Source organism: Taudactylus pleione, unplaced genomic scaffold, assembly GCF_031769625.1.
Source record: "Taudactylus pleione unplaced genomic scaffold, aTauple2 ptg000154l, whole genome shotgun sequence".
Classification (NCBI taxonomy): domain Eukaryota; kingdom Metazoa; phylum Chordata; class Amphibia; order Anura; family Myobatrachidae; genus Taudactylus; species Taudactylus pleione.
The window spans coordinates 2,857,062-2,915,237 of record NW_028284556.1 but is presented as its reverse complement, the minus strand read 5'-3'; the positions used below and the strand labels follow the sequence as shown (position 1 = coordinate 2,915,237).

At 43.6% G+C, this 58,176-nt stretch overlaps 1 protein-coding gene across 1 annotated transcript; it reads left to right on the top strand.

The window, feature by feature from the left end:
* Positions 1-636: 636 nt before the first annotated feature.
* Positions 637-36,797, top strand: EGLN1 (egl-9 family hypoxia inducible factor 1). The gene is made up of 5 exons (XM_088474336.1): positions 637-1,904; positions 14,439-14,558; positions 16,318-16,454; positions 24,031-24,098; positions 36,388-36,797. Exons 1-5 carry the CDS (start codon positions 1,065-1,067, stop codon positions 36,450-36,452), a joined length of 1,230 nt encoding a protein of 409 aa, XP_088330462.1. The 5' UTR covers positions 637-1,064; the 3' UTR covers positions 36,453-36,797.
* The last annotated feature ends 21,379 nt before the right edge of the window (positions 36,798-58,176 follow it).

The following is a 58,176-nucleotide window of genomic DNA, read 5'->3' as shown; positions in this document are numbered from 1 at the left end:
AAGGGGGCGTGCTGTCGATGTTGAGTGACAGCACGCCCCCTATGGTGGGCGGGCCGGGGTGGCTGCCCAGACGGAGGCGTTCCCATGAGAACGCCTACCGTCTGGGGGCGGCCCCACTGACATCACAAGTGATGTCAGTGGGAGAGCTTTCAGCTCTGTTTGAGCCGAAAGGTCTCTGGGGCTTGCAGTCACGAGACCCTACCACAAGACTCTCGTCGCAAGCCCGATGGTCAACACCATCGCGACCATCATCCTGGCCGCTCGCATTAGCTGTGGGTGGTAACCCACAGCAATGCGAGCGGCCAGGAGGCCGCTCCATAAAAAAAAAGACGCCCTGATTCAGAGCGAGCGCTCTGTCAGAGCGTCCAGCTCTGAATCAGGGCCACTATTAGGTACAAAATGCTCTGCTCCTAGACTTCCTTATTAATATATGATTGCAGCCACCTGTACTGAAACACCCTTCTCATGAAATAACTAAGTGAACACAGGTGACTGCAATCATTAATTAGGTGGGAAGTCCAGGAGCAGAGCATTTTGTACCTAATGGAACGGGTCGATGTCAATCCCATTCAGAAGGCACATAACCAGCCGCAGTGCCCTCCCCCCTATCTCTCTCTTTTCAATTCTTCCGCTTCTTTTACAGCGTTTCATAATGTGGCGGTCACATGGTGCAAAGATCGGGAGCTGCTGGTCACATGACTTTGATGTCATCAAAAGGTCCTTATAGTACTACAGCAGAACTAGCAGGGGGCTGCTTCCATTTGCGGGTTATGGCCCCGGGTACATAAAGCCGCCCACCTGGCCAGCTAGCAGCTCAGTGACAGGCTGACAGCCCGGCATAATATTCCTGCGTGCAGCGCCGGGAACAGAGCCCGTCCCCAACTCCCCTGACATAAGTTACACTCCGAGCCTGGCGGTGTGACAGGCAGCAGCACACGTGTGTCGCCGGGACCGCTGCTGGGTTGACGCAGCCGGATCGCTACTAGCAGTATCCGCACAACGGGCAGAGCGATATTCCTTCCTTGCCTGCGGCTCTGGGCAGCGGGGAAGAAGGAGCGGTCATCATGGCCGGAGGAGGTGGCCCAGCCGGGGAGGGCAGCAGCCAGAGTGACCGTGACCAGCAGTACTGCGAGCTGTGCGGCAAGATGGAGAACCTGCTGCGCTGCGGCCGCTGCCGGAGCTCCTTCTACTGCAGCAAAGAGCACCAGCGGCAGGACTGGAAGAAGCACAAACTGGTGTGTAAAGGACCCGCGGCCGGGGACAGCGCCACAGCCCGCAGCAGCAGCAGTGACAGCCCGCGGCCGCCTCCGCTCCCCGCACGCACAGACTCTCACGGAGACTCTCTCTCCAAGCCGCCGGACACTGAAGCTGCTGTGACCGCCGGTGCCGCCTCTAACAGCCCAGTCACGGCAGCGGCTCTTGCAGGCCCAGACTCCAGGCAGCGGGAGGTGGTGGTCGAGGGGGCGACTCTGAGGGCGATAAAGGAGGAAGACTATACCCAGACGTCGGGCGAGGCAGGGGGCAGCAGCGCCGCCAGGAGAGGAGGGTCGGGGAGGCCCAATGGGCACACCAAGCCGCTGCTGCAGAAGCTGTCCCAGGAGTACATCATCCCTTGCATGAACAAGCACGGCATCTGTGTGCTGGACGACTTCCTGGGACAGGAGGTGGGGGAGAGGATAGCCGGCGAGGTGAGGGCCCTGCACAGCACCGGGCGCTTCACGGACGGCCAGCTGGTCAGCCAGAAGAGCGACTCCTCCCGGGACATCCGCGGGGACCAGATCACCTGGGTGGAGGGCAAGGAGGCAGGATGCAAGACCATCGGCCACCTGATGAACAGCATGGACGACCTGATCCGACACTGCGGGGGCAAACTGGGCAACTTCAGGATAAACGGCAGAACCAAGGTGGGAGAATATGCCCTCTTTCCCCTTGACACGCTGTCTGATTTATGTCTGCACCCTCACAGTGCTCAATATATAGCAGTGTCTACTAGGGAACCCGTATATAATATTGCTCTATTTAAGGCTGCATATTTCTGACAAACCAGGTCAGTGACTTGGATCAATAAATTATCTTGCTGCTAAAATGTAATCACATTTTTGTCTCCCTTATCAACCATAATAATCACTGGTGGCATATTTCATGACCTCTGTCTTCGCATGCGCATTTAGGTTCCATCGGACAGGGACTCGGCAAAGCCTGGAAGACTTAGCTGGGCCCCGATTGCCAGCAGTCAATGGGCTCTATTTATCAACAAAGGTAAACACAGCAGCATTTTTTGTTCAGTATCCTTGTGATACAATTGAAAAAGCCACTGGTATTCACCAATACTTAACCCTCTGAGGTCCAGCGAAGTCTTCCTCAACTGCGAGGGCGTTCGCTGGGCTGCTGGCAGCCTAACTTTGCCGGCGACTGTGCCCTTGTGTAATTCACATACGCGACAGTCCGTCTGCGCATGTGCATGACACGGACCTGCCAGTGCCTGGAAGACACTGCTGAAGTCGGAAAAGAAGCTCCGGATCCCCATTGCCGGCAATGGGGACCGCATCGCTCTCGCCATCCAGAGATATGGTGACATATTAACACGCCCTAAAGGGGTTATGTCATTGTTAAATAGTGCCCCTTAAGTTTCGCTTGTAACTGGCAATGAGATTACTGTTTAGGGTTCCATTTAACAATGATTCTTATCAGTGGCATGTTTTATTTAGTGTTGCAGTGATACTAACGAATGTGCCATTGGCATGTAACATTACTTACCCCTCTGATGGGACCCAGCGTTACCCCTCATTGGCGGCATCCTCCATACTGTTGCTGGTATCCTATCTTAATAGGCGGTTGTGTCATTCGCAATGACCAGTCTGCGCATGCACATTACACTTTCACCCAGTGGGGACTCAGCAATGCCCTGAAGGCTTCGCTGAAGCTAAAGGCTGTTGCTGTATCGCCATCTATAGATGGTGTAAGCAGTATAGTGACAAACAGAGGTAAACTAAGTTTACTGTCAAGTTAAATACTGAAATGAGGACATAACCCCTCTTAGAGTTCTAAAGGGGTTTTGTTCCATTGTTGTATGGGGCACCCTTTTTACCAATGACCTATACTGTTTAGTATCACAATGATCCTAACAAATATGCTGCCATCATTTAACCTTACTTGCCCCTCTCTGGAGGTCCTGCGGTGTCTTTGTCAGAGTCCTTAGCTGTGTTGCTGGTAGCGTCGTGCTAATGAGCAATGAGTTTGTGCTTCCACCCAGTGGGGACTAGGCAAATCCAGGAACTTGCCATCATATTACGCAGTGCTTTACAGAAAATATGTAGTCATTTACATCAGTCCCTGCCCCCGCGTAGGTTATATTCTAAATTGACACATACGCACATTGTCGGAAGCCAACTTTCCTACCAGTGTCCTTTTGCACTGAGGAAACGGGAGGATCCCCCTACAAACTCCTCATAGATAACACATATTGTACAATGCAAACTGTCATAGCCTGATGCTAGGTACACATTGGCCGACATATCGGCCATTCAATTGAACGACCAATATATCGTGAGCACGTTGGCCAGTGTGTACAGACTATGTCTGAATGAAGTCGTTCACAGACCTATGGTGTCGGCTGTGGTGCATAGCTGATGGCAGATACATATATCTGCACATCGTGCAGTGTACGGTTGGTAAGAAGACCGCCCGTACACTTGCTGGTGGGGAGAGGGTCGTGGTGCTACCCCCGGCCAGCGTGGCCAGGGGCAGTGATGGTAGTTCAGTGTGTATGGAAAGATATATCATCTGCAGATCAACTAATCTGCAGATGTTCAGTGTGTACCCACCTTCACACTAATTTTAAATCCTTGGATACTTTTTTGTTACTGTACTTTCACAATCTCTTTTTGATTAATGAACGAGTTGACCACTTCAAGCCCATTTATTGTGAACCTCAATCGTTCCCAGTCAGAAGAGTAGATTTAGTATGTATTTACCAAATATAGGGCAGATCAGGGGCCTATTAAGAATTGGGTGCCCATGTGCAGTACAGACCCCCGAGTAGCATTTAACATTTATTTCTACTCTTATCCCCTGGTGAACAGACTGTGCGAATGAATCTGTACAGGGCTAATTGAATCTGCCCCATAATATAACATTTACTTTTCAATTCACTCCTACTTAAGTTGGGTACACGCTAGGTCGATGTGTTGACTGATCCGCCGACTTATGTGACGCCACAACAGAGGAAAGGGCTATGGGGGAGAAATGGGTGGAACCCCTTACCCCCAGGATATGTGTCTTGTCACCACACTGTTAACTCAAGCAATGATATCCTTAAATCCTGGACTGTAATAGCAGAGTTTGGGAAATTCTGCTGTAATGCAGGTTATATAAATAACATTCTCTTTAAGGCTGATGTCGGAGGTGTGCAATAAAATACTGGTACTGCAGAGATGATTAATAGTAAATGGGACACCAGTTCTCTAGTGCACAGGCTCTCAAATTCTGTCCTCAGGACCCCAAACAGTGCATGCTTTCCAGATTGTCTCACAGAATCACAAGTGAAATAATTAGCTCCACCTGTGGATCTTTTTAAAATGTGTCCGTGAGTAATGAATACACCTGTGCACCTGCTCGGTGACCTGCAAAACTTGAACTGTGAGAACCACTGCTCTAGCTAAAATGTTGCTCAGCCCTTAATAATTTATTGTAAAGTGGGCTGAATTCTAGGCTGGGCAAAAAAATTCTATTTTGCTATTGAACCATTTAGCACAGATATGGGAGTATAACTATTTAAGCTTGGTTTGAGACCTCTCATCAATACGTACTTGCATGGGTGCATACCACCCATTTTGTGTCATCTTTCAACACTGGGAAATTCAATTAAAGGCAAAATCAGCCGTTTTTGCCATCGTTGGCAAAATCGGCCATCCAGATCGGCCGATTTTGCAGCCTTTTTCGCCAATGACGCTGCAAACTGCTTTTTTTTTTTTTTTTTTTTTTGACAAACTGGAGAAGTTTCTCTAACCTGGGGCAGGAGAAAAAAATTAAAAATGTAGAATTACAGTTTAGGGAAATCTTTTTTTTTTTTTTTTTTTTTTTTTTTTCTTCTTTTAGGAAGTTGTGTACTTTGGCGAAAAACGACTGCTGAATTTTTAGTCATTTTATTTTTTCCCCGTGAAAAATGCGTTTAACGTATTGGGTCTGGTATTTCTGAGGCCTGTAGGGATCCAACAAGTGTGTTAAACATTGCATGTGGCTGGCGCAGGTGGTTTTTAAAACCGCTAAAAAAAAAAATCTGTGCCAGCCACGTGCGATATAAAAATCACTTGACTGATCCTTACAGCCCTCCGAAATACCAGACCCAAGACGTTAAATGCATTTTTCACGGGGAAAATTTTTTTACAAATTTCAGCAGGTCGCTTGTTGACACAGTACGCAACTAATGAGTTTTTTTTATTTTTTTTTCCTGCTAAAGTATCATTAGGGGGCTGTCCAAAGGGTTCTGTAAGAAATTCCCACTTTTTTTTTTTCTCAAAATGGAGAAGTTGTTCTCCATTTTTACATGAAAAATCATTGATAAATTATTGCCAATGCGATTAAAATCAGCAATTAATATCGCCGGTAATTGAACCTGGCCCATAGTCAGCCTAAGACTGCTGCCTCATCTGGTACTTTTTTGTGGGTGGATTATATAACCTGTGGAAGTTATTACTTAAAATGTTTGCACCAACTGTGCAATATGCTTATTGTGCTCTCTAAGTTTTAGCCGTTTTTAATTATCTCTGTGTGGTTTCTATTTTCTGCAATACCAAATCCTTGTACAATGTACCATGTTTCCTGATGTCTGTAAAGCGACTGAGTCCTACGAGAGGAAAGGGCTATATAAATAAAACTATTTGCCCCAGCCCTATCCTTGGTGTAAAAACTACAGGGGAGATATATTAAGCTTTGGAGAGTGATAAACTACCAACCACTCAGCTCCTAACTGTCATGTTGCAGGCTTTGAAAAAAGACAGGAGCTGATTGGTTGGTAGTTTATCACTCTCCAATGTATCACTTTCCAGAGCTTAGTACATCTGCCCCTATGTGTGGTAAGACTTATGTCATTGCACAACCCTACATAGCTCCCAATTCCAGCAAATTGCCATCACTGAACATTGCTTATGTGAGAGCGCCCAGTTGCTCCCCTTCAGTTGGGAGCAGAGATACGACCGAATCGCGTAAGACTCTGTGAAGCCTATTTTGCATACTGCACATGCTCCGCAACACAAACTGCAAACGTTCAGCTCTGTGCTGGCCTTAGTGTGGATAAGTGCTGTACAAATGGTATCCATTGGTAAGCACTCGTGTCTGAATGTGTTCAAAATCTCCAGCTCTTTCCTTCAGCAGGATAAAGTTCCTTGTGTGCTGTTATAATTTGTCAAAAGAAAAGTTGGCATATTGTGACTATGGAACACATTTTATAATACAAGTTTTCTTCAGAGATGTAGTATACTGCGGTCATCAAATGAACATATATTTGTTATGAATTTAAAAGCTAGGAGTTCATTACATAAAAGTAACTAAGGGAAGAATAATTTAGTTTGCTTTGTGCCCACTCTATATGAAGCCAATAAATGGGGGAAAATAAAACATTTATGTTGGCCACAAAGAGAGCTCTATTATATATTCCCCTCTGAGGGAGGAAATGTGTTATATATTTTAGGGGCAGAAGGATTGATGCACAATAAGGTTGTAGCTAAACATTACTATTTTTAAGTAGCTAAAGCTGGCCATACACTAGACCAACTTACAACCAGCCAACTAGTTGATTGGTTGGAATGAAAATCTGGTAAGGTATGAAAGCAAATGACAATCAGCAATTTGCTCCCAAACACCGGAAAGTGGACAAAAACTGATGTTTGAACAAACTGTTTAGATCAAACATTTAACAAACTTGTCTGACGACCATTTTCTGGCATTTAGGAGCAAATTGCTGATCATCATTTACTCCCATTCTTTACCAGATTTTCATTCCAACCAATCAACAAGTTGGCTGGTTGGATGTAAGTTGGTCTAGTGTGTGGCCAGCTTTAGTCTTACTGGAGTAATTCTTTTTATATATTTCTACTTCAGGGTCCATAGGGTATCCACAGGATACCTTGGGGTATAGGTGTGACGTCAGTCGCAGGGCACCAAAGAGTTAAGCTTTCAGCCTCCCAGGATGCACTAGGTCCCCCTCCTATACCCCGCCCCCGAGCCAAGGCACCTCAGTTTAGTTTGGTGCCCGGCCGGAGTCGGGTGCACCTGTTGGAGTGGGGGCTAGAAGAGCCCCTGAAGCTTATTCTTCATGCAGCTGTGGCTGCACAACTGGATGAACAGCATGGACAGTCAGTCCTGACGTCCATGCTGTCTTCCCTACACCCCGCCGGTACCAGAACGCCGGTACTGATCCGGGGATGCTGGTGGGCGTCTGGGGTCACAGCTAGCGGTGACCCCAGATGCTCCGGACCATGGCCGGATTCAAGGGGGACAGAGGTAAGCAGCGGGGTCCCGCGGTGGGTCCCCGCTGATCACATGGTCCTAAGTCCCCAGGCAGGGGGCTCCCTGGGGACTGGCTGCAGCGTGGAGCCAGGCGACCAACCTGCGCTTCCACTACCCCCTGGGACAGCGGACCGCAGCAGAGCGGTAGCGCTGCGGCGTCCCAGGGGTTAAATGCATGCCAGGGGAGCGCGCCTTCCCTGTCTCACAGCCGGCGCCTCCCCCGCTGCACACAGCCCTCTCTGCATGCTGCCGACTGGTCCTGTGGCAGCGCTCCTCCCCCAGGCCAGCCTCCTCTCTGCTCCTCGGCGGCCATCTTCTCCAGAACGCATGGTGAACGCTGCTGGAAGGAAGCATCGTGGTCTGGGTCCCCCCGCATAGCTCTCCTCCGCTGTGGTCAGGTCTGTGTATGCAGCGCTGTGTCCTACCAGGCCCTGTGTCTGTGTAGTTGAGTGATCAGCGCTGTTAGTGCAGGAATTGTTATTTTTCTGCATTGTATGTGACTGTGCTAGCGCTGCTGCCTGTAATCTTTTCTCTCTAAACTGTCAGCTTTATTACTGTCCCTGTTCTTTCTGCTAAAGCCCTTGCGGTGCTGCAGGGTGGTCTCTCGCCTATTTAATACTTAATTGGTGAGAGAGGTCACATACGTGGTGCCATCATGTCTGAAAGTGATTTTCCCCTCCGGCTACAGTGTACCACGTGCAAAGTACCGTTAGCGGAGGGGGAGGGTAGCGCGGAGGGCCTTTGCCGGCAGTGTTTGTCCATGGCGCGGCCTATTACGGTTACAGCACCGGTACAGGAGCCGCCCTGGGCTTGTTTCGCTCAGGCGTTAACAGCTTTAGTGGGCCAGTTAGCTCCGCAGCCCGCGTTTACTCCGATGGGTTTGTCCCAGCAGTCTGTGGTGTCGTCACCCATGCAGGGGTTCCCACGACAATTGGTGGTACCCCACAGTCTCCCTATTTCCCCGCTCCCGGGTTCTCAGGAGCCAGCGTGGGTTAACTCCCTGACGAGTTCTGTACAGCACTTGTCGGATGTGTTGCAAGGGGAGTCTGTGATGCGGTCTCATAAAAGGCCGGTGGCGTCTCTGTCCGCTCCTTATGAGGATGACGAAGGGACGTCTGATGATGGGGAGATTCTAGATCCTTACGATCAGGAACCTCTCCATACTAAGGACGCTGATGCTAAGTCCAAAGTATATATTCCTGGACTTATTCGGGCGGTCCGCACAGCCTTGGTGATTGAGGACGAAGTTCCCCCAGCGGCTAAATCTAAGTATGCCTTTTTCAAAGATGTGAAGGGCGATGCCACAGTCTTTCCTCTTTCGGGTCAGTTGGTGGACCATTTAGAGGAGGCGTGGAAACAACCTGGCAAAAGATACCAGCCGCAGAGACGCCTGGCGGTGGCTTATCCGTTCGCGGATAATTATTTTGCGAAGTGGGAATCCCCTCCACAGGTGGATTCTCACGTGACCCGTCTTGTCCGTAGTGCCACATTGCCGATGCCATCCATGTCCTCCCTTAAGGATGCTACGGACCGCAAGGTAGAAATCTGCCTGAAGTCCGCTTATTCCCTTGCAGGGGGGGCAGCACGGCCGGCTATGGCCATTTGCTGGGTTGCCAGAGCGATGGAGCGCTGGGCGGATTCATTAGAGGCTTCTTTTGAATCCGACTGTCCGGCCGATCAGGCGGAGTTGATTGGCAATCTCCGTGATTCGGCCACCTACATCAACGAGGCGGCTCTAGACATTAGTACTCTGGTGTCTAGAATTTCTTCAGCAGCGGTAGCTGCTCGTCGCACCTTGTGGCTGCGATCCTGGAAGGCGGACGCAGATTCCAAGAAAGGTCTGGAAGCGTTGCCATTTACCGGAGAAGTTCTCTTCGGTCCGGATCTGGATAAGATTGTGGCCACGCTGGCGGCAGCCAAATCTGCCTGTCTCCCGTCGGCCGCTGCTCCTTCTGGTTCGGGACCATCGTCCTTTCGGTCATCTAGGGCCCAGGGCAGGCCCAAACCACAGTCGTTTCCTCGACAGGCTGGCCCTAAGAAATCGGTCAAGCCCCGGAAGCAGGCATGGAGTACCAGACGTCCGGCCCCCAAGCCAGATGGCAAGCCTGCGGCCTGACGGTCCGGGCCTCCCTTTGGGGGATCCCAGGGTGGGAGGCCGCCTGCTACAGTTCGCCCAGTGTTGGTCGACTACTACGACAGACACTTGGGTTCTGGAGGTGGTTTCCCACGGATACGCCCTCTCCTTCCGGCACAGACCCCCAGCTCGCTTCTTCACCACGGGTCTCCCATCAGACCGGAACAAGGCTACGGAGCTGCGGAAGGTATTGCACACTATGCTCCAGGCTGGAGTTATAGTGGCGGTTCCATTCTCCCAGAGGGGCCAGGGTTTCTATTCAAATCTATTTTTGGTACAGAAACCCAATGGGTCATATTGTCCGATTCTCAACCTCAAAGCACTCAACAAGTCTTTGCGGGTCCCGAAGTTTCGGATGGAGACCCTACGGTCCATCATTCTGGCGCTGGAACCTGGGGACTACTTGGTGTCATTGGACATACAGGACGCTTACCTGCATGTCCCTATTCTTTGGCGCCATCAACAGTTCCTCAGGTTTGCAATCAGCAGCGACCACTTCCAGTTTCGGGCGTTACCTTTTGGCCTGGCAACAGCACCACGTGTTTTCACCAAGGTGATGGCGGTCATGGCGGCTTCTCTGCGGCTGCAGGGAGTCCGCATGTTGCCGTATTTGGACGACCTGTTATTGGTGGCAGGATCTCCAGAGCTCCTGTTACGCCACTTGGACCTGACCATTGCACTGCTGCAACGGCACGGCTGGCTAATCAACTGGCAGAAGTCCACTCTAATCCCGTCTCGGAGGATTCTGCATCTTGGAGCCTTATTGGACTCGGGACAGCAAAGGATCTTCGTGACGGAGGACAAGATCTCTGCTTTACAGTCAAGGGTGCGCAGTTGTCTGCACAGCCGCCGGGTGTCCTTACACTCGGCGATGAGGTTACTGGGCTCCATGGTGTCGGTGTTCGACATGGTGGAATACGCCCAGTTTCACTCCAGACCTCTGCAGCACCTGATCCTGTCCAAGTGGAACGGGCTGACTCAGTCTCTGAAGTCCCAGACGATTGTGCTCACCCAGGAGGTTCGCCTGTCCCTTACGTGGTGGTTACAGACGACCCACCTCAACAAGGGACGTCCGTTCTGGGTTCCAAATTGGGTCCTGTTGACAACGGACGCCAGTCTTCGGGGCTGGGGAGCAGTTTCGGGTCCACACTTGTTCCAGGGCAGGTGGACGCCGACAGAAGCGGAGCTTCCAATAATTATCTTGGAACTCCGTGCGGTCTTCAATGCTCTCCAGCAGGCACAGCGGTTTCTCCAGGGTCGCCCGGTGCAGGTCCAGTCGGACAACGCTACCACCGTGGCCTACATAAACAGGCAAGGAGGAACTCGCAGTCGGGCGGCTCTCGTAGAGGTCTCTCGGATCCTGGTTTAGGCGGAGCGCAATCTTCCGGCCATATCAGCGGTTTTCATCCCGGGAGTGCTCAATTGGGAGGCGGACTTTCTAAGTCGCCAGGACGTTCATCCGGGGGAATGGTCCCTGCACCCGGACGTTTTTCAACTACTGGTGGACAGGTGGGGTCTTCCAGAAATCGACCTCATGGCGTCCCGGCACAACAACAAGTTGCCGGTGTACGGGTCTCGCACAAGAGACGAAGGGGCGTCTCTGGTGGATGCTCTGTCCGTCCGGTGGACGTTCCGGTTCGCATACCTGTTCCCTCCGGTCTCCCTTCTTCCACGGGTAATCCGGAAATTCAAACAGGAAGGAGGGACGCTCCTGTTGATGGCTCCCGCGTGGCCCAGACGGCACTGGTTCTCAGACCTTCAGGGTCTGTCCGTGGACATTCCTCTGCGGTTGCCGCTACGACCGGACCTTCTGTCTCAGGGTCCTTGCCTTCACCCGGACCTAACTCGGCTGTCTTTGACGGCGTGGCTGTTGAGACGGCCATGCTGAGGTCCCGGGGGTTTTCCAGCTCTGTGGTGCGTACCATGTTACGAGCTCTGAAACCGTCTTCCGCGAGGATATACCATCGCGTGTGGCATACGTTCTTCCAGTGGTGTCGACCGAGAGGTTATGCACCGCGGGAGTTTCGTCTGTCTCGGATTCTCGCCTTCCTGCAAGCGGGACTAGATCATGGGCTTCGCCTTGCTTCTTTGAAGGTACAGGTTTCGGCCCTATCTGTCTGGTTTCACCGTAGGATTGCTACAATCCCGGATGTGCGCACCTTTATGCAGGGTGTTCTCCGCATTCAGCCGCCCTTTGTTCCACCTGTGGCGCCTTGGGATTTGGCTGTGGTCCTGAGGGCTCTCCAAGGACCGCCGTTTGAACCACTGGGCTCAGTGGATCTTAAATGGCTAACAGCTAAGACTGTTTTCCTTCTGGCCATTGCTTCGGCCAGACGTGTTTCTGAGTTAGGGGCTCTTTCTTGTAGACCCCCTTTCTTGGTTTTTTATGGGAACAGGGCAGTGCTCCGCACTCGGCCCGAGTTTCTTCCCAAAGTTGTTTCCCAGTTTCATATTAACGAGGAAATAGTTGTTCCGGCCTTTAACTCACCGGGTCTTTCCGTGGGTGAGGCCTCTTTGGATGTTGTGCGGGCCTTAAGGACTTATGTTGACCGCACTTCTTCGTTTAGGAAGTCGGACGCTTTGTTTGTCCTCTTTGGCTTCCGTAAAAAGGGTTGGCCTGCTTCAAAGCAAACTTTGGCAGCCTGGATCCGTATGGCTATTTCTGAAGCTTATCTTCATGAAGGCCTACCGGTCCCTCCTTCTCTGAAGGCTCATTCCACTAGGTCTGTGGGTCCTTCGTGGGCAGCTCGACGTGGTGCCTCGGCAGTTCAGATCTGCAAGGCTGCTACGTGGTCTTCTGTCCATACCTTCGTGAGGTATTACAGGTTTGACACCTTCGCCTCTCAGGATGCTTCCTTCGGGCGGCGGATTCTCCTTTCTGCACAGGAGCGTCCCCACCCTTAAAGGATACTGCTTTGGGACATCCCCAAGGTATCCTGTGGATACCCTATGGACCCTGAAGTAGAAAATATGAGATATGGTAAGAACTTACCCTTGTTATCTCTATTTCTACGAAGTCCATAGGGTTCCACAGGACTCCCGCCCTGTCGCACCTGTGCTGCAGATGGGCTTTGCTCTGGTCACCGGTTTTCCGTCTCCCTCTGGTGAGAATGTGATTCTTGTATGTGTCCAGATCTTTGTTCTCTCTCTTCCTTCTCCTCCTATGGCTTGGTAACTAACTGAGGTGCCTTGGCTCGGGGGCGGGGTATAGGAGGGGGACCTAGTGCATCCTGGGAGGCTGAAAGCTTAACTCTTTGGTGCCCTGCGACTGACGTCACACCTATACCCCAAGGTATCCTGTGGAACCCTATGGACTTCGTAGAAATAGAGATAACAAGGGTAAGTTCTTACCATATCTCATATTTTTTAATGTATTAATATTTTGTATTAGAGTGGACTTATTAACATCAAGAAAGTGCTTATGGTTTAGTTTTTACACAAATGGGCAGAAAGAAGTTGAAAACTGCATAGTAAATTAAATATAGGTTGTCTGCAAGGGCTGTAAGCTATGAGATTTTGCTGAGTTTTTCTTGAGTACAGACAAGTGTGTAGAAATAGTTCATCCAGCGCATGACAACCTAGATGAAAAACAGACTAAGCAGGCAATCCTTAGGCAGAATTCCTTTTTTTTTTTTTTTTTTTTTTTTTAATTGTCTATTAATTCTGAAGCAGAAACAATACAGAAGGCAGAGGTTCAACAGTATCAGTGGAAGGAAATCCTAACTGACATAATGACAACATAATAGCATACATGTATCAAGCTGATAGGGCAATGATGTAGTAATAAAGAACACATATACAAAAGTCAATGTCACCATTCCGACTGTGCACGAATGGCGCCTACATGCATACCACCACAGTGCAGGTGGAGGCATAAGAGCTTTGCAGTGACCTCCATATAATACAGAACATCAGTGGTCACCAGATAAAGCAGAGAACATAACTGCAACATAATGCAAAGAACATTGCAGTCACTGCCATATAATACAGAGAACTGCAGTGACCACCACATAATGCAAAGAACATCACAGCCGCCACTACATAATGCAGAGAGCATTGAAGTGACGACAGTCTAATACAGAGAGCGTCGCAGTGAGCATCCTATAATGCAGAGTGCATGTCTGTGACCGCCTTATATGGTAGGGAGTGTAGCAATGGCTGCCATATAATGCAGAGAGCATTGCAGTGACTGCCATGTAATAGAGGGCATTGCAGTGATTAACATATAATGCAAACATCATCGCAGTGGCTGACACATAATACAGATGCCATCAATTACCCACATATAACACTGATAATATGAATAAACTGCTCACATGAACACACACATTAATATGCCCCATCCCCAGAAAAAAACAAAATGCACCACTCTTTCCCCCACCCCCCTGCCCTTATAACTCCATATGAAGGATTTGTCTTGTACAGCCTCTGCGGATAGTAGGAATACAGAGACTGGCTAGGCTCAGAGGAAAGGATGGGAATAAGAGGAAGTAGAATTACACAGATCGGGGAGGGTGGGATCTTGTGCAGTGACAGGAAGGAGTAGATTAGAAGAATTGAGTCTAGAGACAAACTGGTTGTGGATAGGGGGGTTGGGACTCGGGGTCTTAGATGGAGCAGAGAGACTTGGGCATCTGGAGCGAATTGCATGCACTGGCTACTGGTTCTTCAGAGTAGGAACTAGCTGCTAATCCATTTTCAGAAATTCATATTTTAAATATTGAGTTCCATTTTAGATATAGATATGCTGCTGACCATTACAAGACCAAAAATTCTTAAGCTGTTTGTTTCTTTACAGGCGATGGTGGCTTGCTACCCAGGCAAAGGAACGGGTTATGTGCGGCATGTTGACAACCCTAATGGAGATGGAAGATGTGTTACTTGTATATACTATTTGAATGCTAACTGGGATGCAAAGGTATATTGGATGTATGCTACTTTTCATGACTAAGACCTTTAAAATCCTTTTCAGATGTTCTGTTCTCTTTAAAAAGGCCAGTGTGTGATCATGTAACATTGCAGTATACGGACTCCTCTTCACTGCAGAGGCTACAGATTATTCAAACGCCAAACTCTACTCATTGTAGCAGTTTAATGTCTTTCATCAGAGTAATTACATGGTGGAAGAGAGGGCTCAGTCTGTCATTACAAGTAGATTTGCATAAGGTGCTTGAATTCTGATTATGGGGGGTATTCAATTAGGTGCGAAAAGCCATATTCGGCGAAAAGTTTTCACCAGTGACGTAATTTCGCCAGGCAAACTGCGGAAAGTCAATGCATAGGGGAAAAAAATTCGCCTATGAAAGCTGTCAGAAAAAAGTGCAGAATTGGGGTTTTGGGGTGCAAACTTGCAGGAACAACCCTGCACCCCAAAGGTAAAATGGTTTAACAAAAAATGTAACACCCCAAAAATACTTTAATTTTGGGGGGGTGAAAAAAAAACAAAGTTGGGGGATAAACTTAACTAGCGATATAGACTCAAGGGGGGTCCCCAAGTATTCCCCAGGTGTTAAGATTGCAGGTGCCTGTGGAAGGTGGAGTTTTCACATCTTTTAAAACTTCACATTAGCAACTTCCAAATATGCTAGCACCCATTTTCATGTACCCCAAATTTGCTGGGACTAGTTATTTTGCTGAAAAAATATTGCTTAATGCCATTATGCAAAGACGACAATAGCAAGTTTTTTTGGGAAAAAAAACAAAACAGAATAGCTTTAATAGTGGTACTAGAACACCCCTATAGTGATCCCCTATCATCAGCTTTTTAAGGGGTACAGAGTGTTTTCGCTGGTTTACGTTTTCGCCACTTTCTAATTGAATACGGGGATAAGCTGTGACGCTCCCCATACTTTTTTGCATGGAAAACCAGCGATGACTGTGAAAAGCCCGGCATTTGTGAAAAGTCCAGGACTTTTCGCACCTAATTGAACACGGCTCTATGTGGGAGGATGCACTGATACTGTTACAGTAATGTTTGTTGTGGACAGCTGGGTAAAAAATGTTTCAATAGATTAGACTGATAGAGGTACACTTCATTTGAAAAGTATAGTGAGCAATACTATTTGTAAAAATCTTAGGATTAACACTTGCTATATTACTGAATAACTATTGACTTTCCAGGTCTTACGGTAATGCATACTCAGTGGATGTAGTATATTTCTATACTAACCAAACTTCTTTAATACAGAAGAGCTTTTTATTGTGGAAAGTCTAAACTAGTAGACACTTGTATCGTTTACCTTTATCGTGTCGACTGTCAATGTCAACATATTATATGTACTCCATTCAACTTTGTTTAGTGACCATGGAATGACAAAGTATTCTGAGACTGCATACACTTAGGTTATTGGTCACTGGTGGTTGTAAAAAAAACAAACAAAAAAACATTGGCTATGTGAGCGCTCTGTTGCTCCCCTTCAGTTGCAAGTGGAGATATGACTGCATAGCAATTTTCCCAGCGGGTGATTAAAGTGCAAAAACTTGCTGGGATTTGTCTTTAATAAAATTGACATTTTAAAACCCACAGCTAAAATCGCTGATTAAAGGAGGATCATACTGGCTTAGGTGTGAATGATTCGAATGTAGCATTAAAAAAAAACACATAGAAAGTGCCACAAATATTACTACATTAACTAGTTTGTTTGTTTTTTTGTTTGTTTTTTTAATCTTTTATACAGGTAAATGGAGGAGTGTTAAGAATTTTCCCTGAAGGCAAGTCTCAGTTTGCTGACATTGAACCAAAATTTGATAGACTGTTGTTTTTTTGGTCTGATCGTCGCAACCCACATGAAGTTCAGCCGGCCTTTTCTACAAGGTAAATTTATTTTATACTCCAGTTTGCTGCACCTGGCATATTCAGTACAGGGCCTTCTTTGGATGCTTTACTTTGCTTCAGAATAAAGATAAAGACAACGTGGGTATATATATATATATATATATATAATCTCTTTATACTACTGTTGGGTAGAGGCTCTGGGACAGGTGCAAGAGGACTCTTGGAGGTCTCTGATTCTCTCCAGGATTTATTAGGGTGCTCTTCCATTTTCAACTGTATAGCTCTTGTGCAGCCTGTTTGTGCTATATATACACACACAGCTGCTTACATTTCAGTCTCATAGTTTTATGAGAGCATGCCAGTTTGTTATATTTCTTAGCCTGTGACCATGTCTATGAAAGCTAGGTCTCTTGTAATGTCCTTAATATACAGTTGAAGATCCATTTTGAATGTAGAATTCCGCCTAGAGAACATTTTTTTTTTCATTTTAATGAACACATTGGGTAGAACTGTTTTGGACTGGAATCAGGTCTCCCTCTCTCCCTCTCTCCCTCCATTTGTAGCTAGTTAACATTTGAAGGGGGAGGCCCTATGCTATTGGCTCTTTCCTTTGTAAGGTTATCAATGTTAATTCCTCTGCTAGGTATACAGTTTAAGTGGACTGCACAGTGCTATGCTTCTCTTTATTTCAGTAACCAGAGCATAGCTGCTTTGTTGCTAATCTCCTATGTAAATGCTCTTAAAAGGCTTGACATTGGCTACTTTTTGCATGGTGGCATAGTTCATAAGGCCAAGCAAGCATAACTGTAATCCTTATTTCAGCTTGTATTGCATATGATAGGACCACTTTTGTGTCTGCTGCTGATCACACAACAAATTAGGCAGCCAATTTTGGTTTGACCATTCAGAGTATTGCAGTATCATTTGACCAAAAAGTAAAAAATTTATCCCTGATGGTGCCTATAGTGAGTTTGCATATAGATTCCCATAGCAATCACCAAAATAGGTATTTTTTTCAGCCTTATGGAGCATACACATGGTCAGATTTGTCAGATGAATGATTTTTGACTGCATTAAAATGAATGGAATCGTCCAAGTCTGACTGCAAACACATCAGATGTCAGATATCGTTATCTGACAAACTGGAACGAGCATCGTTCATTGTCCATCGTTCAGGCATGTCAGATATGTCAGATTTTCCTTCAGATATGAACGACTGAACGATTTTTAAATCGTTATCGTTCAGATCTGAAGGAAAAATCTGACCGTGTGTATGCACCAGTACTCTTCAGAGTTATTTTCACACCAAAGTCCTCTCCTTGTAAGGTTTAAAGTAGCAGATTGAGAGAATTCTCCGTAGTTCAGACACCTTTTATTCATTTTGGTGGTATTCTTAAAAATAAGCGCAAGAAATTGCAAACAATAGTGCAGTATTGCCTTATATTACTGTGTTGTACTCGCATAAATAAACATAAAGCCTATATCCACCACATTGTAGGATCCTACAGGTCTCAATTTGCTTCTGGGACATATCAGCTGGACTCGATACACTCTCTCAAGGTATGGAACAAGTGCCAGCTTCCTGTCTCACTCTTTCCAGATACTCCCAGACAGTATTCCCTTTTAGCACTCATCCAGGATGCCACATTACCAGAGTCACCGGGGAATACTGGCTGGGAGTATCCGGAAAGGGTGCTGGTAACATGGAATCCTGAAGGACCGCTAAGGGGAACACTGGCTGGCCTATATCTGCCACAATGTGGTGGATATAAGCTTTGTTTTATTTTAGGGCAATATAAGGCAATACTGCACTATTGTTTGCAGTTTCTTGCTCTTATTTTTGAGAATACTACCAAAATGAATAAAAGGTGTCAACTACGGAGAATTCTCAATCTGCTACTTTAAACCTTTACGAGGAGAGGACTTTGGTGTGAAAATTACTGAAGAGTAAGACTTTGAAAAAAAATCAATTATTTTGGTGAATGCTATGGGAACCATCTCTGTGCATCTCTATATGCAAACTCACTATAGGTGCCATCAGGAATACATTTTAACTTTTTGGACACTTGTTTGAGGGGTTTACTGGAGAAGGCTCCTTGTATTTACAGGCTGCTAATTGTGGTGTGTTTGTGCAACATCTATAGATCCTTGTTGATTGAATTGTAATTGTTGCGTCATTTACCAATCATTTCAATCTGATTGGATGAAGAAAGTTGTTACTTGTGCACCCCTTTTTCTGTTGGCATAAGTGCGAGGTTATCTGCTAAACTGGTAGTTGGATGAAAATGGAGCTAATTTTTGCATGCTGAAGGGAAGTCTGGTTTTCAAATGGCCACGGCAGGTGCATAAATGCGGCCTTGAAGAAGGTGATGCAGGAGAGCATTTAGCAATTTTTTTTTTTTTTTTTTTTTTTTTTTTAGGAGAACTATGCCCATCAAATTTTGGGTACTTGAAAATGGGTGCAAGCATATTATTAAGTCCCTAAAATGATTTTTAAAAATTCTTCAAATATGCACCTGCTGCTACTCCCCGCAATGAAAACAAATGCCGCATACTTTGGAACCACTCTGGATTTATTATCGCTAATTTTGAATTTATTTATTTTTTTATTTTTTTTTGAGCCTGCAGCCCTAAATTCCATTCTACTTCTTTTTTTTTTTTTTTTTTCCAAAGACTTTTCACACCGGCGCAAAGTCTTGGACATTGAATACGGGGATAATGCAAACAGGCGAAAATCACGGGTTTTTCGCCTCAAATTGCTTATGGCCCTATGATACAAATGACAATTTTATATTTTTTTTTCAGAAAAGTTGCACTGGATATTTAGAGTAGGGCACAATTAACTTGGTTTACCTTTTTTTTTAAGCTTTATACATACAAGTTGGTGGGTTTTTTTTTTTTTTTTTTGCGTGTGGGGCTGGTTCTTGCAGATTGAGTCTTCTTTCATGGTCTTGAAAGTATTCTTATCTTATGACATAGATGGAGCAGTATGTGGAAGGTTCCTTTCATCTCCTGGTGGAGTGGGGTAACTGTACTCTTTAGGATTTTTTGGGGGGCAGGCTACTGTTCTGTGAGGAGGGCACACTTTAATTTTGTAGGGCAAAACTTTGGACGACTTGCTGTAGCTATTTGGCATAACAAAAAATTTTTTGTGCTAAAGTGTAGCATAATATTAAATGTAATTTCTTCTTCACAGTCCATAGGGTATCCACAGGATACCTTGGGTATAGGCGATGGCTGCAGTCATCAGGCACCTCCAGAGTTAAAGTTTTCAGCCTCCCAGGATGCACCGGGTCACCATTTTCAGAGGGGGCTGTTAACAGCCCCTGAAGCTCTTTAAATCAGCGTTGCTGCAACAAGAGCTGTACAGCATACAGTCAGTACTGACGTCTATGATGTCGCTCCTCCACCCCGCTGGACCAGAACGCCGGTACTGATCTGGAGATGCTGGTGGGTGTCTGGAGTCACAGCTAGCGGTGACCCTGGATTACCTGGACTGTGGCCGGATTCAAGGGGGTCAGGTAAGCGGCTGGATCCTGCAGAGGGTACCCGCCAATACAGTCCTAGGTCCTCAGGCAGGGGGCTCTGTGTGGAGCCAGGTATTAACCAGTGGTTCCACTAGACCACCAGGGACAGCGGGCCGCAGCTGAGCGGTAAAGCTCCAGCGTCCCAGGGGTTAATTGCATGCCAGGGGAGCGCACCTTCCCTGTCTCACAGCCGGCACCTCCCCCGCTGCAGTGCCTCTCCATAGTGATCTGGCGTGCTGTGTCAGCGCTCCTCCCCTCAGCTCTTTTTCTGAGTGAAGTGTGCAAACACTGCTGGACGCTGGATACAGGTGGCATCGTGGTCCGGGTCCCCCGCATACCTCTCCTCCGGTAAGGTCAGAGTATGCAGCACGGTTTCCTACCAGGCTCTGTCTGTGTAGTTGATCTGCTGATAGTGCAGGGATTTATTTCTGCATTGTATGTGACTTATTGCTAGCACTGACTGTCAGCCATTTTACTATCCCTGTTCTTCCTCTGCTACAGCCCGTGCGGTGTTGCAGGGTGTTTATTACTTAACAGTGAAAGTATTTTCTGTGAGGGGAGTCTCATACACTCCATTTACACTCATCATGTCTGAACGTGACTTTCCTCTTCTGCTAAAGTGTATCACATGTAATGTACCATTAGTGGAGAGTGATGGTAACACTGAGGGATTATGTAGGGCATGTTGTCTTATAGCACGCCTGATTTCTGTCACTGCACCTGTGCAGGAACCACCCTGGGCTTGTTTTGCTAAGGCACTTACAACTCTTGTGGGCCAGCTGGCGACGCACCCTGCGTTTCCCCAGATGGGGTTATCGCAGCAGTCGGTAGTGTCATCACCCATGCAAAGGTTCCCCAGGGAGTTGGTGGTACCCAAGTGTCTCCCGTTTCCTCCCCAGGTCTCACAGGAGGTTGCGTGGGTGAATTCATTGTCCAATATGGTACGGCACCTGACGAACGTTTTACAGGGGGAGTCCTCATTACAACATCCTAAGCGACCTTTAGTGTCTCAGACGGTTCAGTTTGAGGATGAAGTCTCGTCTGATGGTGAGATTTTTTACTTTTCGGACCAAGAGCCCCTTCGCACTAAGGAGGCGGAGTCAGTTTCTGAGGCTTATATTCATGAAGGACTTCCTTTTCAATCCTCTGTTAGGGCTTATTCCACTAGGTCTGTGGGTCCTTCGTGGGCAGCTCGACGTGGTGCCTCTGCTGTTCAGCTGTGCAAGGCTGCCACGTGGTCTTCTGTCCATACTTTTGTGAGGTATTATGCATTTGACACCTTTCCCTCTCAAGATGCTTCCTTCGGGTGGTGGATTCTCCTTTCAGCACAGGAGCATCCCCACCCTTAAAGGATACTGCTTTGGGACATCCCCAAGGTATCCTGTGGGTACCCTATGGACCCTGATGTAGAAAATGAGATATGCTAAAAACTTACCTTTTGTTATCTCTATTTCTACGAAGTCCATAGGGTTCCACAGACTCCCGTCCTGTCGCACCTGTACTGCAGATGGGCTTTGCTCTGGTTACTGGTTTTTCCATCTCCTTCTGGTGAGAATGTGATTCTTGTGTGTTACAGAACTTTCTACTCTCCTCCTCCTACTCTGGTCTATGGCTTGGTACGTAACTGATTTGCCTTGGCTCGGGGGTGGGGTATAGGAGGGGGAGGCAGAAAACTTTAACTCTGAGGTGCCCGATGACTGCCACCATCGCCTATACCCAAGGTATCCTGTGGAACCCTATGGACTTCGTAGAAATAGAGATAACAAGGGTAAGTTCTTACCATATCTCATAATATTTATGCTATGCCATTTGACCAACCCACATGCCCCTCAAACCACCCTACATATACCACAAACCATGCCCCTTCAAAGCGTTAGTTACTTGCAGGAGAACAGATCACCGAGCAGTCTGTCCCCAGGAAGAAGAGGTGATTCAGACTTGAGTTTGGCTACTGCACGAGGAGCTGGTCTGTTAATGACCATGAACCTGAAATGGCCATTTCTCACTGGCGTCTCCTGTTATCTGGAGACACAGTGGGACTGGCAGTGTTCTCTCCAGAAAATTTTTCCAGCTGAGTGGTATAAAGAAGTAGCTGGGTGGGGGCCTTCACAATAATGTCTTAAACACTGACCTTATAGTTTAAACTTGGAGCACTCTCCCTGGCTCCAATACGGCACATCCCCGTATAACCTACTGTACTGCCTGGCACTCCCTCTCGCCCCAATGTTGTCCTGTTGTCCAGAACCTTCACTAATGTGTCCTTTATAGCAGGAGGGCACAGATGCCAGATGCACTGAGAGCTAAGGGTGTATCTAAGGGTCCGAGCACCCCTGGCAAATTAAGGGACTAGCACTCTGACCCCCCATTCCCCCACCCCACCATAATTTAGGAAAAACAGGAGACAGTTGCTCAATTTCCCATCACATATAAAAATCATGACAGACAATGAAAGGAGGATGTTACTCACTCCGCAGTTGAAGAACAGCATGACTGGGTGCCTTTTGTGGGAGACAATGTATGTAGCGGATGTAGAACAACAGCACTCACAGGACTTCCAACACACAGGTTATATACACATAAAGCTATATCAACTTTTCTGTTTAACAGTCTGCCAATCATTTTTGCTCTGTGGCTGCACTAATGACCCAGGGTCCCTCTCCCTTCAGCAGTAGCTCACCACTTTGGATCACATCAATAACGAAGATCCGATCTCAGACACACTGCTGGCCAGGTGTACTGTTCCCCCCCCCCCCCCCCCCTCCTAAATCCGGCTCTACCTGTTCTCCTCCCTTATTATGAGACACTGCTACGGCTGTCCAGACTCCAGAGTTTGCGCAGCTGTCTTGATTGCAGCCTATCCAAGCGGAGTCTCTGTAGTCAAAGACTCCATCCCACGAAAGTGGCAGTCCCATTGGTGGTGGCTGGCAGCTTGGCATCACATCCGGCATCTGTGTCAGGGCCACATTGAGGGTGACCGGGCAACAGGTGACACGGCACACTGGGGCTGGATGGAGTGCCGGCCGGTGAGCTGTTTCTGCTGGGCGGTGTGCGGTTTTTCTCACAAGGAAGATACAGATCCAGCCCCCATGTGTTTCACCAGATAGTAGAGGAGGCGGCACAAAAACTCCTAATTCGACCACTGCTCTCTCCAGACTTTGTCCTGAGTTCAGCTGGAGGGCTCTGTCAGCGGCCAGCGGGGCGTCTCAATTAAGGGCAAGGCACATTTTTAGTGTTCTAAAGAAGTCTAGTAGGATCACTATGTATGTAATTATTGCTAATATCTATACATATGTGTATTTACTATCAAGTTTGGCTCCAGATCTTATTCCACAGTGGAGATCCCATTTTGTTCAGCAATAAACGCTTAACTTTTTTGCCAACATGTGCTTTCTCGTGTAGGTACTCTGTCACTCTATGTAATATATCTGAATCTTTTGCCACTGATATGATTTGCTTCTGAAAGTAGACATAAATTCTATGGTGCTATGAAATTATTGCATTTGGCTAGTGTGGGTAGGATCTACTAAACTGAATCTGCCAAAACTCCGAAAACGTAAGTTTTCGGAGTTTTGAATGCATTTCCCATATGTGCAAAGCTCCGGAAAGCCAAACTTTCTGCACCATGTACCCGGTAGGTAACGCCATCTATATATGCTGTTGCCTAATAGAAGCCTATTTGTTTCTGTCAGCATTCTTCCCTGCGAGGGATCCAATAGGATCACTCACCATGTCCCCAACGGGTTGGCTTCAGCGCATGCCCAGAATGGCTACCGTCTCTTAAACACTGAGGTCAGAACTGCGCTTTTTGGAAGAGCTGTCCTTCTATGTGCACACCAGTGGGGTGTATCGCCTTCATAATGCGATACTTAATACATCCCGCCCTGCGTGAGCTACCATGCTTGGAGATGTTGCTCAGCCATAGGATCGCTAACGTGGGAGACTTTAGCTCTTTGCAGAAGTCAATATGGCACAACATTAATGCTGCCCACTGACTTTTAAGTATGTGCATAATCTACATTTCTCAACTTATTGGATCTGTTCCATCACTGAAGTCTTATGACCTTTTGTGTGTGCTTTCTCATTTCTAGGTATGCAATAACTATCTGGTATTTCGATGCAGATGAAAGAGCACGAGCTAAAGAAAAGTATCAAACAGGTAATTTTGTCAAGTGTATGTGACTAAACTCAGTCATGCTAATTGAGGGCCCCAGCTAAAATCATTTCTTTATAAAGCCTATCCTCTCCCCCCTCATGCTACACAATACACACCCCATAATACATGATGCACAAAATAACACCTGGGCTGATATGGCTTCCTGGTTTTGAATATAATTGTATGATGTTCATCCTAAATCATCGATAATATAATAGAGCAAAGTTGAGAAAAGGTTCCACAGGACAGCTCAAAATAGCTTCTTACCATTGCGTGATTTATTGCTATTTTCTGAGGAGGAATAAAGGTTATGATGACGACTTAGATGAAATGTAACTAGTGTATATACTGATAGTCCATCAAGCATCTTCTCTCATTTGTCAAATTAATGTGTTATGCTGAAAGTGATGTCAGTCATCCTCACCCCTCCCAAATGATCATTTATATGGCATTTAAAAAAAGTGAAAAAATTTTGTACCTGTAAAACTTTACAAATGCACTTATTTTAAATAGGATGAATTTATTATCCACTTCTATTGCACATTGGCCAGCCTGCTGATGTAAAGTCTCACCCCAAGCATGTACATGAGGTTATTGGAAGCTGCTACTGATTTATATTGTATTCTCTGCTCCCTTGGAATATTTTCTGCCACACTAGCACTGCGTCCTCTGCAGAACTCTCTGCTCAACTGTTATTCCACCAATAACCTCTGTAGAGTTTTCCTCTTGGCATCTCATTCCTCAGTCATTTCAGCTATAATAAATGAAGGACCTCTATTTTTAAAATGCAGCTGTGGTTTCAAAATGGGGAGAAAATGCCTTAAGCTGGCCACATATCTAAAGATTATTATTCCAGCTAGTAAATGGTAATGTGTGGAAGAAAATGACAATCAACCATTTGCTGCCAAACTGTTATTTCAAAAATGTCACACCTGGACGCTATCACATTGGTACCCAACCCTTCCCACTGTATTACTTCACTCCGTTCCCAGCGCAGTCGTTCTCATCTTCAGCTGGTTTGTCCAGTCACTGGAGTGGGGCGCAGACTGGCTATGTGGAGTTAGTGGTGTACACCTTTTATTAGGGTGTGCGGACTGACTGGAAATACAATACGCAATCCAATCTGCACTTAAATTCTGCAAAAATAACTTTAAAAAAAAAAAGTTGAACACTTGACACTAATAATTTATAAACTTCTTCTAGAAGAACAATGAGATTCTTCGTGCACATGTTGATCAAACATATATAATGTGTGTGGGTATATTTATATTATTGTATTTAGTGTTCACTCTAGGTCCAGCGCCGGACCTAGACAAAGGGAACTTCTGCGAGCGCCCAAGAAAGGGCGTGGTCAAGGAAAAGGGGACGTTTCTTTGACTCGTCCCCTTTTTGTCACTTTTGGGGCATGCCGGGCAGCCTCAAAGCGCTGCGGTCACTGAATGGATGCCGGACGCATGCACCCGGCATCCATTCACCGGCGGTGACCGCTGCACCTCAGTTTTCCTCACCTGCGGCACACTGGCCCACGGGAGGGGACAGAACCCGCAGGCTGTCTCAGCAGGGTGCTGCGCCAGAGGGCAGGTTGCTTTGTGCCCTTTAAAAATGGGGCAGGATGCGGCACACCGCCTTCCTGAAACAGCCTAGCGGGAATGCTATGTATGTAAAAGGTTTCTTTCCTCTTTGAAGTAGTGAGTAGAGGTCACTATTTTGATACAAGGCTAATTCAATTGGTAGAGGATATTTGATTACACAATGTATACTGCACTAGTAGGTGTCTTCTGTCTTTTATGTATGGCCAATAATATAAAGTAATAACAAATCTTCCTTTAAAAGCATACATTATGAAAAGTTACCTCTGTATCCCTTTATCAGAAAGGCACTTGTGTTCCATCCAGATAAAAAAAAATGGACAATGAAGAAAAACATGATTTGTGATTTGGCAATCTTGCTGTGCCAAGCAATTTTGAAGTGCATCTGCTATGTTAAAGCAAATACTTAAAAAAAAAAAAAAAAAGGTGCAAGCACACGTAGAGCATGTCCTCAGTTATTCTGGGTCCATAGTGATGTGTGAACAGTAACCTTAGCTTCAAACAAGTATTTTGTGACACTTGTCTGCTTAAGATGCATGAAAGCATGTCGAAGGATCTGTATATATGGATGTTCAAATGCGATGCTAGTTAACCACTAGATAAAGCATGGTAATTTGTTCTTGTTTTAAGAGCGCAATGAAGACTCCTTCAAAGCATGCTAAAACTATATATGCATGAAAGCTTTACTGCAATCTTCCAGCAGAGTAGTGTACAACGAACTTGGGGAAAAAAAGCTCACACTTCCTGTCAGACATACTTTCTCCAAAACACAGGATGTATAATTGTGGCTATGAGGAAGTGGTTTGTTAAAGCGTGGGATTTTGTTATGAATGTATAGTGATTTTTGTTTGTGTGGTTTTTTCCTTAAAGACTTCTTACACTCATTACAACATAACTCATGGACAAATTAATTGCTCTGAAGGTGGCTCAGCATAGTATTGTATTTACCATTTGCGGAAGTGCCCAAAATAAATGTAATTAAAGTGTCATGTGGAACCAATCATGAGAGGCAAACCTCATTAAAACAAACTTCAAAGTGACAGAGGAGGTACTGATGGGCACCTTACGATAGCACAGTAGGGATACATATAGCTATGTGCTGTTCTCCAGTGGTTGTAGTTACATTGAATTAAGGTGTAAATGCTAACTTTATCTGTGGATTTGTTGATTCACTTGACTGGAAATGAGCACATGTGAAATTTTAAATCAGTATTAGTATTTTATTTTTTTGTATTGCTGATAACAAGTATACCCTCTAAACCACTGGCGAGACAACCTGATATACTGCAAGAGCTGAACGTGTGGACTCTTCCAAGATCTCTGCATCCAAATTAGTTCTGCGATCCCCTTTGGTAGCCATTGTGATGCATGCACAGTGCGGCTCAGTCGCACGCTCAGACTGGTAATAACGTTTTGCGTCTGACAAAGACACTGCATTCACCTCCTAAATCAGTCCCACAGTATTCAGTAGTTTTAATACCAACTGAGCATTCTCTTAAGGAGCATATGGCAGGTCAGGCTTTTCAACACTTGTGTTTTTTTTTTTTTTTTTTTTTTTTTTAATTCAAGTCCACATATCTCATTCCGAAAGAGAGATTCATCTAACTTTTTAATGTCTGTCTTTACCGGTCCACTGAGTCGGGGGGACACTTAGCTCCTGTAGTGAGTTGCAGCCTTCCCCTCGCTTTGCAGTTGTGGCATCAATTTGCAGCTCCGACCCGGCGGGCGCTCATGCCACTCGCGGAACTGTGATTCCTCATCCTGCTCCCTGGGGGTACTTGTCACCTGTCCGGAGGCTCTGCAGTTGTCACCACTACCAACGTGCCTGCTCCAGTCACTCCTTGGTCTTGCTACACCCACTCAAGCCAGCACACAGCCCCTGGGATCAGAACCTCGTGCTGCATCCGGGGTCCCTCTGGTGCCATCTCTTGGGGTGGTCCCTGCCTCCTTGCTGCCCCCGATCGCTGCTGCAGCTGTTACCAAGTCCCGGGTGATCTCCCAGTTGGCTGCCATTACTACCTGTGCAGGATCTCCAGAGCAGCCTCGGCTATCAGCACAGCTACAGTCTGTGACTCACAATTAGGCACTGCAGCCACTAGAGTATCTCCTGACCGTGCCTCTCACACAGATCCTGTTAAACCCGCTGCCTCCTGACCTTCTGGAGTCCCACTGCATTCTGCCGGACCCAAGTAGAGGTAGGCGAGATACTTGACTACTGATTGTTTCAGTCTTCTAAGCTGCTCTGGCCCTACATTATAAGCTACTGGGAGGCACCATTTTAGTCTCTCCACATCTCCTAGCCAGATCTACTGCTGATTCTGGGCTGATCGATTTGCAAGTCTCCCCTCTACAAGCAACTACATCAATCAATCAACCACCAGTTGACATGCTTGCTGCTAATTTCATTTATATTTGTCTATGTGGACCTTCTATGACAGTCCTCCCTGTCTTCTGACACTCCTTCAGCCCCCTTTCATTTCTGCAAGGGATTTTTCTATACTGTACTCTTTCCCTGATCGTGCTGGGGTCATACCCTCCTGTGGTGCTTTTCAGGCCTTCTAACTCAGTACAGTACTATAAATCTTCTCTATTATAATCCTTTATATCTGCACTAATAGTTCAGGACACTTCCTCCTAGCTCACTATTGCTCCATCCGTGTTGCCTATAATTAATTACCATGAACAGGTCTACCACGAATACCAGAAAGTGGATGGGTGGAGACATTGTCGCTTTTGGAGAAATGTTGGGGAAACCACCCACGCTCACTGAACCCTCCTCCCTTACCTCTCTCAGATGGACTGAGACTATTAATCTTCATCCACCAAAGAGGACAGCATGGCCCTACGTTCTCCTCCTTTTATTACAGATTTTAAAGAATCCTTGGAAACTAAATTGGATAAAGCGGTTTGATCCATCAGATCTGATCTCTCCGTTATCCGCCAGAACCTCTAAACTAGAGTCTCGTCAAGATATTCTCCAAAAAGCCCGAAATGAGACCCACAGGGACTTGGATCACATCATTCAAAACCTAGCTGACCTTTTCACTAAATATGAAAATCTAGACAACCGGGAGAGAAGAAATGATCTCCAAATCCACAATATCCCAGAATCTATATCCCCAGATGGCCTAGAGACCTACCTTCACAAGATGTTCTCCCGCGTCCTTCCGGACCATGGCTCTCACAAAATACCTTGAGTTGGCAATCCCTCAAGGGATGTTCACTTTAAGGATAGAGAATGAATTCTAGCACAAACATGCAGCAAACCATACATTCTCTGACAGCACCAGACTCCAGTTCTTTCAGGACTTAGCCCCTATCACGATCTTCAAACGTTGGGAACTTCGGGATCTGGCAAGTGCACTACGTGACCGTGGAATTCGCTATTGCTTCCCCTTCAAGTTATTGGTTGACTTCAATGGCAAACCGGTTGTTGTAAGATCTCAGACGGTAAAGTATTTTCTCTCACCTAGAAGACTCTGGTCCTCCTTCTACCTCAGAGGATCCTTAACTACTTTCTCTGTAATTATTTTCCGAACTCCGCCTTCCCGCTCAGAACATTATGAATCTAACAAGGTGATATCCTCTTCCGAACCCCCCCCCCCCCCCTCTTATAGGGATGTTTGAACTGTTCTCAAAGTCTCCACTCAGTGAATATTTAATATTTTCCTCTTGGGTTTTCTCATTTTGAAGTCTAATGTGTGAAGTTTCTTGTATTATATTAGTATGCTCAAATTTTGGTTATGTTGCCCTTTGACAGGTTAGTGTTCTTAACAGTATGCCTCCTTGAGGGTCCTTGGAGCATTCCAGATGCTACAGTCTTGCACATGGGTTCCATACTAGATGTCTTCATATCACACCCATTTCTGGGGTCTGCATGGGGCCCTCCAATGAGTTCATCAGGATCGCTCTAAAAAGTGCTGATGGTTATTTTATCCTCACTCTTCTGGGCCTCCTTATCCTATCTCTTCTCCTCTCCCTTTGACTTCCAACAATGACCTGAATATACTTTAAGATTGGTCTTTACATTCATTCCTTTCACACTAGACCACCGCTGGAGGGTTTTGAATCTGACTTCCACACACCACACCTCTTATATCTTCAAGTTTCCTCTGATTTTTTTTTTTCCCCTCTCTTAAATCCACCCGTCCCAGTATCTCGACAGTAGCAGTTTATCCAATTTGCTACCTCTTTAAACTGTACAGTGCAGACTTCCATGTGTCTTCCTCTGCCGGACACAAGGAATTTCCAGCTGGACCCTTTCCCACTGTCTTCCCCCTCTAATCAGCTGCTACTTCCTTATCCCCTTGCGAGTCTGGGATCCCCTCTCCTCATCTTAACCCAACTCTTCATTGAATTCTCCTGCAATGTTGCTGATTTTTACATCCCTGAACGCAAAGTGTTTAAATACTGCCCCAAAAGAACTCCTCGCTTTTTAGACCCATTCATGGTTTCAAGCCTGGGATTGTCCTGATCCAAGATACCACTTCAAAGCCCAATTACACCCCTCTCTACAATCAAAGCATTTGCCATCTGCGTATTATCCCTCCAGCCAATTGAAACATAATGGGGTGGTGATACTGATTAACAGTAAAATTCTTTTTGTCCTACATTTGGTATACACAGACTTAGATGGGCGATATAATATTTTAACCGGCAAAATAGGTAATGTAGAATGCACAATAGCCAATGTATATGCCCCCAACACCGGCCAGATCTCATTCTTCAATTCCTACTCGAAATTGAATAAACTTAGAATGGGTTCTCATTGTGGGTGGAGACTTCAATGCTGTCCTTAATTGTGAATTTGATAAACCACTCCCCCCCCCCCCCTCCTTGAATAAACACCTTTTGGGAGTCGGGTCTTTTTGATGCTAGTGTCCCTAAACCGCTCTACTGGCCAAAACCTCAACCCCCCCCCCCCATTGGCGTAATCAAAAATTTTATGAAAAGAGTAATAACGCAGACATCATATTAGCTAACTGGCTGAAAGCTCTGAGGGCCCAGACTGCTATCACAGTCCTGAAAGATGATCACGGCACCAATCAGTATAACCCAACTGCCATCAACTCACTATTTTAAGACCTACTAGAAACTCCTATATAACCTTCCCAAATCCCCCACTACGTCTCCTACTACCGACTTTGACCACAGAATACTTGACGTCTTGTAATCTTCCTCACATAGACCCTGCGACCTCTCTCGCCCTGGACAACCCCATTTCTTAAAACGCACACTCCCTCCAAAGCTCCTGGGCCCGATGGATCCCCATGGTCTTATTATAAGACTTTCCAATCCTCTCTACCTCACTTAACCGTGACTTTCAACCACATTCTGGAAGGTGCTCCAATTTTCTCAGATACTTCTAAAGCCACTATTGCAGTCCTCCCAAAACCCAACAAAGATCGCCTATCTGTGTCCAACTACTGGCTCATCTCTCTTCTCAACTCCTTTTTTTGAATTTTTTTTTTTCCAAAGTACTCGCAGGCACTTGACAATACCAGACGCGCAATTTATATTTACTACATCAAAACCCATAAACTTTCCTCTCTGCTTGCCCTGGATGCGGAGAAGGCCTTTTGATGGTGTCACCTGGCCTTTCATGTCCCAGACGCTACACCTTTTTTTTGTTTTCCGGGGTAAGTTCCTTGCAGCTATCCAAGCACTCCACCATAACCCATCTGTCAGTTTCGGCGGGTGGTTTAAAATCTGACCCTATCCCGATCACCAATGACACTAGGCAGGGATGTCCCTTATCGCCACTTGTAATTGCTCTTATCATCGAATCACTTGCTTCCCGAATATGGGCTAGTCCTGTTATAGCTGGCGTAGAAATTAAACACTCCAAATACACCCTATCCCTATTCGCTGACGACATACTCCTTATGCTGACAAAACCACTCACATCCCTTTTAAACCTTTTTCCGTGAACTCTCTCCTTATGGCGATCTCTCGGGTTATAAAGTCAACCACTCCAAATCTGAAGCTCTTCCCCCTTCATCTCCCTGGGAGCATGAAGACACTGCTACAATTAAATTTTGACTTCCAGTGGAAGAGAGACTCGCTGAATTACCTTGGGATTTTCATCACAATCGTACAGCTTCCTCCACAAATCTAATTAATCTACTCCGTTTATTGAGCAGTTAAGAAAACAACTAATATAGAAAGAGTTGATTTTGTCCTGACCGAATGCAGCTCAGTGCTTTTGGTAGACACACAGAGCCTAATTGAGAATCACATGCAAATCAGCTGCATCTGAGATTTTTCGTATTGTGAACGCGTACAAGGCTGTCCGAGGTGGACATGTGCATCTCGGCAGAACCATGGAGTCTATTCAGAGAAGCAGGGAAGTGGGCTGTATCTTCTGTGTAAATGGACGGCAACAAGGTGTTCACACTTGCATTAACAGGGTCGCTGCACCTGATAATCATTAAATTATCAGGGATTTTTTTTTTTTTCCACTGCCTGTGCAGTTGTGAGCATAAATCCCAGATAAGTGCTGCACTTCGGGGCTAATTGAATAGCCTTGGGATCAAAATTACTGCAGCTGATTAAATTCCTCCCTATGGGCCTGATTCAGAGCCGGACGCTCTGACCAGAGCGCTCGCTCTGAATCAGGGCCCTCCTCCATGAAAATGGAGCGGCCTCCTGGCCGCTCGTATAGCTGTGGGTGACCACCCACAGCATATGCGAGCGGCCAAAAGGATGGTCGCGTTGGTCTTGACCATCGCGACCATCGGACTTGCGACGGACTCCCTGCGGTAGGGTCTCCTGCCGCAAACCCTAGAGTGATTTTGGCTCTATCAGAGCCAAAATCACTCCCACTGACATCACTAGTGATGTCAGTGGGGCCGGCTTCAGACGGTAGGCGTTCCCATGGGAACGCCTCCGTCTGGCCGCCACGCCCACCAAAGGGGGCGTGCTGTCAATCAACATCGACAGCACGCCCCTTTTGGTACGAGAACCGGAGCGATGGAAAGCCCGTCGCTCCCCGGGTCTCACGCATGCGCACGACGGAGCTCACTCCGTCGTGCGCATGCGCAGTGGGGAACATCGACCCACTTGTGAGCGTACTGCTGCTCGCGAGGGGTTCTGAATGACCCCCTATGTCAGGACTACCTTCAAGGGAAAGCTGTTGTATCCAAATCATGGAATGGCCTGCAGTCTCCATGCTTACTCAAAGAATGCCACAAGTGTGTGGTAATTATGTCTGCTAAAAGTGGCTACTTTGAATCAAAAGATTAGATTTAAATTCTATATCTATTATCCCTGATTATTTCTTCTATGCTTTCGTTTCAGAGTACATTAAGACATTCATGCTGTACATTTAAATAAAAACATGAATATTGAAGTTTAACACCCCTAATTTTGTCCTATTAGTCTTGCTTGTGTGTCTTTTCATTGCTGAAATTCAGGTTTCAAATAGTTTTGATATATCAGGGATATTAACATTGACGTTTATGTGACTTATGATTTGTCATCCTAAAATCCCTTGTGAGGGTAATTCAAATTGCGCTCTCTAGGCCTCAATAACTCAACGCCATCACTGCTTATATTTTTTTTATTTTTTTTTGAGGGGGGTTGCAGTATGTTTGAGAGATATAGTGTGTGTAAAAGAGCTATCATAGATCATTTTTATTTTTTTGCTTAATTTTGGTCTTGCTAGCCTGTGCAAGAGGAAGTGAGCTGCTGTTGATACGAGGCTAGTGTTCATTGAATAATTACTGATTAGTAGTTTAAGATTCATTGGTGGTCCCTTGAGTCGTTGGTAAGCACTTTCGTTTCCTGCAGTTGTTATACAGTATGTTCCTGTATGCCCCCCATTGTGAGTCCTAAATAGGTTTATTGCAAGGCAGAGCTGACTGGATTGTTTAAAGCAAAACTCAGTGTTGAAATTTTAATTTTTTTTTTTTTTTTTTTTAGATAATTTATTGATATATACATTAACAGCACATTCAACCCAGTTTTACAGGTTTCCTATATAATAAAGTGTAAATGTTTCTGCAGAAATACTTTCTGTACTGCCAGATTTATGCACCACCAATGTGCTCTTTCTAGATATGACCTTCAATTTGTGTGCTAAAACATCAATGCCTTCTTTCTGCATCATATGTAAATTCTATGTATGTATTTATTATAATGCAATATATTTTCTCTCTGAGAGCGCTTAAGTAACTTCTTCACTGGAGAATTAAAAGTCTGTACTGGGTAAACACTTCAAAATACTATTTAAGTATAAGCACATTCACATCTAAAAACCTAGTAGTTTTTGTGGACAAAAAGCTGTTGACACCCTTGTAAAAACAACATAATAAAATTTATTACAATAAAAAAACATTTTGTACAGTACCAATACAAATTTAGGTTCCATATTTGAACATGGATGATTCACCCATAGGTTTAAAGCATGTATTTGTAGTGGCGTAGTCACCAAATTAGGATCAAAAACCGTTACCTTTATGTGTTTAGTCTCCTTGGAGACTTCTTCAGGGGTTAATCTCTGCGCTTTCACATAAAGGAATACATACTGGAAGTTCCAGTTGGTCTCAAATATACTGGAATGATGGATAGTCTAAGGTAACACTTGGTTCTCAGTAAAAGTTGGCAGGTTTCACACCTCAGATATTTCAAATCCCTCACATATTCCCAGAACGGCCTTTTCTTAATTCTCCAGTAAAAACTGTAAGTTACTTAAGCGCTCTCTCAGACCTTTTTCTATCTCTATTATCCAGTCCCACTAATAGGGGACTCTGTATGAGTAGCTGCTAGGTTTAGTTCTCTGTATAGGCGCAGGATAAGGGTGGTTTGTATAATATACAGACATGCATATGCAGCCCTAGGTCTTGTTTTTGAAGTGCAGAAAAGCAAATTCTCCCCCCCCCCCCCCCCCCTAGAGGTATGTCAGATGGGATGTGGTGATTCTGGCGGTCAGAATACCGTCGCCGGAATCCTGGCCGCCAGAATCCCAGAGGTAAGTAGCTGGGTTAGGCACTAGGGGGTGAGGTTAGGTTCAGGCACCGGAAAGGGGGATGGTTAGGATACCAACTGACTGTCTGTATCCTAACCCTGTCAGGATGCCGGCATCCTGTACCCATCCCCTGTCAGATATTTGGATCCTGTGTACATAGTGACAGTCTTGTTATGCAGACATGCTTGTTGATACTATTGGCAACAAACCCTCTGTATTTTTGGGTCCATATTTAAGCAGTGTATGATATGTGAAATTATCTATATCAAATTGTTCTTTAAAAGTGCATCTTTTACTGTTACATCACCTTCTTGGCTTATTGTGGCCACTGGTTTTCTCTTTACTAAGTTCTAAAGTGATGGGGTGAAGTACATGCATTGTAAACCTGCAAACAAGTATTTCAGAATGATCTAAGTAGGAGTGAGCATGAAATATCGCTGAGAAATTCACAGAAGAGCATACTTTGGATATGTAGCGACCACAGTATTTTAGAGTACAGTGCAGAATGCAGGCATTGTTCCTACAAACATCAGATAATCATGGTCATATGAGTCATTCTTCAATGTGTAGATGAATACGTGACCGTTGCACCAGTCCATCAATCTCTCATATACTACATATTTGACTATAAGGGAAAGTTACTCATTGGCAGGAGTTGCATGCAGGCTACAAATCTAAAGTTGCATTGTTTACCGGGTTAGGGCTCATCCAGAATCCGCATAAACTCCTAGAATCTAGCGGGGAGGTCTTCACCTGTAACAGCTGCCCTTCCCTTAGAAATGTATGATCTCCGCAGTACTAGATGGCACTGTGACATAAGATCAGGATAGTAGTGAGAACCGGCTGGTAACAGGAAGCCGTATACCTGAGGCGGGGAGTAATGTAGGAAACTAGGAGGTAGTAGTGGAGTCTGGTAGCAATATGCAGGCTGCATAGGAACCAGATGCTGCAAGAGTACAGGTGGTAATGGAGGAATACCAGAGGATATCTAAGGCGTAGGATAGGGTATTAAGACCAGCACAGCAGGACACTGAAAAGCCTTGCAAGAACTTAGCAGAATACAGTGCAGCCTGGAACCAGGGATACAGGGTACAGGAGTCAAGAAATAGTAATGGGAGCATGGTGGGGCAGGTCAGCTAACTTGCAGGGCAAGAGCGCTATAACCGGCAGTGAAGCTTGGCCCATTTCTGATATGCCCTCCCTGTCTTATATTAGATTGTCCGAACTGGGACAACCCCTTGCATAAATCCTACATAGAGAAGCAGCCAGAAAGGTGCCCCGGCTGCTTGGTATCAGCTGGGACCATTTGCTAGTAAGACTGCTGCAGAACCAGATTGCTTGGCAACAGCCAGAATGCAAGCGGCCAGTGTGAGCCCTCACAGTGCAGCTCACGGGACCAGAAAGGTTTACCAGTGCTATTGATGGTAGGGACATAGGCGGGCAATGCGAGCCGTTGAGTAGCATGGCAGCTCATAGCCATGTTCTTCATGCCAGTGTTAATATTGGTTCATATTTAAGAACGGAATACTTTTGTAGTGTTTTTAGGTGTGTTCGTTCATGTGATTTTTAAGGAAAATTATTACTGTAGCCATAGCATAAATTGGCATATAAAGGGTATAACCTCTATCATAATATACCGTATGTACTAAAGTGCCTGCCTGAGCATTGATTCTCGAGTTGCTATTTGAAGAATTACACATTGCCAACTTTTTTTTTTTTTTTGTCTTTTCTTTAGGTGAAAAGTCTGTGAGAATTGAGCTGAACAAGTCATCTGATGAAACTGCGAAAGAAGTCTGCTGAAAATCCGAACCAGCAGCGCTTCTAGTCTACCTTCTGTGTACACAGTATATGTCCTGATTACAATGGATGCTGAGTTACAGCATGTACAAGGGAATCTGGGCTGTATTATGTTGTGAATGTAAATAATAAAATGTATGTATGATTCTACATTTATATGATTTACCAAATCAGTAGACTTAAAAATATTCACTGGTCTGCTGCACATAGACCAGTGCTGCCAATGCTTTATGAAATGGGACTTTTGTATTAAATGGGTTTGTTTTTTCTTTTTCCTGTTCTAACGAGTTTGTTTATCCTCCCTGAAAGTAACTAGAAAATCTACTGTACCCTTTTTTTTATTTTTTACGTTTTTTTTTTTTTTTTTTTTGTTATAAGGTACACTCTGAGGTAAATGCCTTGCAGCCTACAGTAGACCTTTTAATACACAAATGTAAAACTTTTGCTACAATGTCTGAACTAACACTTACATCCACTATATGATATAATTTGTTAATAGAATATTGAGGTTACATGATGACACAAAGCACTAATGATTATTCCATTTCATAGCTCTATGGTTAGGGTGCACTGCAGAAACTGTATAAGGAGAAAATACATAGTTGTTGCAGCGATTGCACACGTGTCCTCCAATCACTTTAGAATTTATCTGTATAAACTACATACATAGGAGCAGTTGGGAAACTGGATGGAAATGACAAATTGTGAATTGCTGCTGTACCTCACTTTAAACATAGAGCATATGTAAATAATGGTCATATTTAGAGTAAGTGTTTTGATTTGCTGTTTAAAACTATTGGTCTTTTAGTGTCAACTGACATACTAAAAAGATTATTTCTTTTTGTCTACTAGAAAAGTAATGTAAAAGCCTAGCTCCTGAGCCATTGATTATGAAGAATCCTAGAATTAATGTGCATATAAACTTGAAGTGCCTGTACTGAATTCCAATTTATTTTATTTTTTACAAAATACATTATTTTAAATTATTATTTCTTCACTGTTTAATTGTTAACCTCTAATCCTTCATATTACCCGTTTTAGCTAGTTGCAGTAATTTTGTAGTAGAATACACATGCAAATGCAATACTGGCTTTAGTTTAAACTGCAGAAATAACCAATAACAATGCTATTTAATTTGAATCATTATCAATCATCTTTTTGAAATGCAGGTGGATGACCGCATACTGTACATGGCCTGTCATCGAAAGTGGCAGGTTCCCGGTATGTAGGTAAACTGGTTTGTACTGTCGCCCAGTGTTCATGCAAGTGGCAGAATCAGACCATGTGTATGCATTTCATGGTTAATCCCCTTTTCAATACAAAATGGTTAACATTAACTTTTTTTATGTAGCGCATACCTATTATGCTGTGCTTTTAAATACAATATTTAGTATTTGGCTCTGTGGATCTTATAGTCTATTTTTCCTACCACATGCAAACACACTAGGGTTAAAAAACAATTTAATCTACCAGTATGTTCTTGGATTGTGGGAGGAAGTTAGAATACTTGAAGGAAACCTATACAAACTCCACACAGATGGGGCCCTATTTGAAATCAAGCCATTGACACTAGTGTATGGTAGCAATACTAATCATGCTCACTCTGGTGTGTTTGCTTGCACGTGTAAGCATAGAGTGGCATTCTGAGTAAATCTACATTCTAGTATTTTGTTCCAGATATAATCCAAAACACTGTTTCACTCTATATTACCACTCCAGTATTAATTTTCTCTATAGGTTACTTTCACCAAGAATTACTAATTACTAATTTTTTTTGGTCTACCCAAGAGAAGTTTTTTGGGACACATTTGTAACAAAAAGTTAAATCTTTTTCACTTGTGTTTTAGTGTAAATGTACGAAGAGTAAAATGCGTTTAGCAATGGTGTAATTTTTACTGTAATTCTACAAATATATTAAATTCATTCTACAACCTCTGTGTACTTTATTATAGATTACACTTTGTTTTTATATATAAATTTGTTTTTTTAGCTTTCTATAAACCCATAAACATATTCCAATATGGGTAGACTTTTATTATTTGCGTGTTTATTATGAAAAGCATTTAACTTGCATGTGTCATACCCATCTAATCCAGGGGTTCCCAACCACGGCCCTCAAGGCACACTAACAGTCCAGGTTTTGAGGACAGCCATACTGGAGCACAGGTGACTTAATTAGTACCTCAGTTATTTTTGATTTAACCATCTGTATTTAAGCCTGGATATCACCAAAACGTTCGTTGGGAATTGGTGATCTAATCTTACATAATGTTAACATATACTGTGAAGGAAAGAACATTTGATAGTAGTGTCTGGATTCTGCTAGATACAGTCTCTATGGTGACCAAGTTCTCAGGTGGATAAAAAGAGAAGATCCCATTGGAAACAAAGAATTTGACAGCAGGTAGCCCATTTGTCTTTTTAAACCGTTACCTCAACCCTTTATTGATCCTTCCTCCTTCTGAAGTATATGTATATCCAGTGCATGCTTAAATTGCTTTACTGTCTTAGCCTCTACCACCTCTGATGGGAGGCTATTCCACTTGTCCACTACCCTTTCTGTGAAGTAATTTTTCCTCAAATTTCCCCTGAGCCTGCTACACTCCAGTTTCGGAACATGTCCTCTTGTTCTAATCTTTTTATTTCATTGAAGAATGTCTTTCCTTTATCTTGTTAAAACCCTTTTATATATTTGAACATTTCTATCATGTTCCTCCCCTTTCCCTACTCCACACTATACCTATTAAGATCTTTTAGTCTTTCCTGGTATGTTTTGTGGTGTAGACAGTGCACCATTTTAGTTGACCTTCTTTGTACAGTGTCTCATGTATTAAGCGCCTTCTGGAGATATGGCCTCCAGAACTGAACACAGTATTCGAGATGAGGATGTACCAATGACCTATACAGTGATCTCCCTTTCTGCAACTGATTCCTCTCCCTATGCAACCAAGCATCTGACTTGCCTTCCTCGTTGCTTCGTTACAATGTTTGCTTGCCTTTAAGTCACCTGAAATAGTGACTCGTAGATCCCTTTCCTCTTCAGTAGTTTCCAGTATAGTGCCATTAATACTACATTTAGCCTTTGTATTTTTGAGACCCAAGTGCGTGATCTTGCAATTTTTGGTATTAAACTTTAGTTCCACATTCTTGACCATTCCTGTAGTCTACCTAGATAATCAATTTTTGTTTTATCCATCCTCGTGTGTCTACCCTGTTGCATACCTCTGTGTCATCTGCAAAAAGGGCATAGTTTCTCTTTAATACCATTTGCAATGTCACAAATATATTAAAAAGCACTGGTCCAAGTACAGATTCCTGAGGTACTCCACTGGCAAAATTTTCCCTCTTGAGACACTACTCTGTTTACTACAACTCTGTTTCCTATCCTGCAGCCATGATATTATCCATTCAACTATCTTTGTATCCAATCCCATGCTTTCCAGTTTAACAGTCTGCGATGTGGAACAGTGTCAAATGCCTTACTAAAGTCTAGATAAGCTATATCTATGGCCCCCCCTTTATCTATTTCCTTGTTGACTTTTTTTTTTTGACTGGGTGACTAAGATTTGTTTGACATGATCTCCCCCCAGTAAATCCATGCTGTTTGATGTCCTGCAAATTGCTGGATTTGAGATAATCTATGACTTTCTTTTAAGAGTGGTTCCATCAATTTCCCTACTACTGATGTAAGGCTCACTGGTCGGTAGTTGCTTGCTTCCACTTTTGTGCAGTGGGACAAAACATTTGCTCTTTTCCAGTCCTCTGGAATTACTCCAGTAGCTAGTGACTGGTTGAATAATTCTGTTAATGGTGTTAGCAGCACCCCTTTTAAGATCTTTTAGTATCCTTGGATGTATCCCATCTGGCCCCATTGATTTATCCCCTTTCAGTTTTGAGAGTTCTGTTAGGATCTTTTCCTCTGTAAATGTGCTTGTTCCTACCTCGTTTTTCTGATTACACCTGCAACCTTAAGTGTAGCCCCTTGCCCTCTCTTTGAGTAGTGAATACTGAATAAAAATAATTATTACGATGATCAGCTATTACATTGTCTCTCTCAACAAGACGACTCCTTTCTGTCTTTAGTCTTTTTTTATTCCACCTTTTTGTTTTTCTCCTTTATTTTATATACTAAAAAAAGTTTTGCTCCCTTTACCCACTGCCTGTGCCATTTTCTCCTCAGCTTTTGCCTTTGCACATATCATTACTTTCTTAGCCTCCTTCTGTTTTACAAGATACTCTTTGTATTTTGTGGCTGCTTGTATTTCCCAAAGGCCATCTTTTTGCTTTCATAATACTTTCTACCTCTTTCCCAAACCACAATGGCTTCCTTTTCCTTGTGGGTTTCCTAACCCTTTTGATTCAAAGGTCTGTTGCCTTTAATATTGCACTTTTTAAATTTTCCCACCTCTCCTGCACTCCTTTCATGTTCCTCCACTCTGCCAAAGATTTTGCTTACACATCTTCCCATCCCTGCAAAATCAGCCTTCCTAAAATCTAATATCTTTGTTTTTGTACAGGGTGAGTCAGTATCTGTCTTTATTCTGAACCATACTGCTTGATGATCACTGGATCCCAGGTTTTCACCCACTTTTACATCAGATATTCTGATTCCATTTGTAAGTATTAAGTCTAATATTGCATCTTTCCGAGTGGGCTCCCTCACCAATTGCTGGAGGGAGGCTCCGTGCAATGAATCCAGGATGTCCCTACTTCTAGTGGAACTTGCCACAGGCACCTCCCAGTTTATATTGGGTAGATTAAAATCTCCCATGATTATAAACTCTCCTTTTAATGCCATTTTAGTGATGTCCTGCAATAGTTTATCGTCCAGTTCCTCTTCCTGACCTGGTGGTCTGTATACTGAACACTGTAGGAATGATATAGCAACTGGGATCCCTGTTTTTATGCTTTCCATCTGTCTCTGTTCGCTTGTTACTGCAAGATCAACAGGATATACCAGTTCTGTCTATGCATGAGCCACAGCCTAGCAGGACGTGCAGTTATGCTTATTGCTCAGAGGGGTTAATTACTCATTGCTTTGTCAACTCCACATTTTGTTAATGGCCCATATCAAATAAAATTACTTTTCTTCAGAGGACCGGACACCAACAGCAAAGCTTTTCAGTCCCAGGATGCTCCAGTCCTTCCCCCGATACACCGCCCACAACATGAGGGTACTTCAGTTTCATTGGTGTCTGGCAAGGGGCTGCACCACCATTATAACGGGGCTGACTTATGCAGCCTAAGCTTTTATTTTCATTTATTTAATTTTTATTTCTACCAGAAGGGTGAGCAGCATCAGACTGTCCTCCGGATATCTATACTGCCACCCCATCACCCCTCTGCGTCGCTGTGACTCTAAACCTGTGCTAGGTACTTCCGGTGGGTCTCTGAGCCTTATAAAGCGCTGTTACTCCAGGGGGGCTACCAGCAGTGCAGTTCCACACTATATTGTGCTATCTTTATTTACATATATTGCAGAGAGCGGTCCCCGTAGTGGCTCCCCCTGTGGGCTGGCCACAGCAGGTACTCCCTGCAAATCCTTTGCCATCCCCATGGGTAGGCATGCTGTCTACCCCAGTATAGCGTTTGTCTAGTACTTCTACAGCCTTGCAGCAACTGCTACACAAGGGAAAGACCTACCAAACCCTCTAAACGTGCTCTGTTATCCTCCCAGTCCACTCAGTTATCTGATTCTGACATATCTGGGGAGGCAAAACAAAAAGTATGGTCGCTCACATCAGCTTAATGACATTGCACAGGTCCTTGTAAAGGGCGGGGTTTACACTGAACTTAAGAAAAAAAAAAGAAGGGATTTGCCCTCCAGCACACTGCAGCAATATCAACAAAAATACTTGAATCCTACATAATAATAGAAATTCAGAGGTATTAGTTATATTGCTGCAGTGTGCTGGAGGGCAAATCCCTTTTTTTTTTTTTTTTTCCCCTGTATATCTGGGGAGGTGGAAGATGCAGACCTCTCTCACTCAGAGAAGAGGAGCCACGATGTAAGCTAGATATACCTGCTTATGAATTGAAGAGGATGAACCCACTCCAAAAAAAAAAAAAAAACAGCATGCGCTTTTAAATGACAGAGTTTCATCAATCAGACCAGCTGTCTGATCACATGGATCATACCTGGTAAATGGTTTTAAATCCCAAAACTATTCAGTTCCTTTTACCCTATTCCATACCTCCCAACATTTGCTGGGAGGGAGTCGGGACCTGCATGTGCCAGAAAAGGGGGTGTGGCCAGATGACACGCCCCCATTTCCATCACTAATCTCAGAGATGCTGGGCAGCTCCTGGGCTTCCCCCCCGTACTCTCAATAGATGCTATGCACACAGCATCTATTCTACCTCTGCATACATGCAGCGTGTATACTTCCCCCCCCCCTCACTGCGGGCGGGACGGTCCCGCTCAATAGCTGGTATGCTATTCCAGCTATTGATTGCACTAAATGGCATGTTCCCCCAGCCGTAGATACTCATGTAACTCGTTTGGTTAAAAATGCCACGTTACCCATTCACACTGCTACCTCCTTGAAGGAAACTACAGATAGACGTATATAATCTTGTCATAAATCTATTTACTCTCTTACAGGAACTATTACTCATCCTGCTAAGGCCTGGGTGGCGAAAGCCATTGAGAGTTGGGCAGAAACCCTAGAAGAAACCCTTCCCTCTGATGCTTCACGGGAACAACTCTCTTATGTATCTCACATTAGGAATGCAGCCTCCTACTTAGGTGAGGCAGCTGTAGATACGGCTCTCCTGGCCTCCAGGATATCTGTCACTTCGGTAGGGGCGCGTCGTATTGTTTGGCTCCGTTCCTGGAAAGCAGATTCAGAACGGGCTCTGGAGTCTGTTCACTATTTGGGGGACATCCTATTTGGTCCAGAGCTATATAAAATTGTGACTACCTTGGTGGCTAAAAAGACGGCGTTCCTGCCCTCTGCATATAATACAAAGCCTCAGTCGTCATTCTTTCGCCCTCAAGGAAAAGCCAAAGGTCAGTCTTTACCATGGCACCAGACATCAGCCAAGGCCTCCAAGCCTAGGGCCAAACAGGCCTGGGCTACTAGACGTCCACCAACCAAGTCTACGGACAAGCCTGCAGCCTGATGGATGGGCCTCTCTGGGGGCTCCTAGTGTGGGAGGCCGATTTCAATTCACCCAGATTTGGCATCAGACCACGTCATATGCCTGGGTAAGAGAAGTGGTCTCCCACGGATACGCCCTCTCCTTACTGAGGCGACCCCCTCCCAACAGTTTTTTGCACAGGACCTCCATCGGACTCAACCAAGGTCCTGCTGCTCCACAAAGCCATTCAGTCCTTACTGAATTCATGAGTAATAATTCGGATCCCCTCACAACGGGGCAAGGGCTATTATTCTACCCTTATTTCAGAAGCCCAATGGGTCTCATTGGCCTATCCTCAATCTCAGATCTCTGAACAAGTTTATCAGGGTGCCCAAGTTTCATATGGAAACTCGCCGTTCTATTCTAGCTATGGAGCCTGGAGATTTTATGATTTCCCTGGACATTCAGGACGCTTACCTACATGTGCCTATAGTGCCTGCTCATCAACAATATCTCTGGTTTTCTATACTACAGCAGCATTACCAATTTCAGGCTCTACCGTTTGGCCTCTCAACGGTCCCTCTGGTTTTTACCAAGATCATGGCAGCCTCACTTCGTCGTCAAAGGATCAGACTGCTCCGATACTTGGACAATCTTTTGCTGTTGGCAAGCTCCCCAGAGACTCTTCGACGCCATCTGCAGGTAACCATTACCTTTCTACACATGCATGTTTGGCTGATCAACTGGAAGAAGTCTTCCCTGACACCCTTTCAAAGGATGGTACATTTGGGTGCCCTCCTGGAATCTCCAGTTCAGAGAATCTTGCTAACGGCAGACAAGATTTCAGTGATTTACAGAGTTAGTGATTTACACAGACTGCTTCAGTTGAGTGTCGATTCACTCTGCAATGCAGGAATTGGGACCAGTGTCATCCACCTTTGACATGGTGGAGATCGCCCAGTTTCACTCCAGGCCCCTGTAACACCTTATCCTCTCCAGGTGGAACAGACTATCTCATCTGCTCAGATCCCAGACAATGAGAATCCTCCCAGAGGTTCGCCTGTCCCTAACCTGGTGGTCCACCCATAAAAAATGTTAGTAGCAAAACCGCACAAAGGAAAAACAAGGGGTTTATACAGTATTCAATGTGAGTGTAAGTCAAGTCTCTCAAAAGTGACCTGTAGTGATAACCAAAGAGACAAAAAATATATATTCCCAAACTACCCTATTTGGATACGTTGGTAGTTATGCTGGTTAGTCAGTGATGCTCCCCTGAGCCATACATAATCACTGTGGTTTCTTAAAAGAAAGGAAAAGAAAAATAGGACTCTGTGTGGGGGCACACTTAGGGGGAGAATGACTGGATAAAACTTAACTTTTCATATATAATTAGTAAAACTAAGTAGTTTAATAATAAAATTCTAAAGTATACAAAGTCAACTAATAACAATGACTGCTTCAAGATGCAAAATATATACTTTAGTAGGTCATACAATTCTGCTGCTTTTACACCTAAATCCTGGGTCTGACCTGAGATTTGTAACACTGGAGCTCATTCAGACCCGCTCGCTAAGATGCATACTCTCGCTGCTGCCGATGGTATGCAGTGTGTAAGCATTGTGCGTATGCATTGCAGCGCGCATGCGCACACCTTAGCGAAAGTTCACAATGCATTCGCATGTTGTGCATAGACAGCCCAGCAGAGTGAGTGACAGGGGAAGCCGTTTGTAGATGGTAACGGGCTGGCCATTAAAAACGGGAGAGTGGAGGTGCAAAAGCAGGTGTGCCTGAGCATCTCAACGGCGTTTTAGAGGTGTGCATAATTAAAAGATAGCATCATAGTACACGTCACCTGGCTTGTTCTTACATTGAAGTGCTCACAGTGCTTGCGGCAGTGTATGGTCAACCTCAAGCGCTGCGATAGCATCCGATGTTACCTGATGTACTGATGGTTGCATACACATCCTGGATTGACGTGCACAAGTGGGCGTCTTAAAACAGGCTGGTGGGTGTCTGCATACACTATGTGATCGCTCTCTAAGAAATACTAGGCATGCTAATACATTGCTGTGCGGTAGCACTGCCTACGCAATTTGCATACAAATTTTCGAGCGATCGCATCTAGCAAGCGGCTCTGAAGCAGGCCCACAGTTCCAAAACGGGTCAGACCCAGAACAGACCTTTTCTACTGCGGTGCTGATCAGGATTATTCCCGGATCAGCGCCGTTCACACTGCACCCAGGTGCAGTTTTAACACTACTCCCGGCGCTTGGAGATGACATTATCTCCAAGCGCTGAGAAACCCGGAAGTCCCCCATGCTGTAAACGGGAGCTGGGTTGAATGACCATGGGTACCCGTTTACACTGCAGGGTTTCACGGGTTGTTCCCGTGTAAAACCCTGCAAGTTACCTGGGTTGGGTTGCCGTGTCACTCGACCAGGAATCCAACCATGGCCCCTTTTACACCAAGGAGCTACCCGGGTTAACCCTGCAATAACCCTGTATAGCTCTGGTGTAAAAGGGGTATTAGACAGTATCATACTGTAATATACCTGCCGGTTATCTTATAGTATCTCATACATATTATTTTCAGGAATATAATTCCTGTGTATATATACTCCTCCTGAAAGTTTGCTACAAAACTTCAAATATGGGTGCATAAACAGATTACACTGTAATAATAATTACTCCACTTAGCAATATCATAAACTCATATAAATCACTGAGTATATGTATATGAAGGATAAATATTTGACATATACTCGCGAATAATATCCTATCAGGCAAATTAGGAGATCAAAAAAACAGAAAGGGAAGTATCCCCTAGATATCCCCCAGCACACTAAATTGTACCTGCAACAATACATGAAAACTATATGGTAATAGAAATTCAGAGATATTTGTTGCATGCATTTACAGTCAGGTCCATAAATATTGGGACATTGACAGAATTTTCATATTTTGGCCTCTATTCACCACCACAATGGCTTTGAAATTAAACAAACAAGATGTGATTTAACTGCAGACTTTCAGATTTTATTTGAGGGTAATTACATCCAAATCGGGGGAAAACGGTGTAGGAATTACAACAGTTTCAATATGTGCCTCCCACTTTTTAAGGGGCCAAAAGTAATGGCCCCTTTAGACACTTAGTTTACAGATGCTCCCAATGACAACACAATATTTATTGTAGATGCATAATTAAGTAGATATTACACAAACTTGGTGTTATGCAAATGGCCCTTAATAGGCAAATCCTTCCGTTGATTGTGCTGCACCTCAGTAAATACACAGATCAGAGATACTGAACATTCTCAATATAGTCCTTCTAAAGTCTTGTGAATGCACATGTTGAGATTTTCCAATGTCATTCTTACACAGTGTCAGAATAAATGCAGCCTGAATCCTGTATTGTAAATTTTCAATATATTTGTATTAATTTTTCAACATTATAATCCAATTACATACAACATACATATAATAGATACAAAGATATAAAATCCAATTACCTTATACACTTTACTTTCATTCCCCTTCCTCATTCTTTCTTCTCTCATTCTCCCACAATACAACCTATTTCTGTTTCTTTACAATTACCTCAAACTCTTCAGAATTTCCTATTTCCCTCTAACTTTCTAGTCTAAGGAAGGTATACCAGTTTGTAGATTAAAATTTTTTTAGTATTGCCTCTTGAGTAGGTCCTTCAAGGGTATTTATATATGGTCCCCACTTTTTATAGACCCTTTTTCCCCCTTTTTCTATCTCTACTTCTATTAGACGTCTTTTCTAAATATAGTATTTGCAGTAGCATTGCTGTTACATTTTCTATCATTGGGGACGACTTTTCCAACAATTTTATTAATGTCACTTTTTTTGCCACTGTAACAATGATTGAGAGTATAGGTTCTAGTTGTTTATTTCTTATCTCTGAATTCTAAGTATTGAAATTTGCAAACAACAATGCTCTTTGATCTAATCTCACTTTTATTTTAAATATTTTATTCAAGTATCCCACTAATTTATTCCAAAACCGCATAATCTTAGGACAGTACCAAAAATTATGTATAAACACTGCGTTTTGTGCTCAACATTTTGGGCATATTCCTTCTTCTCTAACCATATATTTATGTTGCTCCTGTGCTATATACAGTATGCTATATGTATTGTTCAAATATGTGTTTCTTGGAGTTGTGCTGAAAAAATATATTTTTAATACCTTTCCCATATTTCCAATAATATACTCTTTCTTAATTACTGTCGGTATATCCCTCGTCCATCTCTCTCTAATTTTTTCCCAAATCTTATCTTCGTTTAGGTTAGCTACCTCCCAATATAAATATCTTATCTTATATTTCTCCTTTTTTACCTTAAATAGCAATTTTGATACAGTATTTATTTCTTCCATCTCCTCTCTAATTTTTGTCATTGATCAAATATAATCTCTCAATTGTAGATACATAAAGAATTGTTTATTTTCTAATCCCTTTTTTCTCATTAAGTCTTGAAAAGACATTATCTCACCTCCTGGATCGAAGACATCTCTAATTTTACTAATTCCCTTAGATCTCCATTGTCTGAACTACCTATTCTCCATTGCTGCCTCAAAACATGGGTTTCCCCATATCTCCACATACTTAGAAAATCTTGGATTTCCTTTTGTTCATTTATTTATATCCCACCATGACTGGTATGTATCTTTAAATATTATATTTGTGGGACTTCCGGTGGGCGGGGCACTCAAGGTGGCCGCATTTTACTTGGGCTCCAGCCTTCCACACTTAACGGAACCAAATCTGAGCTTATTCACCCGATTTTGCGATCCAGAAGGTTACTTACTTCAATACCACTACATTAAGGAGTGGTTTGCTACAGTTATTAGGGCTGGAGCCGACATATATCCGCTGGGATTCAGCCTGCAAAGTTCAGGCGTCTATGACCGCCCTCCACCATCTTGGGCGCGAAAAGCAGGGAGCAGACTTTCCTGTTGTGAAGGCTGTCCCTGCCTTCCCCGAAGCCTTCTGGGACTGCTGGCGGGCCTACGGCTACAAATTATTTACCCCACACATTGCTGAGCTACTTAAAGCGGCTCCCTCTGACCAGCGGTATCTGTAACCTGGTTGCGCGTTACATCCGGAGCCTTTATGAAGCCGCCGGCGGCAGGGAGTCTGGGAGCTGCTTAACTCCCTATGACACTGTGCCGCAACCTGTGGGGGCTCTAGGGACCACAAGCCTGTCCTTATCGGTGACACTTACCTGCTGGCCGCGGACTGGAGGAGTCTGCCGGGAATCGATGCGGTGTACGGGAGGAGATAGTGGAAACTGCGCTGCGGGAGGAGAAAGTGGAAACTGCGCCTATCCGGCATATTACCTCCGCCCTGCTGTATGCCCGTTTGCCGACGTGATCACTCCCCTGGTCACCTCTGCCGCGAGCTGTACATCTTCGCTGCTCCTGTGTATCTGCACCCGCTGTTTCTGAGACAGTGTCTTCTGGACGTGGATGCCGCTGTGACCAGGCTTGATGTGTGCCTGGTAGCCGGAGACTGGAACCTGTGACTCATCCTGCTGCATCCAAGAGAGACGCTCTGGTTGCCTGGGGGTACAGTACCCTTTGCTGTGGAACTTGGAACTTGCTGCTTGTCTCTCCCTCCCCCGGTCTGTCATTTTGGTTTTTAGGTTTTTATCCCCCCCCCCTTTTTATTTTAGTTAACATTCCTGGTGTTTCTCCCCAAACATCGATCTTTGTCCCACGATCTCCCCTTCTGCTTTCCCCTAGACATCCCATTTTTTCTTTCTATTCCTGCCGCTGAATGCCAATGGTTATAGTGAGGAATACACCAACTTCATATAACCTATAAAGTAACCCATTTGTACAATACTCTAGTTTTGGCCTGCAAATGTCTTACCTCTAACATATGTGTACCTAAAGTAGATTTATCCAAACTTGAACACACTTTTATCACTGTCTATATGTGCTCTCAATAATATCGTTTGTCAGTATTCACTGTATAATTTGCATATCAACACCACCTAGTGGTATTGGTGAAACAATTCTCTACTATATATATCTTTGTGGTTTTATTGTCTGTGCCTTAGCTATTGTAAGTGCTGACAGGCAATACAAGTATTGTATACCAGATCGGGGTGTGAACACATCTTGTTTTATATTATTGATAATCAGCTTAAATCTAAAGGTGTTCATACTTTTCCTTTGACCTTTGATCTCGCTTCAAAGTATAGGTGACAATACCATATAGTACTTCACTTAAAAATACTATACGATTATTCAGTCAAGCCTGATTTTTCTCTTAAAACAAGAAGAGGTACTGTGACTGCCACCTAGTGACCGTTATTATTTGATTAGTGAGTAAATTAAAAACAACCACAGTAAATTTATTTAATTACTTAATAGCGGAATATTTGGGTATTCTCAGTTGTCCAGATGTAGACTATTGTATTAATTGTGGAGCGCTGCCTCTGGGAAATATTGAAATGTTACATTAATTAATAGTAATACAAACCCTATCCTGGTGACCAATTAACATTACTTATTGCTTAGGTGACCATCACTAGTCGTTCTATTGCAGTTCGAGGGGTATGGACAGATTTGTTGATAGAAACATGCCTCCTAAAAATCCTACCGCATCAAATAAAAGTGGCAAGGTAAAGGGTTCTTCCCAGAAATCAGGGCCACCCTCGCCATCTTTCTCTGAATCGGGATCCTCGGAAAACCCGCCCGATAAGTCCACCCCTTTGACGGCACGGGAAATATCAGATTTTATGATACCTTTGATGGACAAGAGGTTTGAGGATCTCCAAATGCGCTTGGAATCTGGTCTAGCTAGAATTGACTCTCATGCATCACGTATTGTAGCACTAGAGACGAGAGTGAGTGACGCAGAGGACCACATGCAGGCCTGTCAATCTGGAGTAGATTCCCATGCTAGATTAATTCAACAAATGCAGGATAAAATTGATGATCTTGAGAATCGCTCCAGACGCAACAACCTGCGCTTCATAGGCATTCCAGAATCAGTGTCTGGAGCAGATTTAATTTATTTTCTAACAACTGATCTCCCAACTGCTCTGGAACTAGATGTCAGTATAGAAGTTCCATATATTGAAAGAGCTCATAGATTAGGAATTGAGCAGGAGGGAGCAAGAAGGAGATCTCGGCCAGTTCTGGCTAGATATCTAGATTTTAGAACGAAAGAAAAAATTCCGGCTGCTTACCGCAAAAGAAGGAACTGCGAATAAACGACAATAAAATTTTAATATTTCAAGATTTTTCGACTACTGTCACTCAAAAGAGTAAGGAATTTTCAGAGATTTGCACTTTTCTGTTCAATAAAAAAATAAGATTTGCTCTGCTATACCCAGCTAAGTTGAGAGTGGTGGAGGATGGCACCACAATTTTCTTTACTGATCCAGAAAAGGCAAAGTCACATTTCATGAATCCACGGTCACCGCCTAGATCCCCACGCTGAGAAAATTATTACTGATCAATATTAGTTATAAAGTTAGGGGTTATTACACTTGGAGGGGAATGTTGATCCTTATCTTCCTAGGGGCTGACGGCCCACATTAGTTTATATTTTTTCTATTTGTGTGCGCACCTCTATTGATAGATGGTGTCCACCATCAGTTTGAGTTTAGTGGAAAAAAAAGAAAACGGCGAACTGAGATGTTGTGTATTAAACAAGTTTTGTCTTCAATATTGGATGCAAAAAATAAGAGATAAACATGACCATGTTTCCCAATATTTTTGTTTTCTCGATGTATTTTGATTGTGATGGTCTGGGGCCTGGAGAGAGAGGGGGGGCCATTTTCCATGGGGGGGAATCTTGCCGGGTTCTGCTTATATTACTTGGGTGAGTAGCCATGCCTTCACTATTAAATGAACAGGTAACCACGCTTCCCCCTAAGCCCATACAGTTCATTTCTTGGAATGTAGGTGGCTTAAATACTCCTATTAAGCGGAAGAGAGTCCTTACCCATCTAAAACGATTTAACCCAGATATAATATTTTTACAAGAAACCCATTGGCTTGCATCCGCAGAACATACCTTGAAAGCTAACTGGTTGGGCTCCTGTTATTCAGCTTCTTATAAAACTAAGACTAGAGGGGTGGCCATACTATTTCGCAGGGATTTGCCAGTTTCAATATTGTCTGAAACGGTTGACCCAGATGGAAGGTATATAATTCTAGACGTTGAACTGTATCAGACCACATATACTTTAGTAAATGTCTATGCCCCAAATGTTAACACTCATATATATATTCAGGACTTAGGACATCTTCTCCAAAGTAGGCTTACTCATCCGCTCATAGTGGGGGGAGACTTTAACATGGTGGAAGACTCCTCACTTGATAAATCACTAACGACACAGAGATCTCAGAAGTCAAATAATTGAATATTCAATACATTTAGGCATAATTTAAATATGTCAGATCCGTGGCGACTGTTGAATCCCACTGATAGAACACATACATATCTATCCATGGTACATGGATCACTTTCAAGAATAGATAAAATATTGATCTCGGATGGCTTGATTTCTGAGATACAGGGGGTAGATATACACGATATAGTTATTTCAGATCATGCCCCTGTTTCACTGGCTCTCTCTCATCCACACATGAAACAAATAGATTATGTTTGGCGTTTTCCATATTACTTGGCTCAATCTGAGGATTTTAAAACATACCTTATTCACCACTGGACAAACTACGTGGACGATAATTTGTCCTCTTGAGACGATCCTGTTCTTTTTTGGAGAGCCTCTAAGGCTGTTATGAGGGGTCATATTATAAGCTACATGTCCCGTAGGCGCCAAGAGGCTAAGGCAGAATACAAGGCCTTAAAAAATGTAGTACAGGACACCTTTCAACAATATACTATTGATCCCTCATCAGACAATATGAATCTGTACAAACAAGCCAGGCAGGTATTAGAAACCTATCTACTAACACAGGCAAAACATTCCATGGATTACAATAAAAACAAATATTATCGTTGGGGAAACAAGGCAGGCAAGCTTTTAGCAACCCTATCTAAACCACACAGACAACGCCGCACAATTACTACACTGACAAACCCTACTACAGGAGAAACAATAACTGATTCTAAAGAAATTGTCAATCAATTTCAAACACATTTTGAAGAATTATTTCGTTCCACGCCTGTTGATGGCGCACTTCAAACCATCCTGCTCACCGATGACGTATTACCTAAGCTAACAGAGGATCAGAGGGAGGCGTTAGAAGGCGGCATAACTATGGAAGAAATTAATAAAGTCATAACTTTACTTCCTGCAGGCAAATCCCCTGGGCCAGATGGCTTTTCTGGAGAATATTATCGAATACTACAAACTCACATAACCCCAACATTATTAGAATTATATAAGACATTACATGATAACAACACACCATATGATACATTCAATGAGGCACACACAATTTTGCTACCAAAACCTGATAAGGACCTAAATTTGTTGTCCTCTTATAGACCCATTAGTCTTTTAAACGTTGACTTTAAGATCTTAGCTAAGATTATGGCGTTACGACTCCAAACTATTTTACCCCATATAGTAACAGAACATCAAACAGGGTTTGTACAAGGGCGACATGCTGTAAAGGCTATAAGAACGGCAATCGCAGCAGTGGTGGCATCGGCGGGTGTGTCGGGTGGTGAAAATATATTACTAAGCTTAGATATTCAGAGAGCCTTTGATATGGTCTTGTGGCCATACTTGTTTGCGGTGCTGGAGAGAAGAGCCTTTGAGTCGAGTTTTGTTGGGCTAATACGCTATTTTTATTTAAATCCTTCATCATCGTTACTGGTCAATGGAATAGTAGGTCCCCGTTTTTATTTGGAAAGGGGCACCCGTCAGGGTTGTCCCCTCTCGCCGTTATTATTTAACCTGGCATTAGATCCTCTTCTCAGAACTCTTCAGACTTGGCGAGAATTTAGAGGTATCTTTGTAGGTAGACAGGAACTAAAAATTTCCGCATTTGCGGATGATATTCTTCTCTACATAGGTAATCCTGAACAATCCTTGCCCCTTCTATTACGTAATTTGGAACATTTCGGTCTAGTTTCTGGTCTACATATAAATATGAATAAGTCAGTGGCTATGTCACTTAAAAGCTCTGCTAGATCTCCTAGATGGGCCTCTCAATACCCCTTACAATGGTCTAAACAATATATACCATATTTAGGATTTTGTTACCACATAATATTTGCAATCTTTATAGACTAAATATTAAAAAAGCGATAAATATATTGAGTGAGGATGTCAGGGGATGGGAACGTCTTCCTTTGTCATTTCTGGGAAGAGCCAATTTGTTAAAGATGGTGGCTATCCCCCGTTTAATGTATCCCTTGCAATCTCTCCCTGTTCTCTTGACAAAAGCTGATACAATTAAAATCAATAAGTTGATTCGTCAATTTATTTGGAGGGGAGGCAGAGCTAGAATAGCCCTACGAAAACTTTGCCAACCAAAGAATAATGGAGGTATAAACTTTCCTGATATAGCTATATACAATCAGGCGGCACTTTTGCGACATTTGCGTGATTGGTTGTTTCAGTCCTCAGTGTATACTAATGTTTCAGTGGAACAAAGCTTTATAGTAGAAAGTGATCTGATCAGCTTTCTTCATCAACATGATCAAGAGATATCTGAGATATATAAATCAAATCCGCTACTGTGGACAACTAGAAAGATATGGCATATTTTACGACATAAGGCTGGATTAAATGCCTATCACACTCTTCATCTCCCATTGCTTCGTAATCCCAGTTTCCTTGATGGCATGGCTGCTCACCCTTTTACACTATGGCGTTTGGCAGGTATAACCAGTATCAAATCTTTTGTTTCAACAGAGGAAAAATGTATGCTTACATATACGGAGGTATCAAATAATTTCCCAGTGATAGCCCCATATCCATTGGCATTTCTGCAAATGCGCTCTTATCTTACATATGTTTTACAGCGTTTCTCTGATAAGGATTGGGATAACACGTTAGACTCTTTTCTGTCTCATCAAGTACCAAACCGTAGAGCTATCTCAGTTCATTATACTTTCTTAAGAGATATAATAGACCATTCAACAATCTCTGGAGGTATGGCTAAATGGTTAATTCATTTCCCAAATTTGACAATTCAGAGATTAGAAAAGGCATGGGAGTTCTCTAGAAGAACTTTGCCTGCCAGTATGTATACTGAATTATTCATAAATGTTTATCACAATGTATATTTATCCCCAATCAGGCGTTTTAAAATGGGATCATCTAATAATCATTTATGTCCACGTTGTCAACAAGAAGAAGCAGATAACTTTCATTGTCTCTGGGCATGCCCAATAGTTAAAAATTTTTGGCATCAGATTCGTAGATATGCAGAGACGAAATTTATAAATTATGTCCCTTTTACTCCTGAATGGGCAATATTGGGGGTTTTTGACCCGGAACAGCGTATGACCTCAGAGAGTAAGAAATTATTGTTGATCATGAGCGCGGCAGGCAAGAAAACCATACTACAAGGATGGTTGGATAGCTCACCTCCCCAATGGTCTCTGTTTATGACAAAATTATATTTTATTTTCAAAATGGACTGGATAGAGACTCTGATACAAAAAGAAAAAAAGGTGGAACGTTTCTTTTCATTATGGGAAACATACATAGACACACTTCCAGATACCACAAGAAAACAAATACACCATAGCTTGAAAAATACCACATGGTATCTCACGAGATTAGCGGTAGATGATCCTCCTATTAATATTAATACTATTTAGAGGGATGGTTTGGCTGTTTCTCTCTCCGGGTCAACAATTTTGTATTGCTTTATTATAGTAAATAGATAAAAGCAAAAGACGAAACTGAAAGTTTGTTCTTCAATTTGAAAGATATGTTTTCAATTGTGTAGTAATAGTGTAATGTCATTTATAAGGATGGAATTTGTTCTTATATCATCTGTTACATGTGATTTTAAATTGAATATGATCTGGAACAAAAAATGTTTTGTATTCTGAATGCACAATGTCTCAATAAAAAAATGTCTGAAAAAAAAAAAATATATATTATATTTGTCACAAATTGCCTTGGAAGCATTTTCCTTGGCGTATGTAATAGTGCACTTAATGCATACGGTTCTACCATTTCCTGTTCTATTTTAAGATTCGTATATTCTGCCTTATCTAACAACCAATCTATTATATATCTGAAATGGGCCGCTTTTGTAAAGGCCATAATATCAGGTATTGCCAAGCCTCCATCTTGTCCTTTCATTTTTAGTTTAGTCATAGATATACGCGCTCTTTTCCCTCTCCACAAAAACTCTGAAAACATTCTTGTACAAAGATTTACATCTGTCTTTGTCATCTTTATCAGGTGCATTTGTATAACATATGCCAATTTGGGAAATATTATTGTTTTTATCACAGCTGCTCTACCCATTAATGATAGTGGCATTTCTTTCTGTGCCTGATGTCTTATAGATTATTCTAAATGGATACTGCACAAATTTGATATTATGTGGTATCTCTGTTGATACACAGATCAGAGACACTTTACAAGCTCAGTATAATCTTTCCAAATGTCCCGTAGATACACAATTTGAGATTTTCCTATGTCATTCATATATACAGTAGATGAATCCCATATTGAGCATGTGCCTATGGCAGGCTCAGTATAATCCTTTTGACATTTTGTGGATACATACACAGAGATTTAAAGGGTCATTCCTATGCACAAAAATATATATGCAGTCTGAGTTCAGTGTTGAACATATGCCTGTATTATCAGCAGGGATAGGGTTAAGATATAAGGAAATAACAGTGCCGATGTCTATGGAGCTAGCCCCCTTCTGCTGTTTGTTATCATGTGATAATACACGGCGGATAACAAATGAGAGAGAGGGCTGTCTGCATCAGAGAAGAGGAAATATAGGGGAGTTATCAAGCATGGGAGGACAGTCCGCCCTGTTACCGAGGCAGCGCAGATATGTCAACGCCATTTACCTGCCCAGCATTACTGTCCCGAGTGGAATCAAAGAGAGAGGGGTATATTCCTAAGTAGCGTTTCTCTGGAGATTGGAGAGCCGGCCGGCTTGCTGGTCAGGTGTGCGCATCATGTGACTGCTTTTGCTGGATACTGACACGCGTTTTGCTGTGCTTGTTCACAGTGCAGCCTGGGTGATCCCCATTACTGGTTCTCCTATTGTATGTGTGGAGAACCAACCAGACATTCATGATCAGATATACATTTAATACAGCTAATGCTGTGGTTTCATCCAATAGGTCAATCAAAGCTCTCCTATTGGGATTGACATATTACATGTCAAATCCCAATACAAGCATACGATTTGGCATGGTGATTTTATACTGAATTAACATTTTTAGTATAATCTGCATCAGAGAAGACATCATTCCTCTCTGGTAATGTTTATATAGGTAATATTTAAATAGGGTATATAAATTATATATATATAAAAGATACACATATAACAATAACAATCAATATGCACACCATCATAGCATAATGTTGTTGAATTATTCTTCATAACCAATGCACCTGTAGCCTATAGGGCTTCCCCAAATGGAGCATGCTAAAATCATATATTGGATCATTGTCAGTATTCATATCATAAATTATGTCATAATATCTTGAATCAAGAATGTCTACTGTAAATACATGTATGATGGCTGTACTATATCACTAGTAGAATGTAAGCTCTCACGAGCAGGGACCTCTTCCCTCATGTGCTTCTCTTTACATTTTCTTCTACTCTTAACTCCCCATTAGGGCACCTAACACGTGACTGCCAACTCCCAGCTGCTTATTGTGAGTGTTTAATCGCTATTGCAGCAATGTATATAAATCGTGTCCTTGTCCTGCACTGTAATGTGCTGTAAGTTACTTGTTTCTTGTTCACTTATTAGTTCTATGTACTATGTAAGACGCTGCGGAACACTTGTGGCGCCATATAAATAAAGGATAATAATAATAATAATAATAAAAAGAAGCTCCATGTTATTACCAGTTAACTCTATCATTAAAAGCAAATAGTTAATCGCACCGATTAATCTCAGAAAGAGGTGTATATATGCGTCTAAATACATATACCCATATACCACCTATTCTCTTCTAAATAATAATTGCATGTGTTATGAAGGACTGCAATTGGAGGTGGGGGGGGAAGGTTACGAGTAGCTCTCTCCTTCAAGAATTTGCTGAGCACCCAATATGGTTTCTTCAGAAATATACCGAGCACCCAATATGGGTACTGGAGACACTATATCATACTAACATTAGTAAACTCATATTTATTGTACTATAACTATATTCATAATTATATAATAAAACTGATGATATAATATAGAAAATATATAAGTATAGATTACCTATCTGAATATATTAATATAATGATATTGTGCCCAATTAAAACTATAAAAATTAAGAAGATAATATAATAATAAATATAAGATAAAAATGTTAATAACATTTGAATGTATTAGGTATAAAAATAATAATAATGGGGGGGGCGTGGCTTGATGGCCTAAGATGGTGGATGCTTTTCTCTGAGCTCCACATCCAGCATCCTAATGTCGATTCCCCTGCTGTGTTGGAGGAACAAAGCCGC

Coding starts and splice junctions, on each gene's coding strand:
- EGLN1 (XM_088474336.1), top strand. CDS start 1,065: ATGGCCGGAGGAGGTGGCCCAGCCGGGGAGGGCAGCAGCCAGAGTGAC. Junction 1,905..14,438: donor GGATAAACGGCAGAACCAAG/GTGGGAGAATAT, acceptor GTTTCTTTACAG/GCGATGGTGGCTTGCTACCC. Junction 14,559..16,317: donor ATGCTAACTGGGATGCAAAG/GTATATTGGATG, acceptor TCTTTTATACAG/GTAAATGGAGGAGTGTTAAG.